General features: G+C 36.7%; 1 protein-coding gene across 1 annotated transcript; it reads right to left on the bottom strand.

Moving 5' to 3' along the window:
• Positions 1–35,097: 35,097 nt before the first annotated feature.
• LOC131064804 (probable 4-hydroxy-tetrahydrodipicolinate reductase 1, chloroplastic) lies at positions 35,098–67,747 on the bottom strand. The gene is made up of 8 exons (XM_057999074.2): positions 67,373–67,747; positions 65,452–65,689; positions 65,033–65,166; positions 64,838–64,912; positions 36,191–36,292; positions 35,887–35,996; positions 35,644–35,731; positions 35,098–35,501 (listed from the first exon to the last, which is right to left on the bottom strand). Exons 1-8 carry the CDS (start codon positions 67,589–67,591, stop codon positions 35,433–35,435), a joined length of 1,035 nt encoding a protein of 344 aa, XP_057855057.2. The 5' UTR covers positions 67,592–67,747; the 3' UTR covers positions 35,098–35,432.
• Between the last annotated feature and the right edge of the window lie 4,342 nt (positions 67,748–72,089).

Genomic DNA, 72,089 nt, shown 5'->3' with positions numbered 1-72,089 from the left:
GGATCCTAATGATCCTCCTGCACTTCAGGTTCTGCTAGACCTAGGGGGGACACCCTTTTTGATGCATTGAATACAACAATCACAAACATAAGACTGCATCAACAATGAGCAGACAAACCATTCCACAAGCTCACCAAATTAGGTAACACGTACAGATGGGCTGGATTTTAGACAAATAATAGGTGAAATAGAGCCTTGGAAGGATAGAACATTAACCCCTAAACATAAAGGGAAATAGATTTATCTTTTAAAATATATATCTGAAACCATCCCCAAATCTGTCAAAGACCAATGCCTTGTTCATTAGGCAACAGAGTCGCACACACAGAACTACAAAATGTCAATCACAACTGCAAATTTGTTTTCCTTACAAAATATCCCTGCATTAATACATTATACTAATGCATTACTCAAATCCATTCACAACATGATCAAATCTGGGACACATTCCATTATTCATGATTGATTACAGAATTTAAAATCTTCCTTGAAGGATACCCACAAACAATCACACAACCTCCTTGAAATTGACAAATTTCATCCTCCTTGAGGATTAAATTCATAATATTGAAATGCATACACAAAGACAATATGGTGGGAAATTACTCATGCATGACACGAGTAAGACCTGCAACTAGAAAACAATCTGTCATCATGCAATGTACCCTCTATACCCTAAACAGATCCATAGAACTTTACAAGTTTGGGTCAAGAAATTCAGAAAATGGAAGCCATGAAAACTGGATCACTTCTCACAGAATTCTGGAAACCCTACAAAATGAGAAGAATTGGGAATAAGAAGGAGAGGGAAGAAAATCAAATCTGCAACTGAAATTGCTAAGTATCTCCTCTCTAACTGAATTTCACTCCCGTGGAAACTACTCTCGAAATATCCCACATTTGTCAAAATTAACCACCTGACCAGATTCCTCATTCTGAGAGCTTTCTGGCGATAAATAACACTTCATATTTTGGCCAAAATTGAGACCTTGGGCGAATTAATCCTTAACATGTGCACATCATTTAAATTTTTTGAATTTTAATATAGTTGAAACTATATCTTTTACTGATTTTAAATTTGATTTTTGCTCCCATTTGGTCCTGATGCTTTGCCACGTGGCAGGATCTGATTGGTTAATGGGGTCCACTAGGTGCCACCTAGGATGACACCTCATCACTCTACCACGTGTCTGCTTGCTTCTCATCCACCTAGGTGCCACATCATCACCACCTCACCGAGACCCGCCTACTGGACCGCTGACTGGACCTGCCACTTGTGCGCCACTTGGCTTTCGCCATTTCGCGGCCTTTATCCGGCATGCATCTCCACTCCACAAAATCCCATGAGCCCTCGATCTTCATCAAACCTGCCTATTCTTTAACCTTGCATTTTTGCCATTTCGCGTTTTGCTGTTTCACGGACCTTAATCGGCGAGCAACTTTCCTTCCCGAAACAGTGCGAACCGTCTGATCTCCCGAAACATGCATGATCTTTACCTCTTTTCACCATTTCGCAGGGTGTAACTCGTGAGCACCTTCGGCCTCTGAAATCACGCGCTTCATCGGATCCTCTGCAACCTGCTCACTGGTTAAGCCAGCCCTTCTCTGCAAAATTTGTCTGTTTGCCTCAGGAAGCATGCCTACGTGGGGTCCACCTGGTCGCTGCTCAGTCACCTCCTCCGTCACCTCGGGATCCACACCCGTGTGTGGGCCTACCTTGGGCATCCATAGGCACCGTCCGTCAAAAACCCAAATGGCTTTGACATTAGAGATGTGTGTGATTTTGGATATAAACACTAAAATAGACCATTTCCCAGTCAATGTGGGATAATGTTGTTTTGCCTGTTGCTGCATTTTGAAGCTTTCCTCCTGGGTTTTAATGGTGTTTTTGCTCACTTGCATTTGACTAACATTTTTCAATGGTTCTTTTCAACACCACGGAGAAGGGATGGCAAAGTCACGTGGCTGTTATGTTTGTTTGATGATATTGTTGCTAATAACCATACTGTGAATCACCTTGCTTGAAACACATTATCTACTGTCTAAAAAGGGCGGGGGGGGCACGATCCATCATTCCATATTTGGCACTGATTTCACATTGAAAGTCACAAGTGCTGAGAGACCATGCTGAGAGGAGAGGCATGTGATGGAGGACTACTATTACCTTGCTCAATCTGCAGTGCATGAAGTCTTCTGCAGTTCATCAAAATTGGTATCAAGAAGCTCGGGCACCCAATATGCAAATATTGGATGCATTACAATTACTGATGAATCAAACTAATGCAATACAAACTTTACAAAATGGTGCTATTTCTCCTTTTTATCAGACTCATCAAGAGCAACAAGCCTCTCTACAAGAGGGGGGTGAGAATAATGATATGCAAAATACTAGGGATTAGTGTTCATTGCCAACAAATTCTCCTCCTGCAATTTAATCAGTCCTGTTCAGAGAGGAGCACCATACCCAAGAGACTTTGCAAAGGCATCTACCTGGAACTCAAAAGCACGATTAACAAGATTGAGAGCAAAACTCACGAGATGATGTATAGGCATTATTGTATGCTGAAAAATTAGAGGCCCAATAAGAACAAGATGCGCTTCAAAGCCAAGACTTAGGAAAAGGTCTTTTGAGTTCCTAACAAGAGCATACCCACCAATTTGTAGAAGTGTAAGAACCTACATTGCTATAAAGGGATACATTTTATGATTGAGCTTCCAATGCCCCAATTCATGAGCAACGACAGCAACCACTTCCCCCTCATTCTTGCACTGTTGAATCAAGGTGTCATATATCACAATTTGCATCATTCTATAGATCTAATAGCCATCCCTTTGCTTGAGAGCTTCAACGCCCTTTTCACATGCTTTACACAATCAGGTTTCACGCACAGGGGTGGAGGCTAGGCTCTGCATGTGCCACATTGCATTAACTTGAAGCTCTGTATCGTTCTCCAACACCATGGCCAGCATGGAGATGGGTATAACTGCGTTACACTTGCCCAAATAAAAAAGAACTTCTGCTACCATGGTCACGTAGAGGGGAGGGAAGAAATTTTGTTCCTTCTTTCAATCCACCTGAGAACTCGATGCTCCTCCAACATGCACAGGAGGGAGAAGGCATAGGGCATGGAGAATGGAGAATGGCGGGTGTTGGCAAAAGATCATTCACGCCACATTCCATCTCGCCCACCATGTCATGCAGAAAAAGAGGGAAAATTCATTATGTTTGAAATACAATCCATGGGCCCCCTTTATACCATGCTGCCCATCTCAAACCTCCAAACAAGGAACACAGCTATAATGATATCTTTGAGGGTATCGTCTTCTAGAATTTTCTCTAGGATGGGCAAAGGCATTCAGAAAACCTTTAAAGATATGCCAAAACTAAACCTTCCGGTAGCAGCACAATGAGAGCAGTGTCCTTGCGTGATCCACATTCTAAGTTGACATCTATTCTACGCATTGCACAGGCACACAAAATGTAATTCAGTAAATTCATGGTACCATAAAGGGTAGCAATTATCACAGGTGTCCTTTGCTCTAAACACATTTGTTTGGAACCGTTTTGCCTCCCTTACACTTCCTCACAATTGATGTACTCAGAAAATACTTTGAGGACTTTGTTGTTACCCTTTTTTAAAGATTATTCTAAACTAACATTTGCATCCATCCATGCACAGATGACAAGTACACTAAAATCGCCTCTCACCATTCAACTGGCGAATTGCAATCGAGCCAGCTCGGGCCCCAAAGTGGGTCCGACTAAAAAAAAATTTGTTTTCACACAACTGACCTCTAAGATGCTTCATGGACCTCAAACATATCTCTGGAAATGATCGCCATCATTTTAGGATCATTAATCCGCATTTTACAACCTTCAAGCAATTACGCCACATTTTCGCATTTAATCGCGAAGACGTATTTTTCAAGCCGGTCAAATCACCTTTCTGGAGCTCGCCATCTGACAGGTGTGTACTCTGATATACAAGCATGAACACTGCCAAGCGGTGTCTCAAGATGATTCCCAAGCGAAGATATATTAATTGGCAAAAAATGGCCAACTGGCTTTGTCGAAACTACAGACCTGATGAAGTCAATGTCCTAGCAACACATGATGCCTTTCTCAAAAATACCAAACGACCTCCATAGACCCTCAAATTTGAAACACAGGTACCTTGAAGTACATACTAAATCTTTGAATTCTCAATTTGATCACAACACTGACAGGATGCAAATGGCACGCTCACAAAAATGGCTACATTAACTGATACAACACTAAAGGTGCAGAAGATTGAAAATGATGGCTAAATGAACCCTTTTGAAAACCAATCAAACGGATTGATAGAGGCTTGAAATTTGAAACGTAGCTCATCATTTATACCAGCATTAACCCAGAAGAAACATTTTGGCATGACACTTACTGAGGCAACTTTTAGACTTATGCAAAATAGGGCTCCGACTAGCTGTCGAAACAGGGACTAGTCAAACCACACAAACTGCAAACGGATTTGGCTATGAAAGTTGAGCAAATGGATTTGTTAGGACTTGAAATTTCATAGGATAACTCACATTTATTCATAGAATTGAATCCATTTTGAAATTCTCCATGACGATCAACATGGCAAAAGATGTAATCGCTCAAAGTAGGGTACTCAATAAAATCTGCATTTGTGCTCAAAATGCACTTTCAGATCACCCCTCAAAATGGGTACCTCATAAACTTATCCAATTGAATTCTGAAAGTTGCACATCACTGAATAGGCCAAATGAAAGGTGTGGGACATGAATCCCGAGCCTTACCCTCTGAAAATCAACCGGCTCCATTTTGACCTCTCACAAACTAGGCCCTTCAAACTAACTCATTTAGGTACTTTTCTGACATGCAGAGAAAAATTTTGAAATGGGCCTCAAAACTTGACTCAAATTTAATGAGTCCCAATAGTGGCTCTGACTAGGGATGGTTGATTGCAAGATCAACACAAGAATCTAGATATCTTTGGTTAAGCAGACCACCCAAAGACGGATCATTTTTCTCTTCTCATTTCATTTCAAAAAATAGGGCTTCCTATTCTACCCAAATAGCAGGGCACTTTATTGAAAACCACACAACTGAAGAAAAGCAACTATTCAAGAGATACAAACAAACTCACAGCTGATTATAACTGCTCCACTTACAAACATTTACCTCTGTCAAAAATTTGATTCTCATCACCTGATGTTATGATCCAAACAAAGGCACCTTTCAATAACAACTGAGCGTAACTTTTATAATCCACCTCTTTTGTCTCATTACTGAAATAGCTAGTGTGCATACCTTTGGTCTGATTTTGAACTTTGTGATCACACACTATTTCAACAAAAATAAAACCATGAGACAACTCACCATAAAGGCATTCCCACAAGCTTCCATACACTTCACTATCCCACTCAAATCTATCATTTGCAAGAACATCATCATGTTGAACTTGAAAAATAAAACACTCATTTTCAACATTGCAATTCCTATCAGCACATGCTTTATTACCATTTAAATTCATAAAATGAGGGGCATTACTAATCAACGGATGCAAACAAGGAATATACATGTTACAATCTAGACGTGACACTTCACTATGCTGATCACACCCCATACTATCCTTGTTTATCAAACTCAACCTCTGCATTCTCAACATCCCATTCATGGAAAAGAATGCATACCTCTGGCTGAAGCAAATCCTCAGCTAACTCTTTGTCTTTCAGGATTACATCCACCTGAAACACTTTCATTTGTGGTTTTGAATGATCATCACATAACCCATGCCTCTTGTCTTCGTCATGAAATAAATTTTTACAACCCATGCTATTGTTGTTCGGAATTTCATCAGTATTATGGATTGGTTCATCATTTACAACATTTGGCTAATCAGTTATTTCTTCATACAAAGGGTTAGAAACAAAATGAAGAATCCCCTTATGAACATTATGACACTGAAGTGGCTGGTCCGTATCTATATCAGCATTGAATAAAGCATTAGTAAAATTGCTAAAGATACCATCCGCATTATCATCTTCATCAGACAAAGAAGAAAATGAAACTTGGCTGGAACAATCCTCAGTGTTCCATGTTTCACATTCATAAGATTTTATCCTATGATCATCATTCTGAAAATCAAGATAATCATACTTATCTTGCCACAACTGATCTTCTTCACCAATAGAACACTCGTCATTAGCCAAAGAATGAAAATGAACATTGCTGCCATTTACTTCATCAGATGAGTTTTCAACATGTTCACTAAAATTTTCTGTCATAGAACCATCTGTTAGATCAGCATGTTGTTCATCAAGTATACAAACATTCAGTTCACAGTCCTTTTCCAAAGAATCCTCTTCACCATATTGCAGAAGGTCTTCATCAACAGCTCGAAGGCTCTCCAAAATTTGAACCTTCTTATCCACAACCTCAAGAGTTTTCTTGAGTTCAGCAATCTTTTGGACTTGCATTGCACTTTGTTGTTCCATGTGAGATTTCGTAGAAATTTGTCCATCCATGTGTGCTATATTTTCATTGCAATCATGTGCACCCTTGAAACTTTCTAAATTAACATTGTGCATAACTTTCAAAATAGAAAGATCATCAACATGATTAGAAGAAGTGAAATTTGAAGTGAAATCTGAAAATAGATTTACTTCATCCTCAACACAATTAAGATTATCAATATCTAAATGAGGATCAACTATTGTTTGCACTAAACAATTTTGATTTTCATCGTATGGCACATTTTCACTTGCACTAACAGCAACACTTAATAATCCCTTTGTATTTGGTATTTCAACATCAAATACATCAGCAGCATGTAAAGATTGATGGTCATCACCATCATTATTTTCATTAATATTATCCTGGAGAGATGTATGATTCACTTGGTAGTTGGTAGCCACATAATCAGCATAACTGGCATACAAATCAAATGATACATATCCCTTGTATATATCTATCTTTGTATCAACATTTTCACAACACTTCCCACTGATCATTCCATCATTACTGTGAGAGACAATCGGCATTAACAGCAAAGGTTCTTGACTCTCATTTAAATTTGAAACAAGGTTCTCTCTCATGGAACTCTTAGGCATGCATAGCTAAACTCCCTTGAATAACATCCCATCCTGAATGAAATAATCCAACCATTTTCTGCTATCAACCATAACCAGTTCTCTACATGCTTTCCAAGGTTCTGCAAAATATGGGTCTTCATCATACAAGGTATTTGAATCTTCAAAACCTAATGATGTCACTCTCATCTCTGTCAACAACTTCCTTCTCCTACTCAATGCATCATCAACTTTGTTAGATTTCCCACTTCTATGCTTCAACACAAAGGTGTAACTCTGCAAGAATTCTACCCATCTCATATGACTCTGATTCAACTTACTCTGACTGTTCAAATACTACAAAGCTTGATGATCTGTATACAACACAAACTCCTTAGGCAACAAGTAATGTCTCCATTTCTTCAAGTTTGAATTATGACATAAAATTCTTAAGCATACACTAAATATCTCTTCCAGGCATCATTCAATTTCTTACTGAAATAGGCTACTGCTCTCCCTTCTTGACTCAAAACTGCTCCTATTGATGTTCCACTTGCATCACAATCCACTTGAAATACCTTATTGAAATCTGATAAAGCCAACATAGGCTACTCATTCACTTTCTGTTTCAACAATTCAAAACTTTTGTTTGCTCTGGTGGTCCACTTGAATTCCTTCCAATCTTCCCTCATGGTCTTAGTCATAGGGTTACAAACTAAACTGAAATTTCTGATAAACTTCTAGTAAAAACTAGCCAATCCATGAAATGATACTTACCTCTCCAATGCTTTCTAGTGTAGGCTACTCAACAATGGCTTTCACTTTCTCAAGGTCCATCTTCAAACCATCCTTAGATATCACAAAGCCCAAATAGAATAACTCATCCTTCATGAAAGTGCACTTCTTGATATTGATCAACAACTTTTCTTCTCTCAACCTTTGTAAAACTTGTCTTAACCGCAACAAATGTTCCTCTTTCGTCTTACCCAATAATTTCTTCAATACCTCATTCATCAACCTCATGAAAGTGCTTGGTGCATTAGTCAATCCAAAAGGCATCACCAACCATTCATATAGTCCTTCATTTGTCTTAAATGTTGTCTTCCACTCATCACCTTCTTTGATCCTGGTCTGATAATATCCACTCTTCAAATCTATCTTTGCAAAGTATTTTTCTCCACTCAAATAGCCCATTATGTCATCCATCCTAGGCAAAAGAAACTGGTATTTCACTGTGATCTTGTTTATTGCTCTTGAATCGGTACAAATCCTCCATTCTCCATTCTTCTTAGGTGCTAATATTGTTGGTACCGCACAAGGCCTCAGACTCTCCCTAATCAAACCTTTCTTCAATAGCTCCTGCACTTGTCTATTTAGTTCTTCATTCTCCGTCGGTGTCAACCGATGTGCAGCTTTGTTAGGAAAACTAGCTCCGGGAACCAAGTCCATGCAATAACTAATACTTCTAACCGGTGGCAATCCCTCAGGTACATTATCTGAAATGATGTCCTCATATTCTATCAGCAAATCTCTTATCTCTGTCGGGTGTTCTCCTTCCAGTTCCGGTCTCTCAGTCTTCTTAGGAATTAAGGCAAAACACACATTCTCATGTCTCGGTCCATCCATGAATTTCCTTCCATCTACTAAATAGATTATGGTATTCATACAGACTTCACTCTTCAAAGGTTCCTCCAAAGGTAACAAGGTTTGCTTCATCCCATTGGCCACAATAGTGTATGTATTCTTCCTCCCATCATGTATTTCCTATCTATCAAACTGTCAAGGTCTTCTGAATAAAAGATGACAAATATCCATAGGCATAACATCACACAAAACTTTATCATGATAATTCCCAATTTTCAATTTTACCAAACACTATTCACTTACTAACAACTTGTGTTCATCCTAAATCCATGCTATCTAATAAGGCTTAGGGTGTTTCAATCTCTCCAATTTCAACTTATTCACCATCTCTTCTAACAAGATTATTTGAACTACCACTATCACTAACAACTTTACAACACTTATCGGATACCTTACTTCTGGTCTTGAACAGGTTCTTTCTCTGCAAGGGTTCTTCATCTCCTCCGGTATGACACAAACCTCTCCTCATCATAAACAGTTCTCCATCTTCTAGTTTATTGTCTGATCTGGTGGGGTTTTCTTCCACTACTGTTGCTCTTCTGGTAGCCTCTGTCTTCTTACATTCAAATGCATGGTGTCCTTCTCCTCCATATTTAAAGCAGGTTCCTCTAAATGTCCTCTTGTCTTATCTTCCAAAGTTCTCATTCTGGTAACCCTCTGGTAGAAATTTCTATCATCCTTTCAGTATGAATTACCTTAATTTCTCACTTCCTTGTCCTTGTTTTGATCTATACCAATTCCTCTTCCTCCGGTATATCCTCCTCCTCCTTGAAATATTCCTCTGGTAAACCTTCCACCTCTACCTCTCTTTCTCTTCTCATTTCTTTTATTCAATTTCTCTTTAGCCTTTAGTGCATATTGGTAAGCCTCTTCAACACTCCCCAATTTGATCATATTGGGCTCATCTTGTATAGACATCCACAATCCATTCAAATATCTTTCAATCTGTTCAACTTCATCATCAACATGTTCAGATCTGATGTTGAACTTGTAAAATGCTTTTGTGTACTCCTTCACACTAGATTCCTTTTGCCTCAGATTCTGCAACTTCCAGAATAAATCCACTTGATAATTCATCAGGACAAACTATGATTTCAACTTAGGAATCATCCTATCCCATGTCTTAATCTTTTCTTTACCTCTTCTTTGTCTATCAACATGCAAATGCTCCCACCAAAGAGAAGCATGACATTTCAACCGTGTACAGACATATTTCACCTTCCTCTCTTCTGTAGTGTTTTCAAAATCAAAATAATTCTCCATCTTCAAGATCCAATTCATCTAAATCTAACTTCCCATCATATTTCGGTGGGGTAAAATAAGGTTTAGTGTTCGCCCTACTCAAAACCCTTAAAAACCTTTCTTCATCTGGATCAACTGTCGATAGGTTCACTTATTCTATCGGGGATTCTTCTCCTTCATCTTCACTCACATGCTCAATATATCAGCTATCTCCATGGCTTCTAACCGGGCTGCTATTCCTTGCAACATCTCCATCACAGTAGGGTTTTCATTCCCACGCCCTCCACCATTCCTAGTTCCTCTTCGCGTCATTGATTCTTGTTAGTCCTCTGCCATTGCAAGTTGGATCCACAATTCGCCACCCGACAACAAAATTCAGAACGAAAACACACAGACATGATGGAGGCAATGCAGAATAGATAGTTTTATTGCATGAAATTTGATTACATCCAACCGGTAACAACTGGCTTACAACATACCAACACACAGGCCTGGTAGAATAGGTCACATCGAGACCTTGAATTGAAAGATATATCTTCTAGGCACAGTCTATCTCTGATTGATTCTAATTGATCTTCCATTTTTTGTATTCTAAAGCATGATTAAAAATATATGTATCGATCCAAAAGATCCAGTCAACCCAAAAGGATCAAAACCCGAAGAACAAGACCTAACGTGCAAAATAAACAAGGTCAGCCTCCACCAAGAGATTCCTCCAGAAAATCCAAAGGATGAAATGTAGAAGGTCAGTCACACGCCATGAAACATCGAGATCAATGTTCAAGGCTCTACAAGCTTCGGAATGAGTTTTGGTAGATCACTAGAATAGGTCTCGGGCAACCGATAACAAAGGAACAACCGGTAACAAGAAACTATCATCGAAACCGGTAGTGATATCTCAGAAAGTGATCCAAATGAGATGTGGTTTGGAAGCAACAAAGATGATCAAGTCTTCAAGTAGAATCCAACTCCACCGGATCTAGTGAGCCAAAACTGGGACACACAGAAAGGAAAACTGAAACTGCAAACAGAAAATAAAATGTTTTAGGTTGATGCAAGATTGTTGTGAACCGAGGATGCTCCTGCATCAGAATCTCTTGGCAGAGGTTGGCCTTGTTGATTTTACACGTTAGATCTTGTTCTTCAAGTTTTGATCTATTTTTGGACCGACGGGATCCTTTGGATCATATATAATTGTAATTGCGCATTAGAATGTAATGAATCGAAGAATCAAGTAGTTGGACTGAGCATAGAAGATAGATCTTAAGATTCGAGGTCTCGATTGTGACCTATTATGTATTTGAGGATGTTCTAGTAGGCCTGTGAGCCGGTTATGTTATAACCCAGTTGTTACCAATTGGTTGTAATCAATTTTCATGAAATAAAACAATATGTTCTGCATTTCCTCCATCATATCTTGTGTTTCTATTGTGTTTACTCTTGCTAACCGGTCTGGATTGATCTCTTTGAGGTCCCTCCTCACCGGTGACTGCTTCAAATTGGTTTTCAACTAATGTCTTAAATTCCATAAACTTGGTGAAAACTTCAAATTCTAAATGCATAAAATAAATCTAAGTATATCTTGAGATAGAATCAACAAAGGAAACATAATATCGAGATATATTCAAAAAAACAACATCCACTGGACCACATACATCTGAATGAATAATATATAGAACTCTCTTAGCTTTATTAACTCATTTAGGAAAAGAAGATCTATTTTTTTTTACCAAATGCATAGTGCTCGCAAAAATCACTCTTACAGAATAATCAAAAATCCTCTCAACTAGTTTCTTGTCTAGAATGCTCTTAAGACGTTTTTCTCCAATATGATGTCATGACATACTTGCATTTTTAGTGCTAGTTTTAAAAGCTAAACTAAAAAGAGTTTAATGAAGCTTAATAAAATTTCCTATTCGAGGTCCTCTAGCAATTATGAAACTTCTCCTCACCAACCCACAACCAAACTTAAAAAATATCATATGCATTCTAGAATTATTTAACTTGGATATTGAAAGGAAACTTCTTTCAAGATCTAGAATATGTAAAACATTATCAATAAGAACAATCCTCACATCAATGAGACACAACTTTACCTTTCCTTTGCAAATAATCTTCACTACGTTGTTATCCATAAGAAAAACTTATCCTACATCATATCCTTTATACACAAAAAAAACCATTCCTTGTGAGGAGTCATATGGTAGGAAGCACCTAAATCAACAATCCAAGCATCATTACTAATAGAGTTAGCTAAAATAAATAAATAATTTGAATCACCGTCATCTGAGGACATATTCATGGAGCTTCGGTATTGTTTTTCTTGTTTCTACACTCCTTCACATGCTCTCTTTAACCTTAGTTCCAACACTTAACTTTGCTCTTTTTGAGGATCTTAGAACATTATTTTGACTTATCCTTATTTTTATGCCCTTTAGGCCCTTTTTCAATAGACCCTCCTCAAACATGCAAGGCATGTTGGGAGCCAACATTCATGGTTTTTCTCCTCATCTCTTCTGAAAGAAGTAAGGGGACTACATTGTCCATTTTAGGCTCTACACCACCACTACACATGGAGACTATTACTACTTACTAATTTGCCATTAGTTTTATATCCAAAGTCATTCTATATACTCTAGTCGGTTACTACTACCAAAATATTCAGTCAGTAAGCACAGAGCAGTCGGTTATAGAAGAAAGTAGTCACAGAGCCTAGTATACACCGACCTGTCTACCGAGCAGCAAAAATGATATACCGAGTTGATACACACCGATTCAAACGTGTTACCAGATTCATTGAACCTAGGCACGTGTGGAAACGTATTACAAGATCGAGGAATAAAGAACCATTATCTCATTGGAAATTGCACTTAAAGATTTTGTATTATTTTGAGGTCATTTATCCAATGAAATATTTTGTATGGTTATTCATTCGATGAATCATGTTTGTAAGATCGAAGCATGAACAGATCACCGACATAAGAGATCTATTTATACAACATGAATTAAGGATCAAAAAATGACAGATGTGTATGAAGCAAGACATGTGCAATAGATAAGGAAGCACTGAGTATTGTGACTATCAGAGACACAGAGGTCACCGAGAAGGATTTCAGAGAATAGTCAAGGAACAGAGTAAATAGAAGGGTTTACCAAGTTACTTTATGGTTTACTGAGGTATGCTATAAGCAAGGTAATCTCATTTTGAGCACATAGAATCTGCTATAACATTTTAGATGTAAAGTTGCAGATATTTGTAAAGATTTTATTGTAATATTTTGAGTTGTAAGAGAAACCTTTAACAGGGTAAAAGACTCTAACAAAGTCTATAAATTGTAAAGCCTTTAACCAAGTGCAACATTTAGAATAAGTGTTGTAAAATCCTTTAGCAAGGTAGATCTAACGATCTTGATACTCCTAACAGGGTAAGCTATCAGAAATAGCTAAACATGTAGCTCTAACCGAGCAACCTTTATTATTGCAGTAGTGAAGTTGTGGGTGCCATCCCCACCGTAGTTTTTCTCTCTAACCAAGAGTTTCTGCCTAACCAAAATATATGTGTTATGGAGTGAATCATGTATGATTGTTATTTATTTGTTTTAGCTTTATGTTATGTTATAGCAGTTTTTGGTTTATGCATAACAGTAAAGTTATTGTTGAAGAAAGGATTTGAAGTACTGATTCACCCCTCCCCTCTCAGTACATTAGCTTTCCATATTGGGCCTAATAGAGACAACTATATTTGAACAAGAATTAAGCAAAGAGAAAATCAATACAATACATTTGTCTTTGTCTTCAATCTTAACATCTATTGAAGCAATCTAACTTATAATCAAATTAAATGCATTCATATGTTTAGCAATAGAATCGCCCTGTTTCATTTTTAGAGAATAAAATCATCTTTTCAAATACAACTTATTAGACAAACTCTCAGTTTGGTAGATTTCACCTAATTTTAGGTCCATGGCTTATAAGTGGTGTCTTTTGTAGAGACATTCAGAAGAACAGTTTGTGAGACACAATCGAATAGTTCCCTATGCCTTCTTGTCATAACTTTTGTCATAGAATCAATAATGGTGGTCATAACCATCATATATTCTTTTACAGCTCCTAATAAGTGTCCAAACACCTCAAAATAGAAGATTACAAGAGGAGAAACCTAGCTATTTTTTTCTTTTCCTAAAAGACAAATGGTTAAAGTAACTTTTCCTTTACATGATCTCTTTCACCACCTTTGGTTAGATGATTTAACCTTATATTGGTAAGTTACAAAAGATGCTAGGAAAATAATAAATTAAATGATTTAAAAGGTTAATAGCAATTAAATCATAACAAAAAGAGGTTGAATGTTTGAACAATAGCATTTGATTTATAGATGAAGACAATTTGTATTCCTATACATGCTACATAGATAATATGATATCAATGATATTTTATAGTCTGATAGATAATACATTGCCCTCATAGCATTGTATGACATTTTTATGATACTTTGTATACCCTTGTAGGCTTCCCAAATCAATATATATATAAATATTTTGTGCATGTTGGTAACTTAAAAAGTTTAAAATTGTTCTCTTAGCAATGTATTTATGAGGACCTCAAAGTTGTAATAGTACCTAGCCATGTGTTTGTTTATTATAATAACAAAGTCTGAAGCTTTTTTATTGTATTTTTTTTCCTTTATTGTTTTAGTGAATATTGATTGAAGCTCTTGATAACTTTTCCTTATGGTTGATCATTTTAATGTGATGGTTAAGTCCTTGAATGCACCCTTCTAGTATTTGTTGCTTACAAAATGGGCATATATTATTATGATTATTATTAATATAAATGATAATTCTTAGTGAGGTTTAGTATCATAAAAATATTGAATGATATACGGATGCTTAAATTTTACTAATGAGATAATTATTGGTCCCTAACTACCTTCTTAGTATGTTGATTTCCTAATAGAAGATCCTATTGAGATAATCTCTTTTGCAATAGGACCAACCTTAGGTGACTTCCCACTTTAAGATGGGTAACATGGGAATTCACAACTTGATATTTTTATATCCTTATCATCTTAACAACTTTTGTTGCCCTAAGATAGCTTTTTTAGTCTATGTGGGATTCTTAATTACCCTATAGCATTCTAATGTAAGCCTCTAAACATGTTTCAAATGATCTATTTTATTGTAAAGGAATAGTGGGATGAACTTTTTCAATTGAAATGACCAATATTTAAATGCCTTATGACTAAATATTTTGGTGGCGCAGTTGACTATGATAGTGCTATAAAACAATGATTATCTAGTGATGGTAATATTTTACATTTAAGAATGGATGAAGATCTTGTGACTATCCTTAGTTGGGGTACTTTGCAAATATAAACTTTATTGAAATTACTAACTTCTTTGTATAAAAGTACTTATTATGACCATGATGAATATCTCTTCCTTGTATATTAAAATTTATTTCTCTAATCTTCATAATTAGTGTTTTTTGACTATCTTTATCTAGGTGATAGCCCCATTATATGGAATGAATATATTTCTAGCCTATAATACTATCTTGTGACCTTTATATCTATTATCGTATTGTGTGATACAATAATAAAGAGGTGAGATACCTAGAGGGGGAGAGAGATACGTGAGAGACCTATATGGGGAGACAGAGGGATCAGATAAATAGAGTGGTATATAAAGAGGTGGGTGATGAGACATGGATAGAGAGGTAGAGATGTGAAGAGGGAGGGAGAGAGAAACCTAGAGAGGGTGCGAGGGAGAGATGATGACCTAAACAATAGAGAGTGGATAAGAGAAGGAGAGAGAATAAGAGAGAGTGGGAAAGGGAGATAGATATAGGGGTAAAGGGGGAGGGGCAGATAGAGAGGAAGAGAGGAAGGGAGAGACCTAGAGAGAGAGGTGGAGAGGGTGAGAAATAACTAGAGCGGGGAGGGAGATAGTGGTGAGATACCTAACGCCTTGGGAGAGAGGGGTTGGAGACATAGGGGGAGAGATACAAGTGAGAGAGATAGAGGGGGGAGATAGGTGGCTAATGAGACAAGGAGGGAGAGGTAGGGAGGTAAAGAGGGAGGGAGGGAGATACCTACACATGGAGAGAGGGAGAGGAGGGGTGGGAGAGACCTACACATGGGACACAGAGAGAGAGAGAGAGGTGAGAGAGATAAGAGAAGGAGAGAGAAAGAGAAGTATTGATAGACAAGGAAGGAGATAGAGAGGGAGTGCAAGGTATAACCTCAACTATCCATCATAAATCGTAAACCCTAAACTCTAAGCCTTAATCAAGGTGGCGGAGAGGAGAGACGAAGAAAGAGGATTGATCGAATGCAGAGAAGTTGTCTCTAACATTCTAAAAATATGTAAATACATTTTTAATTTGTACATTTTCATTTAGCGCTCGCCAAATTATCAACATTGGAAAATTCCAACCCTTTGGGTTTAACTTTTCCTTTGGGTTGGATGACCATTTCATGTCAAAGATGTGTTTTTTTCAATGGTAAAAAAAATTAACACACTTTTGGTCATGCTCTCCATCGTGTTTACATGTGTTACAATGCAAATTTCAAAAAATACTGCAATGACATTAAGCTCTCTTCTAAATCTATCTAGCCATATAATTTTTTTCATATCTTGATTATGTTAAGGTTTACATCTTTAATTTATTTTGTTTGTCCTTTCTTTAAGAAATATGGGTAGAGAGAAGCGAGAATAATCAAAATAGTACGTTCTTTATGTTTTTTCATTCAATGCATATTACATATGTTGGCAATTGATAGTCATCCAGAGATTTTTGATGCTTGATTCATGATTTAGGGTTGTCATTGATGGAAACTCTTCATGGAGATTCAATCTGGTGGTCATGATTCGTCTTATCTGGAAGCATGAGTTAACCGATATCCAGTTAACCAATAAATCGGGATTATTCCAGTGCAGTTTTGGTCCGGAAATATTTTTGGTGATTGCGGTGATTGCGGTGACTAAGTTCGAGGTGTAAATGATGAGGCCAACATTGGTGAAACATTTTAGAAAATTGCTTTGGTCTGCTGCTATGTCTTGTCAGAGATTGAAGCCGACTTGAAGCTACATGTTACACTTTTGATAGCCGACTTGAAGGAGATTATTTTTTATATGACCAGATATATAAGATTAAATTGGTGATTGGTTTTTCAATGTGTTACTGTTGTTGTGATCCATTTTCGTGTGATTGAGTGTAGTTTCACGTGCACATTTGATTCCCAGGTGATCTGGTAGCTGGCTGAGACAGAAACATAGCATATTGTAGAGCAAGTACAGTCAGAGATCTTGTGCTTAACCATAACTCATTCTTACATTGTTAGATGCTATTTCAGAGTTCTTTAAGCGTATTTCCTCATTGTAATTAAATTGTAAGTCAGTGAGACTTCCCTGAAGGTTGTAGCCTTCTGGGTCATTGTAATTGAGCACTGATCTCTAGGCAGTGAACCTGAATGCAAGTGCATTCCCCATCTCTATAATATGTATGTACTCTTGGCCGAGTATATGAATATTGTGGGTTCCAACACCACCATGGTTTTTCCCTTTCCGGGTTTTCACGTAAAAATTCGGGTGTTGTGGATATTACTCCCCTTAAGGATTACTACACTAAAAAGTAAAACCTATCAAACTAAAAAACACCTTGAACCATGAATTTTCCATTCTTCAAAAGCTTCACTTTTAAAACAACCACACATGAGGTAGAACTCCATCAACCTACCTTGAAATTTTGTAAAGGTGTAGCTCGTAAGTTGAATTCCCAAGTTCCCGCATTATCACCTCCCTAAATGCTCGAATCATTTATTTACCAAACCTTTGAACAACAACACATGTTGAGCTACACCAATACAGATCCATCAGTTTGTCTCTGTAACATGTTGGAAATTTTGAAAGAAATTCAAATTTAAATAATATAACTGTCGCAAAGAATTTTTGGTTTATTTATTGCTTGCTTATGTTCTTTATTGTTATACATTGCTAATTGATGGATAAAGAATAAGTTTGTGAATTTGATTACCGACAGATCATTGATTCACCCCCCCCCCTCTCAGTGATCCCTGATTTTAACAATTGGTATCAAAGCCTAGTTCCTCTTATCAAGTTTAACCGCTCGAGGAAGATCCAAGAGATTGATTCAATGGATTCTAGTTTTCAGAGACAACTCAATGTGGCACTTGATGTGTGCAACTAGAAATGAGATCTGTACCTTGAAGAAGAACCTGAATGTTGCTGGTGATTTCATTAATGACCTGAAGGATCAAGCTAACATCTCTAGAGAGAAGAGGAAGGAATTCATGGACAAGCTAAAGGAGAAAGAATATCTGATCATGGAGTACTAGGATAAAGCTGATGAAGTTAACAAGCTTGAGAGAGAGAATGTTACTTTGAAGAATGAGATGCAATCCATTGTGATGAGTCTGGGAGATTGAGGATCGGAAGAAGAATGAAGATAATCTGTCACAATCATTGAAGGAAAGAGTTGATGAATGCTTTAGGTTTACCTATGAGAAAGACAAGTTGAAGCTTGAGTTGACACAGTCAAGGAATAATGGTCAACAACTTGAGAGACAGATTTCTACCTTAAGGGATGAACTTGCTACTGCCAATGAATACGAAGAATAATTAAAAGCTAGCTCAACAAGGCTTGATGAGATGTTGGAAAGTCATAGACATGGAAAGGACATGCAAGGTCTAGGATTTAAGAAAGGTGAATCCTCTGGATCTAGACAAGGCAATGCAAAACCTGATCAAAAGAAGAGCAAGAATCCTCTGGTAAGACAACCTAATGCTCACAAATTCAATGGTAGATGCTTTGCTTTCAATAAGTTTGGTCAAATGGAAAATCAATGCAGAAGCAGGATGAATATTGGAATGAACAACATGAATAATATTCCTTCCTTTACCGGTCAATGTTTCATATGCAATAATTTTGGACACAAGTCAAATATGTGTAGAGCAGTAATGAATAACTTTTAAAACAAAACATGCTATGCTTGTGGAATGTTTGGACATATCTCTAATCAATGCAGGACACCACCAAATCAGATGAACTTTAGACCTATGCAGAATAATATTGTTTGTCGTGCATGTAACAAAATTGGTCACATTACAAAGTATTGCAGAAGCAAGAACAGTGCTCTGGTAGACAAGAACAAATCAGATGAGAAGGGAAAATCGAAAGTAGAAGAGATCACGAAGAAGCATGAGAAGATGTCAGTGAGAAAAGATGAATGTAAGGTAGATGGTGGATTTGTACTTGAATCTGGTGCAGAACCCTCATCCGGCAACTAGGGCTTTTGGCCTTTGGGGGAGGAAAATTCATGCAAATCTTGCAGTACCCCTTGATGAGATCTATAGTCGATGGATTACAGATGGAAGGAACTGAATTTCAGTTGATAACCAAAATTTTGATGGCTAATTTTGGCATTCGGTAGCTAAACAGGGCATCCGATTGGATATCTGATGTGCATTTATTTCAAAATGAAATTAGGGTTTGCGAACTTAAAAGGGAAAATACGAGAATCATTTTTTCACTTTGGGAATAGTTTTTTTTGAGCTGCAGAACAAGGCGATCAAGATTTTCAAGCGATCAGAGAGATAGAAGCATTTTGGCAAGAAGGTTAGGGCATCCGACAGATAGTTAAGGTATCTTTCTAGTGCATATCTGAGCTTAAACTTCTGAAAATTTGAAATGGAATCTTCTTCCTCTATTGCTACACCATTGTTGTTGAAGTTAAGGATAGAACTCGTTATGTATTTTAAAAGAATCCATACAAATCCATGGAGGATGACCCCATTGGTGCATTTTCTTCCATTCCACGTGGAGTTCTGCATGTTGATGATGTACAAGCGTACATTCACTGTGAAATCAAGGAAATCAGCTCAGAAGACATCTTGGATTTATATATCAACAGCATTATGGATAAAATCAGTAATCCGAAGCTGAAATTCATGCAATTGCAAAGAAAAGGTTTCACCCAATTCGTGAATTTTGTGTCATTTGATGAAAAGGAATAGATGAGATATCTGTTCAGAAGAATTCGTCATGAGTTTATCTGGTTGGATCAACCATACAAGATCACACCTATGGAAATTAGGGCAGTGACATGCTTGCATCAAACCGGTGAAAAGCCAGGACTGCGGAAGGTTACAAACCCTATGATTACCAAGTTAACCAGTGCACAATTTCATGGGAGATCGATGAAGATTAACACAATTAAAGATGATGATGTGAAGTTTGTTGCAATGGTCATTGGGTATAAGGTGTATCAGTCTAACCGATTAAATTCAGTATCAGGGACAACCATTCATGCAGCCTATAAAACAGTTAAGGAAGATGCACACTATGATCTGTGTAGTGTTCTTTTTTAGGAGCTCATGATTAATCTAAAGAAAATCAAGTAGGACAAAAAGCACATTTTCAAGTTTGGTTCGCTGGTTATATATTTAGCACTTTTCTTTTTGAACCAAATTCCCAGAACTGGTAGATTGCAGTGGGCATTTTACAGACCGATGGCCCAGCATATCAAACAAGGTCTTGAGAGGCTTGGAAATAGAGATAATCAAAATGCTTCTCTATGGGCGTTTTTCAAAACATTCTAGGACAAGATGAAGCAGAGGGTAAGAATCCATAAGGAGATTGTTAGCAAATATGAAGGGACAATCTGTTTTATGGTAAACAAGGATGAATGTCTTATGGAGGCAGTTGAACCCCGAACGGTGTAGATTTTGTCGATGGGTTATGAGGTTGATGTATGAACACTTGATGCATATGAACAACACCTACTAAATGCTCTGGTAGACACAAAGGAAGAAAGGTTCAACGCATGCAAAGAGAAATCTATGGAACTTCACTCTGAATTCACCAAACCGGAGAGAAAAAGGAAAGTTGCTAAGATGGTGGAGGAAGGTCACCCAAGAGAGAGGGTCAAGGCTGCAAGGGTTGTGAGAGATGCTACAGAAAAAGCCAAAAAACCTAAGACTACTCCATCTCCAGCCAAACCTAAGGTGACAGGGTCTTCTCCCACTTCGGTGAAGACACCTCCGGCTCAAACTGAACCTTCTAGCTCATCAACTAAGGGAAAGGGTGTTTTGAGGAAGAAGCAGAAACCATAGAGGGAGTATGTAGCAATATCTTCGGTGGCATCTGAGACGGAGTCAGATGCAAAGATCCAAAATACCCCCAAGAAAGTAGAATTTACAAGGGTAATCCAGAAGCCTCAATCCGGTGAAGAGAAGAAAGGGCAAAAAGAGAAGAAAGTAAAATCTGAACCCGTTCCATCCAGCAAGCCAAAGAGAGGATGGAGAATCAAACCTGACATGGATGAAGAATCCGGTAAGATAGAAACTACTCAGATTCATCCTTTATCTACTCTAGAATTAATTGATGAAATTATCAAGGATGGGAACTTGAAGAATATTTCTGTATATTATGAGAATTTAGATGATAATGATAAAAGACAGATTGAGGAAGCTATAGTATTACATTTGGATGTATTTAGCAAAACTTTAATTAAGTTAGAACACTATCTTACAAAAGATCTGTATAGTACTCTTGATGCTAGAATAAAATTTGCAAGTCAAATGGATAAGGAAATAAAAGAAAGAGAACTGGTCAATCAATGCACCATTATTACTGTCGAAGAAATTGATAGGTTGATTTTACTAGCAAACAAAAAGGAATTTACAAGAAAACATAGAGTAAACAGCCTTATGGTTGGAACAGTGGAGGAGATCAGAAAAGAAACTATTTAGATATGGAAGAAATTTCTCACTGAGAACCGGCTACTAACGACTTCCCCTCTAGAAGTAGATTCACAAGCCACACAGTCAGAGATCCGTCTGGTGATAGATGAAGAAAAGATGGAGGACACACAGGATGTTGCAGAGCAACAAGTTTTGGATTCAGGAGAGGTTGAGCTTAATAAGGCAAATGATAAATCAATTGAGACAGACGTTGGTGCACCAAGTGGTGACATCGGTGCACATAAGGCACCCATAGAGGATAAAGACAAAATCGGACAGGATGAGGCAGAGAAAAAGGAAGAGGAGAAGCAAGATATTCAAGACAAGGGGTAAAGAAAAGTGACAAAAACAACAATCCTTATGGCAATTGACACTTCCAAAATTCAAAGCCAAGGGACTTTTCCTCAATTTAACATCAGTTTTGACAAACCATTTAATCAAATATCTCTGACTGAGAGAATGATTGTTGTTGTTGCTCTTCAAGATCAAGCTACTCAGGAGTTAGCACAATTTGAGTCCAAAGAGAAGAAGATTATTGATAGAATAGTTAAAGTTCTAGAATAGGTGGTAACGAAATTGCAACTCTATATTAATACCAACTCATTCGATAAGCTTTAGTACTTGGTAGATCATATATCTACTCAGTTTGATTCTTTGACCACGCCATCAGCCCGATGGGTAATGGAGAAAGTCAAAGATGCCAAAATACAAACATTTTTGCAAATGATTGGACATGATAAGGCCCAGCTTGAAAAAGAACTGAATTTAATTGATGAGGCCTTAATGGAAGGCGGTAATATTTACAAGTCTTGTCTAATTTTGACAAATTTTACTACTGAAATAGACAAGCAGATAGATAATTGCAGAGGTCAGTTAGCCCAAATTTCTCAGGCATATGTTTCCACGGTAAACTTGACTGGAAATGTTGAAGGTCAAATTATGACTCTTATGGGAGAGATTAGTAATCTGGAGAAGGACAAGGACAAGATGCGGAGAAGGGTAAGTGAACTCCAGAAACTAATTGGTCCCCGGTTGGACACCTTGGTGTACCATAAGATGGACTGTATTCAGAATATGACTTAGGAGACACCAACTAAGTTGCATGCAATAGAATTCCATGCTTATGTTTTGAACGATTTTGTCTTAATTTTGGAGAAATTGCGAGCAGGTTGGAATACCTATTTTGGATTTCTTAAGTCTACATATGCAGATGTACTTAAGTATGTTTAGATCTAGTCATCTGGTGTGTGTATATATATTTTGCTTCACACCTTATCTTTTGCATTGTTGTCAAAGGGGGAGAGATAAGGTGAAAAACGTACATGTTGATTGTGTATGGAGCGTACAGTTTTGGTTGTTGATCTAAGAGGGAGCCTTAGAATTATTTCATTATTGATCCGGTGTACTGGTTTCAACAATTAGCCATTTTTCACAAGTGTTGCCATCAATGCCAAAGGGGGAGATTGTTGACAATTGACACTCATCCGGTGATTTTCGATGCTTGATTCATGATTTAGGGTTGTCATTGATGGAAACTCTTCTTGGAGATTTGATCTAGTGGTCATTATTCCTCTTATCCAGAAGCATGAGTTAACCGGTAAATCGGGATTATTCAAGTGCAATTTTGGTCCGAAAAGATTTATGGTGATTGCAGTGATTTTGGTGACTAAGTTCGAGGTGTAAATGATGAGGTCGACATTGGTGAAGCATTTTGGAAAATTGTTTTGGTCCAGTGTCTTATTAGAGATTGAAGTCGCCTTGAAGCTACACGTTACACTTTTGATAGCCGACTTGGAGGAGATTATTTTTTATATGACCGGATATATAATATTGAATTAGTGATTGGTTTTTCGGCGTGTTACTATTGTGGTGATCTTTTTTGGTGCAATTGAGTGCAGTTTCACGTGCACATTTGATTCCCAGGTGATCTAGTAGTTGACTAAGACGAAAACATAGCATATTGTAAAGCGAGTATAGTCAAAGATCTTGTACTTAACCGAAACTCATTCTTGCATTGTTAGATTCTATTTCAGAGTTCTTTAACTATATTTCCTCATTGTAATTAAATTGTAAGTCAGTGAGACTTCCCTGAAGGTTGTAGCCTTTTGGGTCATTGTAATTAAGCAGTGAGCTCTAGGCAGTGACCGTGAATGCAAGTGCATTCCCCATCTATGTAATATTTATGTACTCCTAGCCATAGTATATGAATATTGTGGGTTTCAACCCCACCGTAGTTTTTCTCTTTCTGGGTTTCCACGTAAAAATTATGGTGTTGTGGATATGTGGTTTATTTATTGCTTGCTTATGTTCTTTACTATTATACATTGCTAACCGGTGGATAAAGAATATTTTTTTTAATTTGATTACCGGTAGATCACTGATTCACCCCCCCCCCCCCTCTCAATGATCCATGATTCTAAAAACATATATATATATATATATATATATGATTCCATTTCCTATATTATAGGAAACCTCCTATAACGACTCTCCTAAATATATGGTATGATTTAACATCTCAACCTACAACCAAGTTTGTACAACCATTGTAGACGTATAAATCTGACCACTTTGCTAAATAAATATTTAATATTTATTTTAACCCCATTCTATTTATTAATTAAATAGATTCATTTTCATCTATTTGATTAAATGAATTACTCAATTTATTTAATTAAATTCACTTAAACCTTTTCTAGCCTTTAATTATATAAATCACTTTATTTAATTAATTCCCCTTTCTCCCTTTTTAATTAAATTTACATTTAATTAAATTGATCCTTGCAAATAAATAAATCTAATTTATTTATTAAATCCCTTCACTTGTATTTATGCAAGTTGCATCTATTTTGTTGAAATCAAGTAATTTTATTTTAATTAAAATACTCCTCCATCCACTTGCATTTTCCTACATCTCCCACTTGTCTCCTAAACCCCTTCTATATTCTTCTAATTACATCCAATTTAGCCTAATTCATCTCCTAATTATTGTCACATTCCTAAGCAAAGAGAAGTCACTTCTCAAAGCCTCTAAAGTCTTTGAAATGCATTAAAGGCTTTATGTCTTCAACAAGTTAACCCTCAAAGTCTGCCTAACCATTAATGGTTAACTCAACCTTCTTGCATGATTAGAGACTTTCTCTCTAACTTAACCCTCATCTAACCCAAGGGTCTCATCAAGCATTCATGGCCTTAACCTTGGTTATCCTATTAACCCTTGCACAAGAGTTTACCCCTTGGGTAAAAGCTTTATCCATTCGACAACCCTAACCTAACATTAACCCTTACCTCATAGAGTAACCTTCATGTCTTCTCAAGCATTTAATGTTTCTTACATATCCTCTCAAGCAACCTCTTGTTGTTGCAATTGTCACCATTTCATTGGTGATAATTGTAAACATGGCTTGATTAACTTTCAATTATGGCCCTTGTTAAAGTTATCCAATCTTGACCATCCATTGCTTTATTTTCCCTATAATAGAGCTCTCATTCCTCATTTTCATAATCTCCAAGTTTTCATGCATCTACATTATAGCCTAAATTACTAAACATTTAGTCTCTCTTTGCTAAATCATCATAATAGCATTTATAAGCATTTTAAATACATCATAGAATATTCATGCTACAAGAATATATCATTTGCTAGGATAATTTGCTCATCTTTTATCATATCATCATCTTTATGCTAGCTTAATCATCATAGTTTCAATATCATACATCTTAGAATGCATTCATGCATATAAATCAAACATCACTCGTTCTTGGAGTTGTCATTCCTAAGTCACTTTGCTCAGTGATTTGAGAGCAAAACATTGACTTTAGGGATCCTGTGAGATAGAGAACAATGAGACACCCCTTGGGAAGTTGAATTGATTAAATCAGTTCATATACTTGCACCAAGAGTCTCATTGGTGTGTGGGTATTCTAGATTTGAGTTATCCATTTTCGTCACCACGTTTCCCCGCACACAACCATTATATTGACCTATTAACAACCCATGTGACTAATGATATTAAGTTGTTTCTCAACAACTTAATATTATGACACTTATTTATAACACATATATATCAACACCCTTTAATGCCAAACCTAATGAAGTTAATTATGCAATATTCCTTACACCTATGTGAACACTAATTTCTAAAACCCCCCTTAATGTGAACATGGGAATAAAGTACATCACATTAACTAGAAACAGAATTGTATTCCAATGCATATTTTTAGGTCTATATATTGTTATCTTGATCTTGTTGCACATGGTTACCTACATACGAGAACTTATCTCGCTTTCACTTCTAGAGAACTCATTAATGATAGTGGACTGACCAACCACACTTCCAAGAAGTCTGATAGTCTAAGGATCTTTGTAGTCAGTTGCTCTCCTATATAACTATTTATAGCATCAATGATTTTCCTCATTCTCCAAATGGGGATAGTGGACCAACATTACATGATGTCCACAATTAGTAATTCTTCATGTGATATGAGTAGGGACATACACATATACTCTTGACAAGTAATAGTGGAACTAGCCTCACTACACTTTTGTACCTCATCCAAGGATAGGGACAAATGCATCTACCCATGGAACCAAGGATAGGGACTAACCCATCTATCCAACATCAAGATTATGAATAAGGACACACACATCTACTCACAACAATTATGACTCAGGACAAACACATCCAATCATAATTACCAACTCTTTTGACTGGGGACAAACACTTCCAATCACTTATAGCATCTTCCAAATGGAGACAAACACATACATTCATGAACAATTAACAATAGTGATTGGGGACATACACATCCAACCATTGTATAAAAAGCTTGAACATTAAGCCTTTGTTGCCATGTATGTAGCCACCATTACATATCATTACCACTTTGATCACAAATGATATGAGACGGTTACCATTGCCACTTGAAAACCGATCTTGGCTTTAGTCGTTTTGGCACAAGTTGTTTTGACACTCAAACAATTTTGCAGCCTAGTGGCTAGTGACTTACGAGAGGTTGTTGAATGTCCTCCAGCCTCCTATGCCTCCAACCTCCAATGAGTTTGCTACTTTATTAGAAAATTTGGCTTTAAGGCTCAATTCTTCAGTTGTGAGGAAAGAAATATCCCCCCCTTGATGTGAACTTCTTACAAATAGTGTCTAGTAACACCAACAATGTCGTCCAATTTGAAGGTTTTTTGTTTTTGCAAAAGACATGAGACTATAATTAATAGCTCATAAAAATGGACCCTACAACTTACTATTGATTTTGTTTTACTCTACCTACTATTCAATCTATCATTTCACACTCAATAAAAATAGGCTTTTCACCCTCCATAACAACAAATTTTGAGAAGGCAGCCTTGACCAACTTTTTGAGGAGAAGACTGTCGTTATGACCATTTACTAGGTTCAGCTCCGGATCTACCTCATCGACACTGTCAATGGCCAGATCGATCTTTAGGTGGCCAGATAGAGGAATTCCTAGTGAGGCCGCAAGTTTTTCATCTAGAAACCACCAAACAAGCATTGATATTACTACTATTTCTTTGCTTGCCACTATTACCCTTACTTGGAGCGTTCAATTTACTAGAATTGTTTTTTCAGGAACCACGCGCAAAGGCATCATACAATCCTCTCTAGTAAAGCTTCCAGCATGACACATGCATTTTGGGCCTGTTTTTCTACTCAATCGAGGACTACAAAAGCGACCTTCATGCACCTTGTTTTTCTCCTTCTCTTCAGACCTAGCAAAGGCACTTCGATGCCAATGAATCTTCCACTGTCACTGGTGTCTGTTGCAACTTGACCATACCTTTGTCTCTCTACACTCCAAACCCTCACACTACCATTTTCTAGCCAAAATATTTTCCATCTCCACTAACAGCTAATTCACCTCAGCTCAACATAAACAATGTCACTAGAAGACGTTGTGCATCCTTTAAGGTAGGGTACTTGAGAGACAGATTATCAACATTAATATCATAGAAGTCGACTATAACATTCATCTCAATATGGCTTGGGTGCTTCCCCGCTTTGAGTTGGGTCTTGTCTGTTTGTGGTTAGACAGGTTTCTTCTATTGTCTAACCTTGTGTGTTTCAGGACTTGCTCACTTATTTTTTTGTACTTGGGTTACCCTTGTTGGCTGTGATTAATTGTTTTTTGGATAGTTTTTGGCTATGTAAAGGTTCAATGCCCTAGTTAACGTTGTTTTTTAAATCAAAACATGCAAGTGAGACAAATTAAATGATGAGCTACAAAAATAATGTCTTAACTCTTCGGATAACAACTTTGTGACCCTATAAAGAAAGCAAATTCGACTCATGTTGCAGAGACATGAACCCTTGATCTCGCCAGTCACCCTTTCACCATCCTACACTCCTCCAAACGCACGAGGAAATAGGCTGCAACGACTATCTTTTCTTGCTCAAAAACTTATTCTCTCTCCTCTACATTAAAAACTGAAAAAATAATCCACTCTCTAAAATCACAAGGATTTCCATATAATCAGGTGGGAGAATTATCTCACCAACCCTTTTCAGTAAACCCCCTCTGATACCATGTAAGAAATATGAGCAGAGAGAAGCCAGAATAATCAAAATAGTATGTGCTTTCTTTCTTTTTATTCAATATATATATATATATATATATATATATATATATATAGGATTCCATTTCTTATATTATAGGAAACTTCCTATAACAATTCTCTCTTAAATATATGAGTTGATTTAACAACTCAACTTCTTACAACCAAGTTCATACAATCATTATACTAACCTATTAACGAACCATGTGACTAATAATAATATTAACTTGTTTCTCAACAACTTAATATTATCACACTTATTTATAACACACATATATCAACATCCTTTAATACAAGCCTAATGAAGGTAAGGATGCAATATTCCTTACACCTATGTGAACACTAATTTCTAACACATTTTTTGTCAAAAACCAATATGTGATATTTTGGGTATAGTTTTTTACTCGTTCACCAAATTTTGAAACAAAACACATTTTTAGAAACTAGACTCCATTCTACACATATTGAAAAAAAAAATTGATTTTAGATTAGTATTCAAAAAATTTAAAGGGGAACAAGCTCAATTTTTCGTTTTTTAGGATGTGTCCACTTTGAAAATTAGTTAAAAATCATATTCATTAAAAAATTAGCCAAATAATCAAACATAAACTACATGTTGTTAGCTAATTTCTCACTTGAGCAATTTTTGAAATTCTAAAAAATAGTTTACATTTTAGGTATGGCCATAATATATGCTATGGTATGTTTTTCTGATAAAAATAGGACCACTTTGTGTGGCCCCCCTTTTTGAAACCCTTCATCTCCACCATTATTTACAAAATGGTACTTTAGATAGTAGATTTGGAGCATAACAACTCTTATTCTTGTTACATGTTCAAATTTTGAGTGTAGCTATGTTCAATTTCTCATCGAAGTTCAAATTTTGATTATTTCAGACAAAACGTGGCATCTTAAGATCCCCTTTTTGTGTCACATCTTTTTGTACTTACCCAAGACAACAATTTTGATATGGGATCGAGATCCCTTTTTCAACCTATTGAATTGAGCCCTTGATGTCTAGGTTAAAAAAATATTCATATAAGCTCCACATGTAGTTGCACATCATCCTAGGTAGTCTCCATAGATCAAGAACAGACTATGCCTTTGAGGCACTTATTATGAATAATGGGCCACCATAGACATCAATCCTTCATAAATATCGATCCATGGGAAGACCCAATTGAAACAAAAAACTAATGCATTATTTCCTATACATCGATCGGTCATAATAATTAGGTAGGTAAATGAATTAGGTAGGTAAATGAATTCAAAATTAATTTGGTTGTCAAAATTGTAGATAAGAAAATTATTTTCAAGGTTTCTCAACACAAAAAGACAAGAAAATTACATTGGTTTTCCTCGTTTAATAATTATAGAGATTATTTTCATCTTAATATTCAAGTTTGAAAACAAAAATTATTGAATCTGTTTTAGTTTTGTCATACACTTGCGATACAATTTAATTCCCTACATTTTTTCCCTGTTGTAAAAATTATCGCTTAGGTATAATAAAGTAGTATTTTGTTTTCCAACCTTAAGCAAACCAAAGGCAAGGATGGATAGAACTGCATTTATTCAAACTGATCTTATTGAATAGTGTATATGGTGTGGCAAGGGTTGAATATTGTATATGGCGTGGCAAGGGTATAGCATAGTTGAACAACCTTGCCTTTCAATGAACAAAGAAGATGGTGGCCATGCATACTGCCTTGTGACTATAAGATCATTGGAATGTTAATCTTGAAGATGCCAAAGATGTTGATAAGCAAGCAAAAGGGGATTGGTTTGGCTTCCATTGGATGAGAAAAATACACTCTGATTTTGATTTAATGTTACCAAATATTAATTAAGAAACATCAGTTTTTTAGTGTTTTTGTCATTTTGTAATTAAAACTTAAAATCTTTGGGCATTATATTTTTTATCTAATATATATGCACAAAGAAAATGCGAGCAATTAAACTTTGTTATTTTCTTTGTCTGTCTCTCGTGTAAAATCTCATTATAACATGATGTGTTAAGGTTCTATAATATTAATGATGTGTGCCTTATCAATGTTATCACATCAATACTTTAAAGTTCCTTTTTTTCTTTTCTTTTTTTAAGTGTTATCTTTATGAGGATAGCTCCCTACATTGATATCCAGAATAGATCAAATGATACATTGGAATACACTGTCAGCCTTAGTACACATCAACCAAAATGGCAGTTCTTTCTGATTACATACTGCAATTCATACTATCCATCCCCCATACTACTCCTCTAGACTGTACATTGAAACTATATCTACCCACTTAAACCAGATTCCTACATAAGAAAACTATTCAATTTCCAAGCAGCAGCAACTTCCTAGCCTAATTAGTGGAAAAAGGAGTTTTGTCTGAGTAGATCACTTTATAAAGTTCACCAAACTCTGGCCTGTGGATGCATCTCTGAAAAATCCCCCATATGACTGCAGTCGAGAACTTCTCCTCCTCAGTTCTAATTTCCATCTTCTTCATCTTGCGATCCCTCATCCTCATCTTCTACTATGGATCTACCAAAGAACAAAGATAATGGACACTCAAGATTTCCCACTCCTATCTTGTATATTTAATCAGCGACCTTAGGCCAAAACGCTTGAGTGACCATTTCATTTCCCACCTGGAAGCCAATCTCTGTCGATGTCGATGTTGTCGCTTGCACTATAGCGTGAAAGAAAACACTAAACATTGTCCCATCGTGGTGATGACCCTCACCCGGACATGAATCCATGATCATCTCTAACGCCTTAAGCATTCTATCCTCTCCAATCATAAAAAGTCGCCGGTATTGCTCCTCCCGTGATTCCTCCTCACAAAGGTAGCCAAAAGCCTCGAAAGCCATCTTCCCTCCCTCCTAAACTCACTCCCCTGAATCATAACGAGTATCAAGGGCTACCTTTAAAAAAAGTCTTTCCCTCGGCTTCCATCCCAATAAATGTCGCACCTCGAAATTTCACTACCAAATCTCTGCAAGAATCTACTTAAAATCCTTTGTTACAGCCACACCTGCTCTATCACCCTGGGAAAATCCCATGGAGTATATATATTGGGATTTTCTCTCTTATCCAATTCCTTTCCTTGGGAGTGACGCACCATCTCCTCCCTCCGAATTGACAACTTCTTGCAATTGTACCTACCCACAGATCATCCCCCCCTATATTGACTTCATCCATTTGACAATTTGCTCCTCTATTTGCTAAAACATATGCCGCTTTGTTGCCTTCTCTATATATGTGAGCCAACTTATAGTCGGTAAGATGATCAAGCCTACTTTTAATATTTTGGACCCATTGCTTCCTCTTCCAACTGACTGCTTGCCCTTTACCAATTGCAATAATGCAAACCTGAGAGTCTCCTTCAATCTCCACCCTCAAAAGACCTTTAGAGATAGAAAGCTTTATCCCCCTAAACACCACTTCCATTTCTAGATTATTATTAGTCGAATTTCCCAAGTAGCCATATGTTGCCCACAAACAGTGCCCATTTTCATCTCCAATGATACATCCAAAATCAGACTCTCCCGGGTTACCTCTAGTCGCCCCGTCAAAGTTGAGCTTCACCCATCCTTCCCTGAGTTTCGACCATTTTACTTACATCCTTGCTTGCTTGGTACCAAGCACAAAGCCTACTAGAATATGAAGATGTTCCCATGCTTTTTCAATCTACTCGTCCCATTTCGAGATGAAGAGGACATTTTTGCACCGAAGTTTCGCCATCACTACTTCACAAATACTTCTCTTATATCCCCAATAATATGATCAACCGAGCAAGCATTTTCTCTAAATACGCGGTTGTTTCTCTCTTTCCAAATTTTCCATAGTATCATAGATGGCCCCACTATCCAAATGCCCCCCCAAAGAGAAGATTTTCCAAGATATAGTCATCTGCTGAGGAAATCAAACAATTTATGAGGTTTGATTGTCTGCCAACCGACCAATGATAAAAGCCAGTCTCAACACAAAGTGGCATACCAACATTCGAACAACAGATGATTAGCGCTTTCCTCTGCTTTGACACATAAAGGACAAACCACTAGGTCCCGCGATGCCAATCCTTTTAAGCCTTTCTCCCGTCAGTATATTCTCATGTAAGGTAGTCCACAAAAATGCTCCTGACCTTGGAGTGACCTTTTTATTCCAACAAAGACCTGCAGGCCATTTCGCCTCAAATCTTTTCTTCATGAGTTCATATCCAAGTTTGACACTATACTCCCTAGAGGCAGTCGTGCACCAAATAATCTCATATTCATGCTCCCCCACCACAATCCTTCTATTATGAAGCTCTGGAAGAATTTTATCGCAGTCAGCTGCACCTAACAAGCCCGCATCATTGATCTGCCACTTGACCACACCCCCCACCACTGCATTATCTTGGAAGTAGTTCGCCACGGCCTTGCCAATACTATCCTCAAGGAGCGGAATTGCCTTTTTATTCTCAATGATCTCCTCCAACACCATCCCACTGTTCCAAGAATCCTGCCAGAACGTTGTTTTCCTTCTGTTGCCAACCTTCCACGATATGTGGTCTGTAATGATATCTCCGCAATCCCATATAAATCTCCAAATTGGTGAACTCCCATGAGAGTTGGCCATCGTGAGAATTCTCAAAGGTTCATCTGCATCGAGATATTTATGTCTCGTGATTCTACACCACAATTTCTCAAGATTGTTTGAACATTTTCCATGACAACTTGGTCCCTAAAACAGAATTCTGCAATGTCAAGCTTCTGATACCCACTCCCCCTTCTGCTTTATCCAAGCAAACCGTCTCCCAATTAACCAGTGGAGTCTTTTTTGACTCCTTAGATCCTGACCACAAGAACCTCTTAAATATACTTTCAATCTTCCGGGGCGTGTCCCTATTAATCTTGAAACATGACATTGTGAAAATGGGTACTAAGGATTATACAGTTTTCAGCATGACAATCCTTCCCGCTTGAGACAACCAGTTGTTCTTCCAACTGCCCGCTTTATTATGGCATTTGTCTACCAGCTTATCCCAATATCTATTACCAATTCCTTCAAAGAGAGGAACTCCCAAATATTTGGTGGGAGAAGTTCCAACTTTGAATCCCAAAACCGACGCTATTCTCCTTTGCAGCCCTTTACTAGTATTAAAAAAGAATATTTCAGATTTGTCCATATTCATTGATTGACCGGAGGCCTCTACATACATATCCAACGTTTTCCTGATCACCTTAGCCTCCCGGATAGAAGCTTCGCCAAAGAGGATGGTGTCATCAGCAAATTGAGAGTGAGAGACCCGTTCCAAGCCCTCATGAATCTCCACACCTTTCCAGTTTCTACTCATAGTGATTTTAATCAGCCAACTGAGCGCCTTTGACATTAACACAAACAGAAATGGGGATAGAGGGTCTCCTTGTCGAAGACCATTATGTGATTCAAAAAAGCCATAAAGAGAACCGTTATACATGCTTGCATAGATTTAATCCATTCTTTAGAAAAAACAAATCTATCAAGAACTTCGATTAGGAAAGCCCAGGACACTATCGTAAGCCTTACATCAAGTTTAATTGCCATACCTCTAGCCTTGCTAACTTTGGCAGAGTGACATACCTCCATTAAGAATTATGATGTCTACAATATCCCCACCAAGTGTGAACCCATTCTGTTCTTCCGCCATGATAGAGGGAAGGATCCTTAAAAATATTGAAGATTGTGTTACAAAGGGAGATTGGTCTAAAATCTGACATATATTCACTCCGTCTTCTTAGGAATCAGCACTCGCACCATATTATTCATATTCCTCACAAATCGTTTGTGGGCTCTAATATCTTCCATCAATCTGAATATGTCCTCTCACATGAATCCCCAACATCGTTGGAAGAATCTGAATATCTCCCTGGTTCTATAATATTTATGATGCGTGCCTTATCAACGTTATCACATTAATATTTTAAAGTTCCTTATATTTCAAAACAAATCTTATCTTTTTAATAATCAAACCATGTCCCCCCAAAAAATGGCCTCCCAAAAATCCTGTCCAGAAACGCATTCCCCCAGCCCCTGCTGACCCTGTCCCAGAAACTTGGTGCAGCATAAGGCAATTGTCTTTAGCAAATACATATCCATTTAACATTTTTGGACCAGCATCCACCTCTAACAAGAGCAACCTCCCTATGCAGTAAAGGTTTCTTTTACTGAAAACGAAAACAAATTAATTAAAATTGTGCAGAACCATAAATACACAAGGTTTCATAAGACAGCAACTATTTTGAATTCAGGAAAATAACATAACATGAATACTGAGCTATGGAATGTTACCCATTTCAATTTTTACAACAAAATTTGGTTCCATTCACACTTCCATAAAGAAGAAACTATATGTTCGATCTTCAAGTAAATATCTTCTAAACTTCTGATTATAGGGTGATATTTAAACAAATTCATGCATCATCTCTGTAGTTGAATGGAATAGAAAATTCCTGAATATTCCAAACTCTCAAATTAGTGGTATCCAACAAGGGAAAATGCATCAAAACAGAGGTTTTGTTTTAGATAGCTCCACTACCCTGCAATAACTAAAAGATTTTGTAAATTTGTACAAGAAAGATAGATCCCTAAAAAATTGTAGAAACATATCAGTTTAGTTGGCATTAGTGATCAAGATAAGCAATAAGCAATATTCTTCTGCAATAAGACAGTATACACTAAAAAGTTGTAATATTTCCAAAAAGAAATACATATTCAAGATACAAACAAATTATAAGACCACACAAAAAATATTTATTGAAGATACAGATGGTTGTGAAAAGTTTGCTTGATTGATGTAATAAAAAAATTCATTATAATATTGAATTATGTATCCATTGCCTAATAGGCAAGGAAAAGTTATATCATACAAAACTTATACTGCTCAGCCTTCTCTTCGTTTTAATCATCCACAAGAAGAATCATCTCGAAATGAAGCAGGTACAATAAAACAGAATCTAGACAAGCAATCTAGGGATTGCCTCAAGTCTGAAAAAGAAATGATCTTTGCTAGCAAATCAGGCAACTTCTGAAATTATATTTGCGCGTTGAGATTAACCTGAAAAATCATCTGAACCAAACTCTGCCAAATGAAATAGAATGTTATCAACGCATATTTCCTTCTCGTAGAACATCAATCATGTTGTACAGCCTCTTCTCTGCATTACTCTTAACCTGTATGTGAAAAATAAGTATTACTTTAAGTTGTTTTGAAAATCTGTGATAAAATTCACCAGTAGCTCATAAAAATGCTTCTTCAAAGGAATCACTACACTAATATATAAAGACAATTCAACCACATATAAAAGTTTATTACCTTCTTTGCCAGGAAAAGTACAGCATCAACAGTGCCCTGAGCGTATATTGACCTTCCACAGACATTGTGTTGAAACTGAAAAGCAACCCTGCTCATAGTCCAAAATGTACACGCATTGACCAAATGTTGGCCAAGTGGAGAAAATCATAATGGGAAAATTCTTATAAACAGTAAACAGATGTAGCAAGAAATATGTTGGTAAAAAGCATTGTTCAGAAAAGAAACATCTGGAAGAGAAATTACGTGTTATCTGGAGATGTAAGACTATATGTATGGAATGCATGACCTCCCAAATAATTCTCTGGAACTCCCATTTTTTCAATTTGTTCTGTGCGATCTCTAACTTTCTTTATCTGTAATTGGAAAATGAGATCTTGAATTAAGCAGGTTGTTCTTCAACTAAACTAATAGAATCAAATTATTTTATGTGACATAACATTATACACCAAATTAATCCAGCAAACAATAGCATCCAAATGATACCATTTTTAATGTGAAACAGCATAACATTCATGCCTCAAAACAGCATACAAAGACCATAACTTACTTGATCAAGGTCATAACTGACACCAAGCCTCTGGAAGCAAGAAACAATTGCTTTTGCGGTGCCTGATGTGTCTACCTTACTTGACTGGTGAGATTCTGTAACCTGGGCCAACAAAACATTTTTCACGTTAGATAATACTGAAATATAATTAATGTGTATAAATAAGTATTCAATGAGTTATTATCAAACTAGAATTTACAAAATAAAGATTGTCCTTAGGAAAGAAGCCTCAGAGCATGGACATTAAATAAATACACGAGAGCAAGTCAGAATTATTTAAGAAATTAACTGATTAATTCTTACTCTTTCATTTCTTGGTGCTTTTACTAGCATTCTTCTACGAGGTACCCCTTGGATAACTCTCAACCAAGGTTGAATTTGGAACCTATGTTCCCAGGGAATATTGTAAATAAACGAACCTTATAATTATTTCTTGGTTTTGCATATAATTAATCATTAACTGATTATATTACTATCTCATTCCTCTTATCATTTCAATCTCACTTCTGATGAAGACTGAATCTTCAGATTACCATTCGATACTTTGTACTGTGATGTTAATTGGAGGTAAATTATATTACCAAGGAATTGCACATAGAAAAAAAAAAAAATTTAAACTGTACAATTGTTGGAATTTGTATTGCACCATAGGTTAATGGTAAGATACTAATAGGTGTACCATGATAGTATACAGTTTTAAAATATATGAACCTGATAGTGTGTCTGCTGAGTGGTTACAACACTCATGTAAGATATGAGATGGTTAGTAGATGAGCATAACACATGATCAAACCAATATCAAACACAAAATGTTATGATTTTTTAGGTTTGAACAAAAAATGTCAATGGAAATGTCAATGGATTTTTTTCTACTTGACGTTAAATTTTATTTCGCTGTGGGGGATGACATGACGTCCCTAGGATCACTTGGCACACCCTTGGCATACCGAAATGGGAGATGTGCCTAGGAGGCATTTTAAAAAGGGAGGCAATGGGCCCTTGGTGAACATTGATTGTACCTTAACTTGTCAAGTGTAGAAATCCTGGCATTCAAACTTTTTATTCAAACTTGTTTTCTCCATGGACAAGTTCCATCCTCAATCAAAAAGGGTTTATAAGAAAGTCAAGTTTTCTAGAAAAAACAAACTCCTTACAATATTCAACTAATGGGTTAAAGAGAAGATCCTTTTTAAAATGTTATTTTTACATAAATAGTTAAATCTAAAAAACTGTAAGGACCAGAGGGAAATTGTTTGGCCAAATGTTTGACAGAAATTTCAAACATGTCAACAAAATTTGATAAAAATTATAGTTCCCTATGAATTAAGTCCCCCATTTTTTAAGATTTTTCTCTAAAAGGGGACAAGGGGATGGGTATAGGATGTCCCTAGCTACCACCTCCACCCCTCTCCCCCTCCCCACTTGCCATTTTGGAAAATGTTTAAAAAAGGGGAACGCTCCTTGGGCACACCCTAGGTGTTATTATGAAAAGTAAAAACATAAAATGATTACCACGATATTTGATATTTACTAAGAAGAGAAAGTCTCCTTAATGAGAGTTGCAAAAGATCCATTTGTAAAGGATAAGATCGACAACTAAGAAAGCAACAGAAAAGACCAACTAAAAGAATAAAGAATATTCCTAAAGTCTGTCCTAACGACTTAATAGACCATCATAAACTAATATTACCATATTACTTCAATAACCTCCCTTACTGGTCAATCATTAATGAAACCAAGTTTATCCTGAAATTTTACAAATTTGTCAAGACTCAAGGATTTGGCAAGAATGTCTGCATGCAGTTTGGTCCTCAATTGGGCAATGTTGCAAAATCATCGATCTTTTATAAGTTGTCATATGAAATGACAATAAAGTTCCACATGTTTGGTACACTAGCGGGTGACAAGATTTTTGGCAAGCTTTAGCACCCCTTGATTGTCACAAAACAGGGGTGAAGGCCCTACTTATGACATCTACATGTCTAAAAGCATCCTCTGATGCCATACTACCTCACATGTTGTTTTGACTATTCCCCGATACTCTACTTCTATCAAGGAAAGAGCTACTACCACTTGTTTCTTATTGGTCCATGGGACTGCACCCCATACCAAGACTGAAAACATATCCAGAAGTGGATTTCTTGTCATCAACAAAACCTTCCCAATTTGAATCTATGAAGCCAACTAGCCTAAGATCTTTGCTTCGGCTATACATAATTACCAAGTCAAGTGTCTTTCACATATCTCAACACCCACTTCACTACAACCCAACGTTCTGCCTAAGGTGCTAGCATAAACCTAGAAATGTAACTTACAACATAGCTCAAATCAAGTCTAGTGGCAGTAAGATAGATAAGATTGCCCACTAGTTGCCTAAATGCAGACTCATTGATTACCTTTGAGTCTGATTTGTCTAAAAAAATTATCCCCTTCCCCATAAGTGTAGATGGAATTTTGCAACCTATCATTCTAAACTTGTCAAGCAAACACCAATCCTATTTAGACTGAGAAATATAAATACCACCACTTGTTTCCCAAAACTCTACACCTACGCAATAATGTAGGAGCACTAAATCTATCATGTCGAAAATTACATTTGATTTGTTTAATCAAATGCGCTTCACTACCTATAATGATAATATCATCTGTTTGTATTTTGGTTATGTTGATATGGTTTTGTCATTGATGTCAACACTTATCAGCACTTGGAGATCTTTGGTTATGTTCACCGACATGATCGGTGACTTATGCACAGTCACTGATATCTAGTTCACCGGCAGGTTATATTGTTCACCGGCAGGTTATATTGTTCACCGGCAGGTTATATTGTTCACCGGCACTTGGAATGACTTGGAGATTACTTGGTTATGTCGAAGACATTGTTTGGACACTTGGTTTTGGTGATTTGTTCATTGGTCTAATCGGGTTTGTATATTTGTTGTTACGGGCAAATAGGTCTAGGTTATGGACCGTTATCTATTCCAGATCAACACAACACGTCATGAAGATGATTTATTATTATTGTAAATGCATTGAGCCGACATCATACATCGCATATTGATTCATTTGTAATTGATTTTATTGTAATATCTTTTAGTGAGCCGACCTACTCATCTGGTCTTAGGTTTTGGTATAAATGTAAGATCTCATTTGTGAGATTGTAATAAGGATAGTGGAAGACGAATATAATAAGGTATATGCGAAAATAAGCAGAGCTATACACACAAACATCATTCAAGATTGAAGGAAGGTTTGAAAAAGGCAAATCAGAGCTTAACCGGTACTGAATCCAGCATATAAAGATGCTATTCTGAGTAGTACATTATCAGTGGATTTAAGCATCCAATTGTAGTCAGTGTGACTCCCATTTTGTGATTGAGCAGTGAGCTCAAGGCAATTGGCTTTTCTGCATGTGCAGACCCCATTTGTACACACATTCTATCTGCAGTGGTATCATCTGATTGTGGGTAAGGTTTCCCACCATGTTTTTTCCCCTTACCGGGTTTCCACGCACAAATATATGTGTTATGTGTTGTGGATGTTATTGTCTTTTTGTTTCATGCATTAAACTTTACCGGTATTGCAATTAACTGTTAAACTGTCTACCGGCATTAAAGTTTGGTTTACCGGTATTATGCACTAAGTTTGGTTAAGTTAGTTTTTGTTTGTATTTATTGGACAACTGGTTCACCCCCCCCTCTCAGTTGTCTCCAGGACCTAACATCATCTACATAAATGACCAATAGAATATCTCATTGCCAATGCTTTTAACATATAAATTTGGATCTTAAGGACTTCTTTTGAATCCCTATTGAGCCAAATACTTGTCAATCTTTATGTACCATGCCCTGGGTATTTGCTTCTAACCATAAAGAGCTTTTGTCAATCTGCATAGCTGATGCTCCTTTCCTACAACTTGACACCCTGAGGCTGAGTCATGTACACTTCTTCGCCATTGAGGAAAGCACTTGTAACATTCATTTGATGGACTTTCCAACCAAATCATGTTGCCATAGCCAAAACAAGACAGATAGCATTCATTTTTGTTAGAGGAGCAAACGTCTCCCCTCGTGTCAGTACCTTCTCTCTACAAGAACCCCTTAGCCACCAACCATGCTTTGTACTTGAAGTGTACCATCAACTTTGTACTTGAATTTGAAAACCCATATGTAGCCAATGGGTTTCTTTCCTGGTGGAAAACCTGAAACAGCGCAAGTCTTAATTTTCATTAGATTCTAATGTACCTTTAAACATTCAAGTTTACCTTTTGCTTCCTCGAACACTTGAGGGTCATAAATTTCCTAAATCTTTAGCCACGAGAGCAAAGTTAATTGTGTTTTTGCTCTTGCCTCTTGATGATCTCCCCTCAATCATCTCATCTATCTGAACATTATAAACAAGTTTTTCCCAACATTTAGGTCTCTTGTGAGAAACCTCTCCATCCAAATCAGCATGGCCATCATGACTTAAATTGCTTGTTTCTCTGTCATCTGGATGCTGATCCTGGTTCTCCTCAAGAAAATCTTCTCATACTCGTAGCTCCCTTGTAGATTCTACATGCTCGAAATGAGATTCATGCGTCATTGTCTACTTGAGTGATATCTTGGTTTTTAGCAAAAAAATATGAACATGTTGCCCATTGTAAATGGGTGCTTCAAATATTTAAGGGAAAAAAGTTTTTCTAAATGGAATGAAATGTGAATTTGCAAACTTGTGTAGCCATTGAAAGTTGAAGCTATGTTGAATTGGCTTTCACAGACTATAGAAGCTTTGCTGGAGCAATCCAATGCCTCCATTATTTCATCAAAATCTTTTTCATATGTTGTTGCTCCATTGCATGTCGTGACAAGGGATAAGAAGACTTTTCATTGGGGTATGAATCAGAAGAGTGCTTTTCATGACTCTAAACACAAATTCAGCAATGCATCAGTGTTAGCTCTTTCCAAATCTCCAACAACCCAGTGATGTTGAGATGGATGTGAGTATGCTATGGGAGCGGTATTGTTGCAAGGAGGTAAGGCCCATTTGCTATTATTTTGAGTTATTTAAAGATGTTGACCTAAATTATAGATGTTAGATAATTGTCATTGATGTCAAAGCTTGATGCATAAATCAGTTTTTACAGCTGCCAAGAAAGGAAAGCAAATTACATAAAGCTGGCCACCACTTTTAGAAGGAAACGAGAAAAGAACGTTTGAGGATATAATGAGCTGCCAAGAAAAGAAAGCAAATCACAAAAAGATGGCTGCCACTTTTAGAAGGAAACAAGAAAAAGTGTGTTTGAGAATATGATAGATTAAAACCAAATCTATTTTATGTCATAAAAAGAAAGATTTAATGTAACATAAAAAGAAAGTTTTAAAAATCTGATTTATGTCACAAAAGGAAAGATTTAATGTGACATAAAACGAAAGATTTAATGCACATTTAAAAGCAGATTTTATAAGGTTTCATGATCAGATTTGGGAGCTCAAAATATTTTAGAAATCTACCATTATTGAGAATCCAAACAACAGCGCCATTTTTAGTAGGTTTTATTCTTGAAGAGTTTTATGGATATTAATGAAACAAAAAAAAAATATTAAGAAGCATTGGCGCATAATGCATGAAGTGTTTTTGGTTGTTAAGTGAAGCATTTTCTAAAAACAGAAAAACAGAATGTACAGCTGAATGCAGATTTTGATTTTGACTAAGAGATAGAGGGTGATGAGCAGAGAAGAAAGGACAGAATTATGAAGATTGAGCAGAGTACACTGAGGTTTTTCAAATTGAGTTTATTGGAGGTCGGTGCTGTTGGTGTTGGAAATAAGCCACACCCGGACCGACGATGGATTGGTCTAAGAGGGGCCAGTAGCTCAGTGGTAGAGCACTCCAACAACGTATGGAAGGTCCTAGGTTCGAGTCCTAGCTGGTTCATGTCTCAACATGGTATCAGAGCCAGGTTCAGGCTAGGAGCCCCAAGCACACGAGAGGTGTGGCTTAAGGGGGTTGTTGGTGTTGGAAATAAGCCACACCCAGACCAACGATGGACTGGTCCAAGAGGGGCCAGTAGCTCAGTGGTAGAGCACTCCAGCAGCGTATGGAAGGTCCTAGGTTCGAGTCCTAGCTGGTCCATGTCTCAACATGGTATCAAAGCCAGGTCCAGGCTAGGAGCCCCAAGCATACTAGAGGTGTGGCTTAAGGGGGGGTGTTGGTGTTGGATATAAGCCACACCCGGACTGACGATGGATTGGTCCAAGAGGGGCCAGTAGCTCAGTGGTAGAGCACTCCAGCAGCGTATGGAAGGTCCTAGGTTCAAGTCCTAGCTGGTTCATGTCTCAACATGGTATCAAAGCCAGGTTCAGGCTAGGAGCCCCAAGCACACGAGAGGTGTTGCTTAAGGGGGTTGTTGGTGTTGGAAATAAGCCATACTCGGACCGAAGATGGGCTGGTCCAAGAGGGGCCAGTAGCTCAGTGGTAGAGCACTCCAGCAGTGTATGGAAGGTCCTGGGTTCGAGTCCTAGCTGGTCCATGTCTCAACAGGTGCCTCATACTGAGTCGGTGCTTAGAGGGAGTTGGTGCTTCTAGTGAGTTAGAGCTCAAGTTTCTAAGAGCAATGTCTTATGTGGGTTGTAACCTACAGTTTGTAATAAGTTAATAAAAGCAAAATTTTGCCGTAGTTTTTCACTTAGGGGTTTTCCACGTTATTTTTGTGTGCTTGCATGTGTTGTTTGCTTGATGGTTTTGAAGCTAAAATTACAGATTTGAAATAAGTGTTAAAATTTGTCCTAATACTGATTCACCTCCCCCCATCTGAAGATCAATGTGCGCTTTTCAATAGAACCTATGATAGGAGCTCAATGCATTGGTTTCCACAATTATGAAGTGGAAGCATTACATAATGGGAAGGAAAACAGTGGTACAAGCACATGCCCAACATTTGCAATACCTACAAGCATAAACAAAGTTACAAAGACCCCATCACTACAAATGGATGGGGTTCATGTAACAATTGTATCTCGTGATAAAATAGAAGCATGGTGTAACCAACAAACAAGCTGATATGCTCTTTTACAAATTATTTCAGCAGTAAGCACACTTTCTGTGTTAAAGCACTTTACAAATGTAGTATGTGCTGAAGAATATGGAAAAAAGCTGCTTTATGCAAGGTATAATGAATCAGCAAAAATTGGTATTATAGTTAGGTATGAACCTAAATTAGAGTAGTATAAAGCAGGTATGCTTTGTGTGCCAAAGGAGAGAAGGCTTTTGTGTTAAATGTTACCGTGGAAAGTGGTCCCTCCTTTAAGTCATTATGCCTAGGCTTTTAGTAAGGGAGTTGTGGGCACCTCTTACATTAGTATATCAAACAATACTGATGATCATTTTTTTTTTCTTATCGTGAGGTGCCTATCTTAGACTTTCAGGATGTTTTTGTGTGAAATTAGATGACCACCCATCTTCTTCCCTTTGTTCTAATCTCCACCATTCATTTATAGGTTTAGACTGAGTGCAAGTTTAAGATTTGAAAAAATGATAGAGTAGAGGTGGTGATGGCATGTTATTTACAGTGCAAGAAGAAGAGTTACTCACATCAATTTTAGGAGGAGGTTGTAGCAATAGCAACCATTATCCTTCAGCAGGAAGTTCGACCTTTTTGGTGAGAGGAACAGCAGCAGCATGCGCTGTCACAGCTGGATGTGTATATGGAGACTAAAGACTGATTCATATTGAACAGTAATGAGCATAATGTTTGATTCTCCTAAGAACAGAAGAAGGGTGAATAGAGACGTGAGAGTGTCTTACCTAGTTCTGGGCAGATTTGAACAGCATATGAGATAAGTAAATCTGAGATCAATAGTTTTAATGTTGTAACTATATCTCTGAGGATTTCTTGCAATAAAACATTTCTTCTGGGTTTTCCCCTTTGGTGGTTCTATCCCTGAGCTTTAGCTCAAACACCTGTGTCACGTTTTCATATCGTGTCATTTACTTTTCTGTATTTGTGTTTCAGATTTATGCTCAAGATCAGTTGAAAAATGTATCTCAGTTCATGTAATTTTCATGTTTTATAATACTACTGTAAATGCATTGAAACTATGAATGACATGCTGAAACAGAGATCATACGGTGATGGAACAAAATAGTGCTGTTAAACACTCATGTTACCACCACTTTTAACATTTTGCTTATAAGAGAGGCTCATACATCACCTGTTGTAGAAGATTTTCGAGTGACAGAGATGGTCACCAATCTTCAGCAGTATGTATGTTGACTACATTCAAGTGAATATTTCTAAGTTTGTTAGGAGTTATAAGCTTTGTAATATAAGCAGCCAAGCATTGGACGAGCCTATGAGGCCATGGTAAAGCATCTCCGTGGACTTTATAGGTGGCCTCCCAAAGACAAAGCATGAATATGATTAAATCATTATTGTAGTAGAATATCTCTGTAAGATCTGCATCTTAAGGGCATATAAGAAGACATTAACTGAAGATGCAGCTGAACTCATTTTCAATAATGTGTGGATTCATTTTGAGTTTCCAGAAAGCATCATCTCTAATAGAGATGCTCATTTCTTGAGCAACTTTCAGTGCACTCTTTAAAAAAGAATGGATAAGAAGTCGAGAAGTTCTAAATGGATGGCCAAACAAATATGGTGAATAGAACATTAGTGCAACTGGCATGTGGTGTAATCAGAAGCATCCAAAAAGATCACGTGAGTATTTGCCTTGCATTCAGCACCTCTACAACAGGGCAGTCCACTCTTAAACCAATTTGGCTAAATCTGAGGCTTTTTTGGCTATTTGTCACCTAGTCCATCGGATGTTTGCTTGGGACAAACAAAGAACGGCTAGAAAACAAAGATTTGGAGGTGAATAAGGCTGATGGTTTTGTTGATAAGGTGAGGAAAATTCACCTCCACGTGAAAGAGAAACCGGGGGAGTCTCAAACTAGGTACAAATGCTGGCATAATCAGCATGGGGCAGGACACCAATTTAAAACTGGAGATAAGGAATAGATTTACCTAGGCAAAGAGAAGCTTCAAGGAACCTACAAAGAAATTAAAACCTATCAGATGTGGGCTCTTTTAGATAATTGAACATATAGGAGAAATGCATTTAGGCTGTACCAAGATCTACTCGGTAACCAATGTGAATAACCAGCATTTGTTTGAACCTTTGATGTGGGATGAAAACAAGGATATTGTAATGTCCCCTTTTGTTATTCTATATGAATTAGGGAACCATTAACTAAGTCAATCAATTGCAAGAGACTTCTTTCCTCAAAATCTCAGATGACGCAAAGGATGTTATTCTATGATACCGCTAATAATGTTTATGTTATTCAAAGGCCATAATATATGAGACAATATCACTGCTATTTCTGATTTAATCAATTAAATGTATGCAAGATGACTTGCTCTATATATCAATGCTTAATGCACAATGGTAAGATTATCATTCAGGTATGTAAAACTGATCTTAAGACAATAGTGACACAGCCTGCCTTGATATGATTAAGGCGATTTGGACCATGGATGTCTCTGATATTCAATATGACATACAATTAATAGTATATGTTCCAATCACCGACCCGATTGATGATCTGTTGCTCCAGTTATGACTCTATAAGTACGCAGACATGTCTTCCTTGGAAATGCTTGTAATATGCACTGTCTTGTGTGCTTCGGTAGGCCTGTAATGATAATCTGAAACGCTATTTCTGATCTGTGTATTACACATGCAATGAATGAAGATGATGCTGTTCCTGATTTACTTAAAATACCTGCAACATAGTGGTGGCTTCTCTGATCTGGAACATATTCTATGTGCAACCAATCTGTTGCCTCCAGGTCAATCCCTCATGCCGAGCAATCTGAATAGGATATAAAGAGATACCCCAAAAACAAACTTCCTTTCTAATGGAGGAATTAATTCTTCTTATATCTAGCCAAGATGAAGCGATAAGTCACATCTCACGTCCTTTCATGTTGTCATCTGTCATAACTATCACTAATCGCACCTCTTGAATCTAGCCAATCTTATCTGATAGTCATATTCGTTTATTGTTTGATTCTTCGTGTATCGCTGTCTTGATGTACCTTCAAATGTAAATTTATCTTACCGGTAGTTAGTGTAATGATATTTGATATCATAGTTGGTCGATCTCCTTAATCATAGCAATTAGGAAACCATTAACTAAATCAATCAATTGCAAGAGACTTCTTTCTTCAAAATCTCAGATGACGCAAAGGATGTTATTCTATGATACCACTAATAATGTTTATGTTATGCAAAGGATGTAATATATGAGACAATCTCACTGCTATTTCTGATTTAATCAGTTAAATGTATGCAAGATGACTTGCTCTATATATCACTGCTTAATGCACAATGGTAAGATTATCGTTCAGGTATGTAAAACTGATCTTATGGGAATAATGATGTAGCCTCCTTGATATGATTAAGGCAATTCATGTTAATGTGTGTAACTTCGTGAGACATCATTTCATACAATGTCTGTGAGATTCGTATTGCTGATTGTTCGTGACAATTCTTTTTTTTTTTTAATATCCATCACCGCATATGTATATGTTGCTCGCATCTCTTCATGGAAGTATTGTGCTTTGGCTGCCGTTACCGTACGATCTGGATTCCATCCGTTGTCCTCTTCTCTTGATGTCGGTCATGTAACTGCCGTCTTTCCCTTGAGTGTGGTCTTTCATCTTCACTCTGTGGAGAGTTATAATTCTTCGATTCATTTTATATATCTCTATGTTCCGACTGTGATGGTGTTCAGGCATTCTATCTATGTTATGTATTTTGGTGATTAAGTTCGAAGGAGGTATTCTTCAGTAGCTTCCGTGTATTGCTCGATCCTTTCTATATAACCTTTGTATGAATGATCGATGTGCAAGATATATATATGTTGTAAAGGAGGATATATGTGGTATGCATTGTAGAAGTCATTTTTGACTTATTCCGTTGATTGTTAAATTGATAACAATCATATCTTACCAAGTGTTTCAGCTTTGTATCAGAATTGTTTTGATAATAAAGATATTTTTTAGTGTGGCTGGGTTTTTCACCCTCAGGTGGAGGGTTTTCCCAGGACAAGTTTTGTGTCTTTGTGTTCTTGTAAGAACTCTTAATTCTGATTTCTGAGTTTTTTATCTTTCTGGTTCTAAATTTAACACGGTATCAAAATCGGGTTTAAAGAAAATATCCAGAACCAGATTGCTTAGTTTTGAAATTTTCTTTATTTGAAATTCTAGTCTATTTATTTCAAGTTTTCCATCATGGTAAATGGACTCAAAGTTGAAGACAGATTGGATGGTGCAGCCAATTTCACTTCATGGAAATTCAGGATTCTTATTGTGCTAGAAGAGAATGATCTTCTTAACTATGTGAAGTATGTTGTAGATGAACCTTCAGATGATGAAGAATAATCTCATGGCTAAAAAGATTCTAATTGATTCTGTTAAGGATCATCTAGTACCTGTTATATCCAAGTTGGATTCAGCCAAAGATATGTTTTAGTGCCTTCAAAGCTTGTATGAATTCAACAGTACTAGTAGAGCTCTAACATTGAGACATCAACTCCTTCATATCAAAATGGCTAGAGGTGAATCTGTTATTTCTTTCTTTATGAAGATTAAAGAATTGAAGGATCAACTCAATGCTACTGGAGATTCTATTGAGGATAAAGAGAATAAAGACCTGGTTATGCTGGCCATGAATGGCCTTCCTCACTCTTGGGAATCTTTCATTCAAGGTATTAGTGGAAGAAATGAGTTACCCAAGTTTGATTGTTGGAGAGTTGATTGCATTCAAGAGGAATGCAGATTGGAGGCAAGAGGAATTGGACGTAAATCTCATCATGAAGAAGATTTTGTTCTTGCTGCCCATACGTCTAAAAGAAAAGGAAGGAAAGGAAACTTCAAAAGAAGCAGAGATAGAAATTCTGATTCAGCTCCTGAATCTCAAAAAAAAAAGGACCTCTCTAGAGTACAATGCTTCAGATGTGACAAGTTTGGTCACTTTGCTAGAGAATGTCCTTCTAGACCCAAACCACAAGCTGCAACAACAAATGTTGAAAATGTTTCTCCTCATAGAGAGTCTAGTGAAAATTCAAAGGGGTTCTTATTTATTTCTGCTCTCTCCAATAATATTCCTACTAACAGTGATATATGGCTTATTGATAGTGGAGCCTCCCGCCATATTACTGGTTAGTGTGAACACCTCTCCAACTTAAAGGAAAAAGATTCTCATCTTCAAGTTATCATTGGTGATGATGCATGTTATTCTGTGAAGGGTGCTGGTTCTACTTCCTTTTAGTTGGATTCTGGTATTCATCTTCTTCTGAGCGATGTTCTCTTTGTTCCTGGTATTAAGAGGAATCTGATTTCTATTTCAGCATTAGAAGACAAGGGTTATCATGTTGCTTTTGTTGATGGAAAAGTTCTTGCATGGAAGAAGAACACCAACATTCAGTCAGCTCGTGAGATTGGTGTTCGTCATGACAGTGTTTACAAGCTTTCAGCCCGTCCTATTCAAGCATTAGCTCATGATTCTACAAGCTCAAGTGAGTTGTGGCATAAAAGATTTGGTCACCTAAATTTTAGAACTTTGTCTTCAATGGAGAAGGTAGTTGTTGGTCTTCCAAAGCTGAATCAAAACCATGAAGGTGTCTGCAAGGGATGTGCTCTAGGTAAGAATGTTAAGAGTACTTTTCATAGTAGTGAAAATAGAGCAAAGGATATTCTAGAGTTAATTCACTCTGATTTGTGTGGCCCTATGTCAGTTGCTTCCCTTAGTGGTTTTTGGTATTATGTTACCTTCATTGATGACTTTTCTCGTTAGTGTTGGATTTATTTTCTTAAGTCTAAAGAATCTGATGAAGTGTTGTCTAGAATTAAAGAATTTAAAGCACTTGTTGAAAATTTATCCAACAAGAAGATAAAGGTTCTAAGATCTGATGATGGGGGAGAATATGTTTCTGATTTATTTCATAACTTTTGTGTTGAAGCTGGGATTAAGAGGGAGTTTTGTGTCCCTTATAATCCTCAACAAAATGGTGTAGCTGAAAGAAAGAACGGGACAATTGTTGAGGCAGCGAAGGCTATGATCCATGATCAAAGTCTTCAAACATTTTTATCGGTAAAGGCTTGCAAGACAACAATATAAATTCAGAATCGTAGTCCTCATCAAATCCTAGACAACATGACTCCAGAAGAAGCTTTTTCAGGTATCAAACCAGAAATCAGTCACCTCACGATTTTTGGATGTCCTCTCTATATTCATGTTCCAAAAGAGAAAAGAACTAAGTTAGAACCTTCTGGAAAGAAAGGCATCTTTGTTGGTTATAGTGAATCTTCAAAAGCATACAGAGTCTACATTCCAAGTCAAAAGCAAATTGAAATCAGCAGGGATGTGTCTTTTGATGAAGATGTAGCTTGCAACAAATCCAAAGAGTCTAACATGGAATCTGATAGAGAAGACTTGAGCCTCCTCAAGACATAGATATGGCTGATTCGGATTCACCTTCAAAGATTCAGCGGGAGAATACAGTTTTAGAAGACTCTGCTGATCCTGTTGATCCAATTGATTCTATAGATACTTCTGCAAATCCCAGTAATAATCCAACTAATAGGAAAAGACCATTGTGGGCTCGGCACACTATGAAAGAAGCTGAAAAATATGCAGCCCCTCGTGGCACCTTCAAAGAGAGTAAAAGACCTCATAAGTTTGCATGATATGTAGCTTTAATGAGTCACTTTATAGCATCCGAGCCTTCTAATTTTGAAGAAGCCTCTAATCAGCAAGTGTGGAAGGATGCCATGATGGAGGAGTATCAATCCATTATCAAAAATGATGTGTGGGATATCGTTCCTCGGCCCAAAGGTAAATCTGTTGTTTTTTCTAAGTGGCTGTTCAAAATTAAACATGCAGCTGATGGGAGTGTAGAAAAATATAATGCTAGATTTGTAGCTAGAGGTTTTTCACAAAAGGAAGGCATAGACTATGAAGAGACTTTTGCACCTGTAGCACGTTACACTTCTATCAGAACTATTATTGCTATTGCAGCTGTTAAAAGGTGGAAATTGCATCAGATGGATGTAAAGACAACATTCTTGAATGGTGTAATTGAAGAAGTAGTTTTTATTGACCAGCCAGATGGATTTGTGATCCATGAGAAAGAATCACATGTATTCAGATTGAAAAAGGCCTTGTATGGCCTTAAGCAAGCTCCACGTGCTTGGTATGAAAGAATTGATCAGTATTTGTTGAGCTTGGGTTTTCTCAAAAAATGATGCAGATCCAAATAGCTATTTCAAGGTAATTGATGATAAAGCCTTAATTTTAGTTCTATATGTTGATGATTTATTTCTTACTGGAGAGGATGATCTCATTGCTAGATATAAGAAAGAGTTAACTTCTGAATTCGAGATGAAAGATCTTGGTTTGATGCATTATTTTCTTGGTTTAGAAGTGTGGCAAAGACCAAGTGAAGTCATATTGAGTCAAGGGAAGTATGCCATTGATCTTTTGAAAAGATTTGGTATGTTAGATTGCAAGTCTATGGCAACCCCCATGGAAGCAAATCTAAAAAAGTTACACAAGGTTGCAGCTAGTTCAGACTTAGTTGATCCTACTATGTATAGACAATTGATTGGATCTTTGATGTATTTAGTCAATACAAGGCCTGACATATGTTATGTTGTTAACACTCTCAGTCAGTTTATGTGTGAGCCTAGACAGATTCATTTTGTTGCAGCTAAACACATATTGAGATATGTACATGGTACAGTGGGATATGGCCTGAAATATACTTCTAGTGAAGCTCTAAAATTGCAGGGTTTTTCTAATTCAGATTGGGCAGGATGTGTTCCTAACAGGAAAAGCACTTCAGGACATTGTTTCAATCTAGAATCAGCTATGATTTCCTGGTGCAGCAGAAAACAATCATGTGTTGCTCAGAGTACAGCTGAAGCGGAATATGATGCAGCTTGTGTGGCTGCAAGAGAAGCAGTGTGGCTTCGCAAATTGCAGGTTTGTTTGGGCAGCCTTTGGAACCTACAGTGATTCTTTGTGATAACCAAAGTTGTGTAAAGCTTTCAGTTAATCATATTTTCCATGATAGATCCAAGCATGTGGAAATAAAATATCATTACTTGAAAGATATGGTTCAAAGGAAAACAGTGGAGCTCAAGTACATTTGCACTGCAGAGCAAACAGTGGATATTCTCACCAAGCCACTTCCTAGAGTGAAGTTTTGTTATTTCCGAGACAAGCTTGGTATTGTGGAGAATGATGCTCTTGCTCAGAGAGAATCTCAGCTGTAATGAATCTTTTACATGTTGTTAATGAGTTCTTCTCTGTGAAGGAGAAGTTCGAGGTGAAATCCCTTGTAATGCACTTTTCTCTGTGACAAAGAAATTTGAGGTGAAAGCCCTTGAGGCTCTTTTCACTAATGGGAGTAGCCATAGTGAATGTCATGTTGAGACTCCATGACAACATCACGTTGAGTGACTCCGTGATGAGAGCTTGTGTTATTTCACTCATGGGAGTAGCCATGGTGAACATCATGTTGAGTGAATCCATGATGCTTATCACGTTCAGAGAATCCATGATTAATTTTTGTCGTGATTGTCATGTTGAGAGATTCCATGACTTGAATATCAGTGATTGATATCTCCCTTGTTAAGAGGGAGTGTTAATGTGTGTAACTTCGTGAGACATCATTTCATACAATGTTTGTGAGATATGTATTGCTGATTGTTCGTGATAATTCTGGTTTTTTTAATATCCATCACCGCATATATATATGTTGTTCACATCTATTCGTGGAAGTATTGTGCGTTGGCTGCCGTTACATCTGATCTGGATTCCATGGAAGTATTGTGTGTTGGCTGCCGCGTTACCATCCGATCTGGATTCCATCCGTTGTCCTCTTCTCTTGATGTCGATCATGTAACTGCCGTCTTTACCTTGAGCATGGTCTTTCATCTTCACTCCGTGAAGAGTTATAATTCTTCGATTCATTTTATATATCTCTATGTTCCGACTGTGACGGTGTTCAGGCATTCTATCTATGCTATGTATTTTGGTGACTAAGTTCGAAGGAGGTATTCAGTAGTGACTAAGTTCGAAGGAGGTATTCTTCAATAGCTTCCGTGTATTGCTCGATCCTTTCTATATAACCTTTGTATGAATGATCAATGTGCAAGATATATATATGTTGTAAAGGAGGATATATGTGGTATGCATTGTAGAAGTCATTTTTGACTTATTTCATTGGTTGTTAAATTGATAACAATCGTATCTTACTGAGTGTATCAGCTTTGTATCAGACTTGTTTTGATAATAAAGATATTTTTTAGTGTGGCTGGGTTTTTCACCCTCAAGTGGAGGGTTTTCCCAGGATAAGTTTTGTGTCTTTGTGTTCTTGTAAGAATTCTTAAGTCTGATTTCTGAGTTTTTAATCTTTCTGGTTCTAAATTTAACAATTCGGACCATGGCTGTCTCTGATATTCAATATGACATACAATTAATAGTATATGTTCCAATCGCTGACCCGATTGAAGATCTGTTGTTCCAGTTATGACTCTATAAGTATGCAGAGATGTCTTCCTTGGAATTGCTGGTAATATGCAATGTCTTGTATGCTCCGGCTGTAATGATAACCTGAAACGCTATTTCTGATCTGTGTATTACACATGCGATGAATGAAGATGATGCTGTTCCTGATTTACTTAAAATACCTGCAACACAGTGCTGGCTTCTCTGATCTGGAACGTATTCTATGTGCAACCAATCTGTTGCCTCCAGGTCAATCCCATCCGAATAGGATAAACTTCCTTTCTAATGGAGGAATTAATTCTTCTTATATCTAGCCAAGATGAAGCGATAAGTCACATCTCACGTCCTTTCATGTTGTCATCTTTCATAACTATCACTAATCGCACATCTTGAATTTAGCCGATCTTGTCTAATAATCATATTCGTTTATTATTTGATTCTTCTTGTGTATCACTGTCTTGATGTACCTTCAAATGCAAAAATATCTTACCGGTAGTTAGTGTAATGATATTTGATATCATACTTGGTTGATCTCCTTAATCATAGCATAATCGTGATTTCCTCATATCCAAGTGGTTATTAATTATTATTGCTACTCAATGTATTTGCTGGTCATTGATTGTCTTGAATACGAATGCTAATAAATGTGTTACAACCTAATTATCAAACACTGCCACTGATGATCATCGATGTATGAGTCCATGTAATTACTTTGGCTTTGGACAGTTGTATTACTATTTCTAAACTTAAATATATTGGTCACTTTTCCCTTGTATAATTACTCTTTTTTTAATTGCCTATTGTTTCTTTTAGTTATTGCTGTGAAATATGGTGTGGTCTTCAAAGACTATGCTCATTGTTCCATACTTAATGGTCATTGGCCATCTTTAGACTGGTCTTTAATCAAATTATAGTCTTTAATCACAGCTGTCTCACTTAACAAATATTTGTTGTTGTTGTCCATTGTCTATGGGTTTAGATGGGGACATCACAGATATTGTACAACCATCCATACATGATTGTTCTAGAAAAACAAGATGTGCTAGAAAATGGCATTGTTCAATACAATAAATTAAGGAGACCAAGGCATAGAGAACACATCTCACAGTTGATTGGGCTACAAGGACAACTCCCAAGCAAAGCAAAATGGGTTTCAAAGGATATTGTGTGGAAGAGATTCCCGCATTTGGTTAGTCCTTGAGCTTTCGAAGACCAAAAGCCTCCTAGTTGGTGAAGGTACAATCCAAACATCTGTTCAAATGATGCTAGAGTCTAGACCAGTAGGGTCATGAAAAACCACTCCGCCAAGGAGATTAGGACTTGAAGATGAGAAACCAACATAAAGCATGATGTTACGATGCAAACAAGGTTATTATCAAGTCAAGGGAGTGTTTGAGGTGATCCAAAAAATATCAATAATCTGTCTAGCATGTTGTGATTTCTACCCCAAGTAGAAAACCAAAAATAACAAATTTGCCACTTGGTACAAGTGGTGAAAATGTGATCTACGATAGTGAATGTACAGAAAATGCAGCAAATGTACTGAACACCACAGCTATTGCAAACTACTATGGCAAAAGCACAATAGTCTTGTTGATGTGTTTTTTAGACACTTCAAACATAGAATAAAATACCAAAAGTATTCTATCCTCTCTTGATCAAAATCTTACTGGATGCTAATTTGAATGATCAACCAAGATGACTCCAAGGTTTTTATAGTCAGGTCTTAACATGTAGATAGCTCAATTGGTTGTTGTGATTGCTGGTAATCCAAGGGGACTTACATTGAATGCTTGAATGTTGAACGTTTGGATGTTGCTGAAACTTAGATTCTAACTTTTTGCTTGGAAAATAAAATGGCAAAAGACATAGGGTTCGAGGACTCTATTCTAATCGTAAGAATATAGGAACGATGGACAATCTTTGGTGAAACTCGACTAAGCCTTGCTTTGACATGCAAGGCAACAACTCCATAAAACTTAGTGTGATCTTCTAAGGTAAGTACATGATGTTCAAATCACTATCAACAACAAGGATACCATCCAGGCAATGCATATCAAACTATGAATAGCAATTGAAGTTAGACTTATTTAAGGATTCCAGTTGACCACACAAGGCAAACTTACAATCAGCAAATTGCTAGTGGTGTGGATATATGACTTTCACCATTGATCATGCACAAAGTTCTTTCATTCATCTAAACAATCATGAAAATGAATTGAGAAGTAGAGGCCATGCAATTTGTTGAAATAACACATTAAATTCACCATAGCTTCAATGAAATCATATGCTTTTTACAACAAAGTCTTAGCAACAATTTTTGCCTTCTCCTAATCTAACTTTTATCCTAATGATCTAACTCTTGATTGCTATCTATGAACTATTATCTATTACTCTACTCTTGTTGTCTTCTATAAACCCTTTACAAATGAGAGATTTGGGCCTTTTATAGTGCTCTCAATACAATTCAATGGCTCAAATTGATTCACAATCAATGGCCAAGATTACAACATGAAAACCCTAATTAGGGTTTGTTACAACAAACTCCTTCTAACCAATGAGAAAATTACACTTAGGTTCAATATTGAATGTGAACCAATGAAATCTGAGGGTAGGTAGCTCAAAGTTTGTGCCTCCATAGGATGAGTCAGATGCATTGCATCTAGACATGTTGATGTGGAGCCTCTTGATTGGTGGAATGATGACAAGGACGCCACCTCAGTTTGCACTTGTAGACTTGATAGATCAATACAAGGTGTTTGAACAATATCTCTTGATACTCAACATTATTCAATTTGCTCAACGTAATGATGATGATTGATCTTCCCTTATTCATGATCTTAATCTTGTCATTCCTTGGTGTCTTTCTTGACTTCATGTTGTGGAATCCTTAATTACTCATCACCTCCTTGTAGTGTAGACCTTGCGTTGATGTTGTCTTGTTGTTGAACCTAAGTCCTTCATCTTTGCAATGTTTTGAATCTTCTTCCATGCTTTTGAAACTCCTTTACATTGTATCAGTTCTCTTTGTCAAATTCAAATCTGATGTTGGCGGCTTTTGTAAGGTCATTCGTAGTAGATGATCAAATTGGTCAACCTTTGATTGCCTTACCCCATCAAAGTGAATCGGTCTTTTGGGCTTCACTCGTACTAAAGTCATTTGGAAGATTGAATTTCACTTGCCTCACCTTATTAAGACCAATCAGCCTTAATGGCTTCGTGTAGCAAATGATGGAATTGCTCAACTTTGGGTCTCCTTTTTGCACTAAGGAAAAATCGGCTGTAGATGCTTCATTTGTATGAGTTGATCAGATCTGATCAAACTTTGATTGTTTTGTAGCTCCTAGATGAATCGGCTTTAAGGGCTTGGTTGGCAAGATCCGTTTAATTATATGAGATTGCCCTTCTTCACCAAGACTGATCGGGATTTTGCTCTCCATTTGTACCATTTTCACCTTGCCAAATCTAAACTTGGAGTGGCGGCTTTTGTAGGATCATTTGCACAAGACAAGATTTGACAAACATATCACTTATCTTCTTTAGTATCAATTCTCACATTGCAAATCGGTGATTTTGTCTTCATTTGTACAAAATTGGTGATTTGAAACCCTCTCACTCATTTGAAATTATCCAATTTTGGCTTAAGGTGGTGGCACTTGGAGCATGCCTTTTGAATCCTCCTTGATTTGTGTTTGCCTAGATACTCCTCCAGTCTTTGGGGCTGCAATCTATCTCCTGTGATTTCAACAACAATAGAAACAGAATTTGATAATTAAAAGCCCAGAAATGAATTATCCTAAAGCAATCATAATGTTCAAAACTCTACATATGTCTGATCTGAACCTGCACTAAAAAGGAGTTAACCTAAATCAGGTCTGAGATTGCTCGGAAATTCACTCTAAGAGGTGATTAAATTCACCTTAATACTGTTTGATTGAACTTGATATGGTTGATATCGCTCTTGGTGGCTGATCAAATTCGTTGGTATTGCTTGAATTCCAACCTCAATGCTTGATTAAATCTTTATCTCTGCTCTGATTTTAAATCTCCAGTGTTTTATTTATATGACATGTTTTTTATTCAAAAGCCAGCTTTCTATCACCTTAGAGCCACACCTTGCCTTTTGTTTGATCGTGGCATGTGCTGGGGATATTAGGGATCAAAAGAAATGGTGAGGTGGATGCTCCTTTTTTCTTTAAAATGCCTTAAAACTTTTACCTTCATCTTAGACTTTGGTGGGGACCAAGCAATGACATGGCAAAGAGGGAGAAGAATGTGAGGTGTTGTGGGTTGAAAGTGAAGAGTGGTAAGGGAAGGTGCCACGTGAGAAAGGAGGTGTTGTGGGTTGTAAGTGAAGAGTGGTAAGGGAAGGTGCCACGTGAGAAAGGGTAGTAGAGGATGTTGGGGGAAAGGGAGACATAAGGGATATGGATGTGGGGGATGTAGGGATGGGTAGGACATACCGTGGGTAAGGTAGATGGAGGATGTGGGAGGTATAAGGGGTAATGAAGGGAGTTAGGTTATGGAAGGAGAGTAAAGTGGAGCGGGAGGTATAAGGAGTAGTAAAAGGGTAAGCTAGGATGGGATGGGGGTTAGGCTAAGGAAAGGAAGGTGGGTTATGATAGGTAAGCTTAGGGGAATAAGAGGGTAAAGGGTATGAGGTGTGGATGGGTAGGTTAAGAGGTGTGAGATATAGGTTAGGGAATGGAGGGTATGAGAGGTAGAAGAAAGGTAGGATGTGGGGATAAAGGTTAGAGGAAGGTAGGGTGAATGGAAGGAGAGGTTTAGGGAAGGCAAGTTAGGAAATGGAAGGAGATGGGAATGGAAGGTATGAAGTAGAAGGTGTAGGTGAGGTGGTGAGGTGGAAATGTAGATGGAGGATAGGAAGGTAGGTGGGTTAGAAGGTATGGTAAATGAAAGTTGGGAGGTGTAAGGGTTGGAATAAAAGTAGGTTATGGGGTGAGGTGGAAGCAAGGGTGTAGGGATGAAATATTAGGAAGGTGAGGTGGAGAGGGATGAATGATGGAGAGGTAATGAAAGGAGATGGGAGGGAAGTGATCAGACTTGGGCATCCATTGGTAGTGTTGGGAGAGGCAGGTCGGATGCTTTGGAGGGCAAAGGAAGTGTTGTATCTCACTTCATCTTAAAAAGAGAGACTTGATCAGCTCCTAAGCAACTACAAATAAAAAGGCTAAAAGCAAAGACATCACAGCTACAAACGACTAAGCTAAGACAACTAACCTAGAAAGCAAAAAAAGTGGGGGTCCCCATTTACAATGGGGCAATGTGTGAAAATGTCACAACAAGTCCATTTGTCAAAAGCAGCAAAATGCCAGAACATCACCATGGAGGCAAAGAATGGGAAGGGTCTTGGAACTTGTATCAACTCATTTAGCATTCATTCTTCGATTTTGGCACCATCAGAGGATAGAGGAGTAGGATGTAATGCATAAAAATGAACTTGGGCAGGTTGACTCATGTCAGAACCTTTGTTTTCATTAATTTGTGAAATTGCAAATGAAGAAAAAAAGGTTTGGAGTTGCAAGCTTTCTTACCAATTGTGAAGGAGATTTGTATATGATGTATGGCTCCAATGTGTTGGTGATTTAAAACCTATTTATTGACTAAGATAGTGATATGAGGAGGACAATGCTCGCTCTTGATGCATTTTTCCCTTTAGGGTTTCTCTAGGTTAATCTTTGTGAATGGGATCTTGTTTGTGTTTCCTTTCAAGTTTTTGCTATGTCTTCATTTTCCATTACATCTACATCATGATGATCAAATGGCACTAAATAATGCATCTTCTTAAAATGTAGAAACAACAGTTAGAAGGTTGCTTGTTGAGTTGTCAAGTTGATATCCGTTTGAGGTGAGCTCAAGAAGAATATTTCCTAGGTGTTTATAGTTCAAATAGGTAGCACACATTATGGTAACAATCTCTTGCTCTCTTCCCTTTTCTCTCTTCCTTGCTGGCTTGCTTTCTCATGGGTTTTTCAGTTAAGTTAGCATTTCATCCTGTAGGCATAATTTTTCCATTTACTACAAAAAGAAAGGAGTAGATCTAGGTTCTCTCAACTGATTTCATAAAGTACAGATCATTACCATAGACACACGTGTGGCTCACACTGCCAATTTTATTGGTTAGGATTTTGGCTATTGTCTTAGCCATAGATGCACTACTCAACAAGTAGTTAAAACTCGTCAAGTTTTTTTGCCTGGCGAGTAAATACGACTTTTACTCGCCGAGTTTTTGGCGAGTTTTTTACAAAAACTCGATGAGTTTCTATAAAAAACTTTGGCAACACTAAAAAAAGAGGCCCAAACATGTCAAAAAATAATCTATTTTTGTTTTTTCAAGTCAGTTTCATTCTCTTCATCAGAATATATACATGAAATATGACATTTTTGGCAGGATGTTTGAGAGTGGTTTCAGATCTCTAGGAGTTAGAATGCAAATCCTAGGTTTTAGAAGATCTTTTAATTTTTTAGACTTAGTCAAATTTCAGTAATCAGTATGCTCCTATCGACATTCTTTCGCTCTCTCTGTCTCACTTTATCTGCCCCGAATTTTAGACCTATCTATCTCCCTATCACTTTTCCTCTATCCCCCTCTCTACCACTCACCATCTCACTCTCTCCTCTCTCCCCCAAAATCTAGACCTATCTCTCTACCCCTCTCTTTCTCACCCTTAGACGTCGGGGAGGGGTGCTACCCTCAACCTAATTTTAATTTGCAAATGCTTGGTGGCAAAGTTGGGGTGGAAATACCCCAACTCTCAGAAAAATTGCCCTCTGATTCTTATGTCAACCTTGTAGTTCATCCAGTTGTGAGTGCAATTGGAGCTTGTTTGAGGCCATCGACACGAAAAAGAGGAGCAAGTTAGCTCAAAAACGCCTCAATGACCTTGTCTTTGTGCAATATAATCTTTGGTTGCGCATAAGGAAGTGTAGCGTCATAAATTGTACACCCTTAATTGGGTGGTATAATTCCACGCTTAGGTTAGCACCCGCCTTAGTGTGTGCATTTTGCATTTCAAGTTCCCTTTAAGCATTTAATTAATTAATTTAATTAAATCTAAAGCCTCCTCTTATCCCTCTACACATCATAAAATTGGGCCCTTTACCCTAAGTGTGACCCTTTTTATTTTATTCTCCCAGTTAATCATTTAATCAAATACCCTAATTATGTCCTATTTCGACCTTCAAGCCCTGATTTTGTATATCTAGACATCTCAAATTTCCACATACTCCTGGAATTTGCTTTAAAATCACAATATCTTGCTTCCCCGAAAAAATTGGCAAAAAAGTTGGTCGGACCATTTGTTCGGACCATGTTGGTACCAACATGGTCCCGACTTTTTCTCCCCGAATTTCGAGAGCATGTTTTGGCAGTATTTTAACATTCAAATCCAAGAGATTATCAAAAAATATCATTTCTAAGTCGGCCTATGGCACAAAACAAAGTTAGGGTTTCTAGAAACCCTTTTCTTTCCTCATTTGAAGATCTAAGATCCAGCGATTGAAGGAGCTTCTTATGCAGCGAAAGTGCAGATTTTATGAAGTCTACAATAGCAAACTAAGCATGCATCAAGTCTACATCAAGCATTTTCAACACCCTTTAGGATCTTTGAAGACATTGAAGAATAATAGATCACCGACTGATGATTGGCTTGTACCTCTCCCTTAGGGTTTGGTATGGTTTCATGTTATTTTCATGTCTTTGTATGAGCTTCAATAACATTCATTTTCAAATTTACATTCATGCTTTAGATCCATTGTGGCATTTGTGATTTAAAGCATTTGCATTTACACTCACAATCATTTAGGGTTTACTCTCCAAAGCGTAGGGTAGAACTCTAGATTTGCTTTCTTGTTCATTTAGGATCTTGCACACACACAATATTCTTGTACACTGTAATGTCCCCTCTCAGTTGAAGCTCAAAAAGTTACTTTGCTAAGTCTGCCTGTAGTTGTACGTCTCCCAAACTTAGCCATTTTGTGAATTAGAAGGAGACAAGAACATGGGGCCCTTTTCACTTAAGTGAATTCATATTGTTCAGTCATCAATTGGGGTCGCTTTTGACATTTAATTATTCATAACTCATATGAAAGGGGGGGGCATTGAATATTCAATATTGGATATTTGTTAGTGGCAAAACATAAATATCATCGCCTGATTTGTAGGAGTTTAGGGCGAAAGTCTTTTTAGGGTTATTTGCCTTTAAAAGTCGGCCAGCAAGAGGGAGGCGATTCATTGTCTTGTATTATCATTTTATTTATCTTTCTCTCCACAATTCTAGGATAACAACCCCAAGGAAAAGGCAGCTTGGACGGCCACCCAAAGTCTGCATGTTAGTGTAACTGCGTGGGATCAGCATTCAGCATCAGTGGAGGGTCGTAGTAGTTTAATCAGCCATGAAGTTCAGGGTTTAGAAAGTCTACAACTCATTTCAGACTTCCAGAAGTCATTGAGTTCTCAAAGCTTCATGAAGATTTCAGGGATACAAACAGCTAACAACAGATGCTATGTTTTGTGAGTGCTTTTGTGAATATGTAATAAGGTGGAACCTGTCTTCAGACAATAAATTTCTTTATGGTTCTATTTATTCTGTTTTCGGTTTATTTCCAGAAATCTGAAAATCAATAAAAAATTTCTTTGCTGCATCTAGTGTGTAGAGTTCTGTTTGTTTTTTATTGCCAAAGCATATTTCACACACACAATTTATTACATTATCGATTATTTGTGGAGGTGGAAATCACCAAAACAAGAGGTTTGACGAAGGCAAAACCCTATATAGCCACCTAGATACCCTTTTTCAAGTTGCAAGTGCAGAAATCTGGCAGACGCATGAATTTCGGGACCAACGGAAGACACAGAGACAGTCTCAGGGGCCTAAATCAGATCTCAGATTTCAGAGACAGGGGTTTGGCGCCCTGGGATAGGACCAGGGCATGGCGCCCTAGTCCCCAGGGTTTTTCAGTTTCAAGTACTAGATCTGCATATCAAACCCTCGGGACCTCAGATCCTAAAGATCAGCTTTCTGTGAGCAAAAGGACAAGGGCACCCAACGCCCTAGGATCTGACAATTATGCATCAATTTCAGCAGCAGGTGCACCTCTAAACTCATTCCCAACTCTTCTTTCCGTCTCTCATTTTAAGTTTGTGTCAAATCTGCATTTTCAGTTTAGTGTGCATTGTTTCTTATCTCCTAGTAAGTTGGTTGTTGCATTGCATCTTACACATCTACTCCTCATTTACAGCAAAGGAATAGAAACCCTAAGAGATATTCCTTGAGCCTCTCTTTCCTACAAGAAGTAGTCAAAGTGAACTATCTCCCTAGGCTCTTTCGTATTCCACTGTGTTTACATGAGAGTGGGATTAGGTCTAGCTACTTGGTTCCATTTTTATGCATCACGGGAAGGTAGAGGAAGCACCAGCTGGTCCAATTGATTTGGATGATATAGATCCTTACAATGACTGGATATCACAGGAGCGGCCTCCATTGTTCATAGAGGATGACATCAATGATTTGGAGAGGTAGGCTACGGAGGAGGAGGGGGGTGGATTTGGTTTCACACTGGATGACATTGAGGAGGATGAGGAGTCATTGCCAATGCCAAGTGCAGCTAGAGACAGAGCTGCATCTAAGATGGAGGATGAGCCACAGCTTGAGCCAGTCATATCGAGCAAGGAGGCACAATCACGCCCACAACAGACTTCTAGGACTAGACCCTCTAGTTCTACCTCTCCCTTAGTTTTTACTAGAGTTGGGAAGAGGAAGATGTAATTGTATTGATTTATTTACTTTTAGTTCTACAAAAACTACTTACTATTTTGCTTCCAGCCATCAGCATTCCTCATAAGGATGAGATTTTGTACTCACTTTGCATTTAAATATATCTAGACTCAGCTTGTTTCTTTTGTGTTCTCATTTATCGACTCATGGGATGCATCTTCCCATTGAATTTTGCAAAAAAAATGCATTTCTAATTAAATTTAAGCAATTTTTTAAGTTGCTGAGTTTTTGCCAAGTACTGGCCAAGTTATTCCTGAGTTTTTTTTCAGGCCTTGGCGAGATATTGCTAATGGCGAGTAGTTCAACTATGGTCTTAGCCATAGGAACCACAACCATAGGTTTTGCATCACCTTTTCTTGGCTGCCATACCATGTCTAGAGACTTTGTCGGAACTTAAAACTATATTATACTCTTTCCTTTTTGAGGTGTAGAGTTGAGGGTTCTTGCGCTAGAGATTCCACTAATCCTACTAGGCCTTTGATCTTCTATAGCTGATAAATAGCATATGCACCCTTGAGTGTCAGAAGCATGCCCAGATCCCACGCCTCTCTACAGCCCTGGTATAATGGTTACGCTATCAAGCTTTAGGGTGGTGAAAAGGGTCCCTGTCTTTACATGGAGACACATAATTGTATATTTAATTATGATGTACAATGTCCACGGAAGGACTTGACTCCATGGAACTCTCATTCAATCTTGATTTATATTACAGGCAGGTTGAATATTCTGATATACTAACACATCAGACTGTGAAGAGCCAACTGGGTAGAGAGTGAATCTTGATTTCAAGCACCAACGAGGGTTATCCATGAATGTTTTAGGCAAATATATTAGTTTGAATTATTGCCTGTTGTACTGGTTTGAATAAAACCAGTGTAAGCACTTTAAGGCATAAAAGAGATGTCAGCTCTGCGTTGCCAGTCCCCAAATGGTATAGTGATAGAATCTAGACCGAGCAAAGGCTACACACTAACAATGAGGTTGGTTAACCCTGATGGATTTTCATTGGCAGGTGCAGACCACAGTTTAAATATATCCACAAGCAGATGTCTTTTGCATTTGCTTACCTCATCGGTTACAGTATTACATGTTAAATGGGAAAATTAATATGTGTTCCTTGTTTATTAGAAGCTTGCATGTGTTTACTTGTACTTTTAAATGGCTGAAAATGTTGGAGCATGAAAGAGTATTGAATTGGTAACATTGAAATGATGTGGTGCTCTCTGTTTGTCCACTACAATAGAGTGCACAGTACTTTACACTAAGCATGCAAAGCATTTTTGCCACAAATTCATCAATCTATCAAATCCTGCTTTCTTTTGGCTGAAATAATTGTTATTTTGAATTTCACCATTTAACAGGTCATCCCCTCCAGCCCAAGTTGAAAAGAGAAATAATAAAGAAAACATGAAACCATTATCAAATACTGGCAACTTTCTATCCAACAAAAAGTAATTATACTAAAGTGAACAAATGTAAGTGTATTGATCCTATTTTTGTGGACAAGGAGTTTAAAGCCTTACAAGAGTAGTAAGTCACAATACTGTACTCTGAATTTGATATGGCCAATTTAGGGTTCTAATGCCCTTCAAAACAAACTATTAACTCTAAAGAATCATGAAACATTTAAAAACTGACTTAAGTGATCTGCACAGAAGATAATTTGATTTTCTCTCCATCAAAATGAAAAGCACTAGATTGAGTTTCATTCATTCATTTGATAGCCAAATATATTTTTTTAATTTCAAAAAAACTTGGAATTGCATGATTCCATAATATTAGAGTATTGAATTCATCTTTTATCTTTTCCTCGATGAGTAAATGTATTTAATTGCAGAAATGATCATACTTGCTGACAAAAGTGGACGATAAATTGTTGAGCAGATTTAAGCTCAAAGCTCTCCAATTTTTCAACTTTTGCTAATAACAATGCAAATGTTCATATATCCCAAATTGTAACAAATCCACCACAGAATCTAATATTGATCTTGGTTGATCTTCATTCAACAGAGTGCAGGCTTTGTTTAATAAATGAAGTGGTAGATGGTGTAGGAAATAATAACCACAATGCTTAAGGTCAAAAAGTGATAAAACCTAGGACACAAATTATTGTTTTCGGAAAAGATATTTTTCCTCAAAAGGTGATCAGTCTTTTAATCACAATAAATAATTGTAAGAATCTATTATTTAGTGTAATAATTTTCTTATCGTACAACATCCTATATTATAAATAATTCAATAAGTATGAAAATACAATTATAGAGGTAGGTAAAGTGATAAATAACCTCGAGTTTGTAGCCTGAAAAAGCTTCAGGAAACTGCTCCGCCATGATCTCCATGGCTGCCTGAAAGGCAACCACCTAAAGAAATAGCAGCAAAATATTATCAAGAAGACTGTGCCAGGATGCAAATGTAATAAAGTGATTAAATGCATGGGAGAGGGACTCATTTCAGAAATAGCTGAATAAATAACTAATTACCTGCTTTCCCATCTGTGGCGCAATGACAGCATAGTTATTTGACTTCCGTACCACATCCAATAATTTTTCTCGGTCTCCTCCAGTGGTGCCCATTACAAATGGCACACCCATTCTACAATAAAGTTCCGCATTTTCTACACATTTTATGGCAAGAAACTGGACTAGGTCACTAGCATATATATTTTATCAAATATATAAAAATTATGTCTATGAATTTTCATCTTACTGATAGTTAACTAGTTACCAGTTATCTTCACATGAACTTGGAAAGATTAACCTTTCATAAAACATAAGAACAACTATTTAGAATAGCTCATAAGCCATATAACTTGAGCAAAAACATTCCCTTGCCAGAATAGTATGATGCTGAACTGTGTGCTTGAAACAATTTAGGGATAGAAAAGGTGAATGTCACTCACCATTCACAGCAGAAGGAACTGTGTAGTCGACTACAACTACATGAGGATAGTTCTGAAGGATCAAATCATAGACATCATCTTTTTCTGATGCACTGCGTACATCAACTTCTACATCCCCTATCTGGATCTTTTGATTCCCAAGATGAGGACTAGTGAGAGACAGAGGAACAAGCTGAAGACCAGCAGAGAGTGCTGCTTCTGCAACTGCTCTCCCCATGTTTCCAGCACAGCCATTTACCTGCCAGAAAATCAATGCTCGAGATTTCAATTAACCCGAGCAAATATAGGCTGAAACACAATTACTCCGATCCTCAAAATCACAGCAGCCATTCCAAAAGTGTCCTTTGATTAGAAGACAATAATATGAACCACCAACCCTAAAGAAAATGTAATTCAAAAGGATAACAATATCCCCGTCCCAATCCCCAGGAAAATACAGTGTAGAATCAAGAACTATATCCCCGTCCCAATCCCCATAACCACATCTTCTGGTGACTATACATATCTAAAATATAACCATAACTAATTCACTTACTCTCATACCTGATATAAATGGCACCTGCATCTGCATACCAGTGCCGGTAGTCTGATATCTCCAGGTGACTAGGCTTAAAAGCAATATGTTTCATGAAAGACTGCAAGGTGATGACACTAACTAAGATCGCCCAAGCTATAAGCATTACTTCTTGTTGCCTCTCAGGCTAGATGAACAATTAATAATGAGGGCAAAAAGGGTCCAAATAGCTAAATCAGGTAGATATTTATTAGAGATCTGAATTAAAAACAAATGGTGAGCCAACATGATGCAGGAGCATCCCTGGTCGATGAGCAATCTTGCATCAACCAAAAATGTTTGTTTTGAACAATTAATAATGAGGGCAAAAAGGGTCCAAATAGCTAAATCAGATAGATATTTATTAGAGATCTGAATTAAAAACAAATGGTGAGCCAACATGATGCAGGAGCATCCCTGGTCGATGAGCAATCTTGCATCAACCAAAAATGTTTGTTTCGAACAATTAATAATGAGGGCAAAAAGGGTCCAAATAGCTAAATCAGGTAGATATTTATTAGAGATCTGAACTAAAAGCAAATGGTGAGCCAACATAATCAGGTAACAATTATTGCATGTAGTGTGAAAATGAGATAATATTGGAGGTAACAATTATTGCAAGTTTTGCAATTACTCTATAAAAAGCCTTAAACCTTATATCCTAACAGCTTTAAAGAAAAAGCATACGGCGACAAAAGCAGTTGACGTTGTTGGAACAGGTTTTGGTGAAATTCCCAGAAGACATATCAGGTTTGCAAATAGAATATACAACACACAATATGCAATATACATTGCTGGAACAGGCTTTGCAAAATACCAAAAAATAAAATTTCGTAAACCCTAGAACCTACCAGCTTTCAGAACTCAACACTGTACTGAATCCGCAACTAACCTTGCTGGGAAAGGATTTTGCATAAAGACCAAATTAAGACTTAAAACTTAAACACTGAGTACAGCAATGAAACAGAAAAAATATTATAAATCATAATCTCAAACAATTGATAAAATACATATACAGTAATGAAATTCAAGTTACATTACAAAGAGGATTTTGCACGTTAACACAATGAAGGCATTAAACCTTAAACCTTACAGATTTCAAAACAGAGCATTTGGCAACGAAACCAGACTTACATGAACACAATAAGTTTTTGCAAGAAAACCCCGAAACTTGCCTTCCCAACCGAAACCCAGCTTTCAAATTACCATACGGAATAATGTGCATTATACATTCATAGACATGCTTTAGTGAGAAAAAAAAATAATTAACTTTGACAACACCCATAACACCTCATACAGAAATGAAATACGTTAAACCCTATACCCTACCAGCTTTCAAATACGGTATACAGAGTGCTCAGTGCTAACCATGACAGGAAATGAGGTTTTTGAAGCTGTAGAAGTCGAAGCATTCTCAAGTTTTTCAGCATTTGCAACGCACAAACAGGGGGATTTTCTCTTCACAGTTGACATCAGTGGACGGGCGTTTCTAGCGAACCGCCGGTACACTACTCTGCTGCATAAATGGTCTCTATTTTGCAGCCCTGTTAAAGAAATTTGAGGAGCATTGAGAGCCTTCGACAGCATTTTTCACATTCAGAATTCCTGAAAGAATTTAGCCGTGACTGAAAGCTTTTGTTAAAAATTTTGTCTTCGTTTTGTAGGAACTGCGTGCATAGAAACAATACGTTCAAAGTTTTCCAAGAGCTTTTCAAGGATTACGTTTCAATGAAGGATGATAGGTGTGATTTCAAGTGAGTTATGATTAATTTGTTGCTGGTTTATATATGTGTGGGGAGGGGTTTGTTTTCTTTCATTTCTAATAACAAGAGAAAAGAGAACAAGAGATGCAATAGGTCAGGTTCTCTCAAAAGTGTGATTAGTTTGGAATAGATGAAAGTAGAGATGAAGAGGAAGAGGGAGTAGAGAAGCAAAGGGAGATAGAAATGGAGAGATAGACATGTAGAGAGAAAGAGGCAAGGGAGAGATAACAATAGAGAGAAATAGATAAATTGTTAGAATTATAGAATGCCTCTAGACATAATAAAATAGTAAAATAAAAAAATACCATTTTTTAAATAGGGATGAATATCGAATATATAAATGTTAAAATTAGTTCTTCCCTCCTTATGTGCTTCTACTTCTTGGCAAAGATATTGCCACATTGTGACCCAATAATAGTAGGTGAAAGGAGTGATATTTGTAATGGTTGCTAGATATTGTGAAAGACAAAAGGGATTGGACATGTACTCTTGTGGTAACTTCATATCTAATGGCAATAGTTCGGTTTAAGGCTAGTAAAACATTCATTTTTTGCATTCAGTTTGCTAAGTGGCAGGTTCTCTAGTTGGGAGATGGTGTTTACTTTAGGGGCTCAATGCGAGAGGCCTCGTTTTTCTATGGAGATGACTAAGAATATTTTTATGAACAAGAAGGAAGGTCAAAAAAGGAAGTGGATGGTTTCAAGTGATGAGATGATTGTAGATATTATGACATTCTTGGAGTTCAAAATTATATACCTTGATCTTAGGCATTAGATGTTTCATATTTGAGAGCTAGCAAATGATCTTGATAGGGCTTTGTGTGTCAGTTTCAGTCTGCCTTGGAAAATTCTTTGTTGGCCCCAAGACATACATTAAGCAAAGGAATTATTTTGATGCGAATCAAATGGTTAGTTGTGCCTCCTTGCTATAAAATGTCATTGGTTCCTTCAATCATGACAATTTTGAAGATGTCATTCAGTAGGCCAAGGTTTCTATCACTATGTGATGGATGATAGATGCATGTGAGGAAGATGAGACGTATTTGTTTGTAAAAATTTGTGTAAGCGATTGTGAAGGATTAATTATGCCCTTCTCTAAATGTTGCAATAAGGATGTCTATGGAGGAGGAGGTAGTCTTCCCTCTTGGTAAGGGTGTTTCTTCTTAAACTTGCAATGAGATAAATTGTAGTGTTAAAAGGTTTGGCAATGGGATGAGGCTTATGCATTTTTCATTGAGCCCTAGTAGATTGCTCCTTTTGTTGTTGGGTAGATGCTCTTTCTTCATTTTGTTGGTTGGTCCATTGGTTTTGATGTAGTTGATAGTTTGTTTCATTTGCTAGACTTCATGGACACTAGTTTTTTTTCATCTAGTTTAGGGTTGGTGTCTCCACTACTTAACTATGTTTCTTAATTTATTAAAACTTTGTATTAGCTAGTTAAATATTTGCATCTATATCTCATCAAAATTTAAGATTTTATTTTATTTGACACTAATACCAAAAAGAAAGTTATTTTTTTCTCGTTAATTTTAAATCCCAATCAAATTTACTAAACTAAATTTACTATCACTTATACATTACAAAAACAAATTATTAAATTTAAATAATTAATATTATATTCACTCTTTTATTAAAATAATTAATTAATTATAAATGATCATATTTATTTATTTAATCTTTTCTTTAAAAAAATAAAAAAAAATCTTAAAAAACAAGAGCTGTGAGGCAGCATGAGTCCCTGCCTAGTGCCAAAAATAGGCAAAATTGATTTGTACAAATGCAGATGTTTGTGTAAAACATGGGGGAGGATGTTATTTTATTTTATAATATTATACAAGAATATTAAATATTGATATTAAAAACAATAATAACATTAATTGAAAAATAAATTCAATATTAACAAAAAAAATATTATATAAATTGAACATAAATACAATTAAATTCTGAAATAAATTAAATTTAAAAAATTAATACTATATAATTCAAGTAAAAAGTTCAAAATAAATTAAACTATATTAAAATTGATACAATTTACATTTTAACTTTTACATTAAAAAATACAAATAAAATCATAATAAAAAAGCTCAGGTAAAACCGGGAATAAATTGCAGGTAATTAAAAAAAACATTTTATACACATTTAATGCAAAACAACATGAGTTTTTTCAGTCAACCCATGGGTTTTCCGTTTTTGCCTATAAAGCTCATTAAACCAGGGATGTTGCCTCCTCCGAATCGAATAGTATTTATCGGCAGTCCTTGAGCCAGGGTTTGGAGAAGCTCTTTACGTACACACATCATGGTCTTGCAGATCGATAGTCTTGGTGAGGCCGCTGGTTGTAGATAGCGTGTAAATTCTTTTCAGAAACACAGGTAAAAAAATTTAGAATTGTGAAATTAATCATAGTTTCGAAAAAAAAAATAACGGCAACAACCAATGATAAAAGAAAAAACTAATTTCATTTTAATTATTAATTCTATTAAATAGCAAAACATTAGAAAATGTGAGAAAAGCCAAAAAATAATTAAATGTGATTGGTTGTCACGGATTTCAAAGCAAATTAATAGGCAGAGATGAAAACATTAGTTTCCGCCTATAGATAGGTGGGACTAATAAAGAATGAAGGGGCATAATTGTCCTTTCACCAACTTTGATTAAATAAATAAACCTCCATCCTTAATTAAAAAGCTATCAACTTAATTTATTTTCTTATAAAATTGCACAAAAGTATACATTCCACACAAAACCCTCCAAACAAAAAATATCTACAAATGAAAAAAGAATTGCTACAATAAATTTCCGACTGCTAGAATTTAAATATAATGAAAATAAATAACCACTTGAGCTCATGTAGCCAAAATAAGACCGCAAAATGAGCATTTTAAAATAGAATTTCCCTATATAAGCTAAAACAGCGTATGTACATATATATGGTCCATGCAAGAACTTAAACAAATCTGGTTGGATTCCTGTGCCAAAGAAAATTGTCAGTCAGCGGAGAGAAAGCAGGACCGTAAATGACATACGCGGTGTAACGAACATCCACTGACACGTTGGATTCGAACCTGCGCTGAATAAATTAAAAACATTATTAAAAAAGTAAATTCATTCATTCGCAGCTCCAGCAAAAGTTGGGTTCGGAACTCAGGGAGACCAAAAAAAACAAGCAAAGAAGCCCTTTCCAAGCCATGGCTGTAGCAAATGCTATGTTTACGGGAGTGCATGCTTTAGAATTGTGAAATCAATCATAGTTTCGAAAAAAAAAATTAACGGCAACAATCAATGATAAAAGCAAAAACTAATTTCATTTTAATTATTAATTCTATTAAATAGCAAAACATTAGAAAATGTGAGAAAAGCCAAAAAATAATTAAATGTGATTAGTTGTCACGGATTTCAAAGCAAATTAATAGGCAGAGATGAAAACATTAGTTTCCGCCTATAGATAGGCGGGACTAATAAACAACTTTTTGCAAAACATCTTTCACTTCAAATAAAATATACTTTAAAAAGGTTTGATCCTAAGATTTGACCATAAGACTTGAAAAAAAGTTCCTTAAGTCGAAAGTTTAATTCTAAATTTGCACATGGGCTTATGGACAAGATCTTTCATAAGCAACTTGATAAATTCTAAAAGTTCTCCCATAGACTCCACACGTCTAGAAAGGGCACGTCACAAGCATATTGTAACGTAATATACTGTATGTTATAATTTTGATAAAAATGTGTGAAAAAAAACATATGAATGGATGCAAATCTGTGAATTATTCCGTATTAATATTAATAATAGCTATTTATTTAATGTACTGACATCATGTAGAAATATGATTAAAAAATATAAAATAAACAAATAAAACTTGAGAAAAAAGTACATCGTATCATCAAAAATTTAATATTCTCACATTAAATAGAATTGAATGTATAAAAATGTGACTTTTTTTTTTTTTAGAAAATTTGATTTTTGCAACTACTATTTTCAATATCAATCAATAGGAAGAAAGAAAAATAACAATTTTTAATTAATTTTAAATAAAAATTAAATCTAAACTATAGAAATGTTACTCAAAAATTTTAATTCTGCAAAATAATTGGTTGAACTAATTAAAAGATTGAATGCATTAGTATCCTATTGTAGGGGGAACTAATAAGATGGAAATTGTTATTATAATGTAAAATTCATGGGAAGGAATGAATTTTTTCCTTAATTTTCATTATGTGAAATAAATTTTTTAATGAATAGGGGGAAGAGCACATCGCGTTCTATTAACCAATCACTCTTTGTGTATCCAACCTTCCAATTACTAATTTTAAAGGAGCCAAAAA

Source organism: Cryptomeria japonica, chromosome 1 (genome assembly GCF_030272615.1).
Source record: "Cryptomeria japonica chromosome 1, Sugi_1.0, whole genome shotgun sequence".
Taxonomy (NCBI): domain Eukaryota; kingdom Viridiplantae; phylum Streptophyta; class Pinopsida; order Cupressales; family Cupressaceae; genus Cryptomeria; species Cryptomeria japonica.
This window is presented reverse-complemented; position numbering and strand designations above follow the sequence as displayed.

What these genes read in the sequence shown, in the direction of transcription:
- LOC131064804 (XM_057999074.2), bottom strand. Translation starts at nt 67,591, where the DNA reads ATGCTGTCGAAGGCTCTCAATGCTCCTCAAATTTCTTTAACAGGGCTG. An exon ending in AAACCTCATTTCCTGTCATG is followed by an intron (nt 65,690 to 67,372) that starts GTTAGCACTGAG and finishes ATTTTCTGGCAG; the next exon opens with GTAAATGGCTGTGCTGGAAA. An exon ending in CTTACATCTCCAGATAACAC is followed by an intron (nt 35,732 to 35,886) that starts GTAATTTCTCTT and finishes GACTATGAGCAG; the next exon opens with GGTTGCTTTTCAGTTTCAAC.